The sequence below is a fragment of the Mus musculus genome, chromosome 1 (genome assembly GCF_000001635.26).
Source record: "Mus musculus strain C57BL/6J chromosome 1, GRCm38.p6 C57BL/6J".
NCBI classification, from domain to species: Eukaryota; Metazoa; Chordata; class Mammalia; order Rodentia; family Muridae; genus Mus; species Mus musculus.
Window position 1 is genome coordinate 6,354,377 of NC_000067.6, and position 72,089 is coordinate 6,426,465.

Here is a 72,089-nt window from a genome sequence, read left to right on the forward strand (position 1 = left end):
CAAAATCAATCCAACCAAAATTCTGGGAAGGACTTTTGGCACTTGATAGCTACCAGATGAAGGAGAGTCATTCATATCTCTCTCTCTCTCTCTCTCTCTCTCTCTCTCTCTCTCTCTCTCTCTCTCCCCTCTTCCTCCTCCTCCTTCTCCTCTCTCTCCTCCTCTTCTCTCTCCTCCTCCTCCTCTCTCTCCTCCTCCTCCTTCTCCTTCTCCTCCCCTCCCTCTATCTTGACTTTTGGTAGATTTCTTATACTCCAGAGGTTAGCCACACACACGCACATCCAGCACTAGCTGGATTTAGTGTGTTCTTAACTAAAAGGACATGAAACTTGAGGAGGCTTGTTGTGGGGATCTGAAGCAAGTTGGAGATAGGAAATAGGGACTGAATATGATTATGTTTCATTATATACATGTATGGTATGAACTTTTCAATAAAGAAAATGTAATATTAAGAATATTTAGGTTAATATTGTCGTTACTTTTGGATAGGGCTGGGAATGTACTTTATAGCTAAAGCATTGGTCTAGCATATAGAAGACCCTAAGTTAGATTTTCAGCACAGGAAAGAAAAATGGAAAGAGAGAGAGAGAGAGAGAGAGAGAGAGGAAGGAAAGAAGGAAGGAAGGCAGGCAGGCAGACTGGGGAAAATACATAAGAATAGATTTTCCCCTCAATAATTTTTAAAATTTTTGCAATGTATTAAATATATGACCATAGCTTGAAATGTTGAATAAGGTTTATGTAGTACTTTATTAGGTGTGCTTCAGTGGTTACACAGGATTCTACTTGTCCTCCCTATCATTCAGTCTTCTGATGAGCACTTGAACATAACAGCAAAGTGCATCAGGTACCACTAACTTCTGTTTCCCTGAAGAAACACTCATTATGTTGACTGAAGTCACTGGTTCCCTTCTCCATTTTCCAGGGGAGGTATGACAGATGCTCTGGGGTGTATCGATGATTTGGCCCTTTGTTGGGTTTTGTCATGTTGTGCCAACCAGGCCCCAGCTCAGAGAGCATTGGTGTCAAGAATTTAGAGGAATGTAACAGGTTTTATTAAATGATTTAAAAAGAAAACAAATGACTGGTTTTGGTGGTACATACTTATAATCATATCACTAAGGATGCTGAGGCAGGAGAATTACAAAGTCAAGCCTAACTTTGATTAATTAGTGTGAGTCTGTTAGAAAAACAAAGGAGCAATTCTTAATAAATCATAGCAGGAAGCTGAGGGCAGAAATACATAAAAGAAATCAACTGTGAGTGCCAGAGATGTTGCCCAGTGAGTGACTTGAACCCCCTTAGAGTTTTCCTATAATTCTTAAATTAAGAGGAATGTGAGGGCAGCAAGCAGAGAAAAACTCCATAACATCATAAAGTTCTCAGGACACATAGTCCTTGGAGCTGTGTCATGTGACTGTGGTAACCCCAGGGGCTGCATTCTAGATCTTCTCTCCATTTGAGACTTGATACTGAAATGGTTTATTTTATTTACATGAAAAATAAATGAAGCTTTGGATTTGCTTCTTTTTTTTTAAACAATTTATTAGATAACTTCTTCATTTACATTTCAAATGCTATCCCAAAAATCCCCTATACCCCCCCACCCCCACCCAACCCACCCACTCTTGCTTCCTAGCCCTGGCATTCCCCTGTACTGGGGCATATAATCTTCTCAAGACCAAAGGCCTCTCCTCTCACTGATGGCCTACTAGGCTATCCTCTGCTACATATGCAACTAGAGACACAAGCTCTGGGGGGGTACTTGGTTAGCTCATATTGTTGTTCCTCCTAAAGCAATAATTTCTTTTCTTTAACTGTACTACATAATACTATTCTTGTAAACGTATTGCAAAACACATTGTTTTGTTTTGTTTTGTTTTGTTTTGTTTGTTTTGTTTTGTTTTGTTTGTAACCACTTACTAGAAGAAAACTAAAATGTAATCACATTGTAATTTAATACTGCTGGAAAGATTTTGCTGGGATATATAAGTGATGGAACAAAGAATAAAGTATGAGGGTTGGAACATCCATAAAAAAAATGAAGGAAAAAATAAAGCTTGAGTATTGAGACTTAAAAAGCATATTTCTAAATGTATACTTCAAATTTTGAATTATTTAGCTGCAGGTAATTGGTGCTTTTTTTTATATAGTGCCAGAACTCAGGTGTCAGACATGGTGTATTTTCATGACTTCGAGGCCACCCTAGTCTGTTATTGAGTTTCATTCTATTCTGAACTACAGAGTGAGACACTGCCTATAAAACAAGCTAACAGAATTATTTTAAAAATGAGTTATCGTCTTGGTTACTGGTCTGTTGCTGTTATGAGACACCACGACCAAAACAACTTTTAAAAGAAATACTAGCTTACAGTTTTAGAGGGTTAGTCCATGATCATTATGGTGAAGAAGATAGTGGTAGCAGGCAGGCATTATGTTGGAACAGTAAGTGCTCACATGATCCACAAGTTGCAGACAGAAAAAAAAAAGAGAGAGAGGGGAATGGAGAGAAGGGACAAGGACTGGAGAGGGCCAGTGGATTGTGCTTTAGACTGGGCATAGTGTAGGCTTTTGAAACCTCAAATCCACCCCTAGTGACACATTTCTTCCAACAAGGCCACACCTGCTAATCCTCATCAAACAGTTCCACTAACTAGGGCTCAAACACTCAAACTTATCAGCCTATTGAGACCATTCTGGTTCAAACCACCACAGTTACTAAGTGTCCTTTTCTAAACAGAACACTCATTATTTACATACAAAATATCACATGAAGGAAGTTAGCAACTATTGTGAGATTAGATCTAAGCTGAAACTTCGAGTAGCCACTTGAACATACTAGCATTTGGTAACAGGTAGCACTCAAGGAAACAGCAAGAAATCACAAAGAAAAGCCCTACAACAGAGAGGTGCAGACAATTTGCTCATTTTGACAAAATTATTATGCTGTTTTCTAACAGTGGGGGCAGAGGCTGTCTTGGACCCTTTTGCCTGCTTTTAGAACTCTTTTCCTCCTACTGGGTTGCCTCATCCAACCTTGATATGAAGGTATGTGTCTAGTCTTATTGTAACAAGTTATGCCATGTTCTGTTGATATTCCTGGGAGACCTGCTCTTTTTTGATGAAAAATGGAGGCAGAGTGGCTCTGGGGGAGAGGGGAGGGAGTGAGAGGGAGTGGGATAGGGAAGGTAGGGGAAATTGTGTTTGGAATGTAATATGAGAGAAAAGTAAAAAAGAAAAAGGAATAAAGTTTTTTTGAGAGAGAGAGAGAGAGAGAGAGAGAGAGAGAGAGAGAGAGAGAGAGAGAGAGAGAGAATCTTGCCCTGTTTCACACTGTCCAAACCCAAGCAACAAGTCCCAGACCACCTGTCAAGAGTTTCTTGGTTTCTTACCTTCCTTTTGGCACTAAGAAGAAAAAAACAGCTCTCATGCTTTTTTTTCCCTCCTAGCGACTTGGGGGTTCATGTCTGTCACTTCTGTATTTTCTCTAGCAGTGTTATTTCACACTCTGGTCTCCACCCTCACTCACCCCCCACTCCCTGCGCCTTGTGTTCCAGAGTAATACTAAACTTCCGATCTGATATTTCTAATTAAATTTAAATGTGAAATTCTTGTTCATGTCTGTGAACTTGTAATTTCTCAGCATTTCACTTAAGACGTGAGAAAGTTTGTTCCTTCTGCTAAGGACTCTTAAGGCTGCCTGGGAATGGGAGCATCAACATGCTATGGTGTTTGCTTAGGAATCAATGGTTCGCTTACTGCTTCCTCAAGCGTTCTGAGTGGGAAGTCTGCACAACAACTTTCTTGAAAGAGTTCTAGTCAAAGGCATGACTTTATAAAGCTCTTATAAAAGTGTTTTGTGCCTCCTGCTACAATTTCCTGGGCATGCTTGAAAACGTAATGCTTGAGTAAATTGAGATTTTTTATTTTCAGTTTGAGACACACAGGTCTCTTTGAAGAGAAATTTCGAGCCAATCAATGATTAGAGAACCACAGAGCCTTTCCATCCCCCTCAGTTATGAGAGGGTAATTAATAATCAAGCATGGGCATGTTGATATGTATACTTAAGTCAGGCAGACAAAATGGCTCAAATCATAACTGACAAAGTACTGCTTCATCTAAGACTCTTGATTTTAAACGAATGAATTTATCCTCTCCCATTCTTTGATATTAACACCGACAAAACTTTGTGATAAGAGTCCCATAATTATAGATAGATAGATAGATAGATAGATAGATAGATAGATAGATACATAGATAGAGGATAGATAGTTAGATAGATAGATAGATAGATAGATAGATAGATAGATAGATAGATAGATAAAAACAGGCAAATAAAAAAACCAGCCATGAAGATCTCTAGTCTCCAGTACAGAGGTAGTTGTGCCCCGGTGTGGCCACTCATGGCTTCTGCTGTCCCGATTATAAATCCTTTGACTTTCTAGGGGAGGCTCTGCCTCCTCTAGGTCTCTGACCGATGGGGACTCTGGACTCAGGGACAGCGGGAATGCTCACCTGGCCAGCTCTGTGGCATTGCGGAGCTCATGATCCAAGAGCTCTGCACCCTGCCTCTGCCAGCAGAAACCCCATCCCGCTCTCTTGTGTCCAGAGCTACAAGTTGCTTTCGATCCCATGGACCAACGGAAGCCATGACCCAGAGACCCACAATTAAGGCATGAGACAGAGCCGGATAGAACTTGTGACTCGCCGGTGCGACTTGGTCCTGTCTCTGCCCCACATCCTGAAGCCGAGGAAAAGATCCCCCCGGAAGCTGCGTGAGCTCCGGAGGGTCCTGTGTCCCGACATACCCTCGTCCTGGGTTCTCTTGGTCCCCCAGCACCGCCCCGCCTCCGGTCCCCGCCCAGCGCCCTAGAGCGTTTAGACCTAGTCACCCGCGCCTCCAAGTTCCATTGCCGCCCCAGCCTGCCGCTCCCAGCTACGGACACGGAGGCCATGTGGCTCACTAAGCCCAGCACCCCGGTGTCCGCACTGCTGCTGCTGGCGCTGGCTTTGTCCCCGCCTGGGACTCAGGGGCGGCCCCAGAGAAGCTTGGCAGCGCGTGTCGCTGAGCTCAGGCCAGAGCTCTTCCTCCCTGTGACAGGGACTCGCCTGCCTCCCAGAGCCTCCCGGAGCACAGGTAAGCCCTGTATGACCCCTGACCTGCCCTTTCTACAGTCTAACCACTCTTATAGCTGGGCAAGCTGCTGTCGGGAAGGCTGAATTAAGTAGAGCAGAGGGTGGACACCTGTAGATTCCTGGGAATCTTTTCCCTGGGAAGGAAATAACAGGTTGACTATATTTGCCTTGGTTCAGTCTTCAACAACAAAATTCGTCTGGGGGGAAAAAAATCAGCTTTATATGCCTCATTCCTAACTGTGGGAGGTCTTTTGGAAATACATTAACCCAACTGTGGAAAGACTCGGGTCGCAACCTTGCCTTTCAGGATGATGGACAATCTATGTATGTGACAATAGATCACCGTCCAGAGATCTCTCTGGGTCTTCTGCGGTTTAACTAACATGGCACTCCTCAGGCAGAGTGGGAATTTCAGGGAGCTGCCACGGCTGAGGCTGCTTCGATCTTTTTTGCCCCTGGATCAGTTAGATGGGCCCTAAACGCTACAATCTCTTCCAATGTCAAGTCTGGACATTCCTGCTATCAAGATGCTTAGGAGGAAGGTAGGAAAAGTTGTCAGGATAGAGAACCAGCACCGCAAGACACCTACACACAGAGATGTGTGAATGAAAAGGCAAGGGGAACAGGAGGTGTAGAGAAAGGATTGCTGGGAGCAGTGTAAGAGGCTGGCAGGTGGTGGTGAGGAAGAGAAAAGCCACTTTGGAGTATCTTTGCATAAGCCTGTAGTCAGAGCAAGGGGAAGCTGGAGCAAAGGGCCTGTCTCCCTGGCCTTCACTGAACTTGCTGAGAGAACAAAGCAAGCACAGGGGTGGCTTGGGTTAATTATACCACTGCACCCAAGGCCTCTTCTGCACCCTCTCTCCCTTTCTCTCTTGCTCCTTCCTTGAGCCTTATTTTCTTCCTTCCTTTTCTTCTCCCTCCATTCATTTTAATTCCCTTTTGTCTGAAGCAGAGTCGCACTTTGTAGCCCCCGCTTCACAGCCTCCTGGGTCAGCCTTAGAATTATTGGCATATACTACCATAGTAGCTCAGGCTTCACTTTAAAGAAAACAAGAGGTGAGGATTTCTTAGTCTCTCTCTCTCTCTCTCTCTCTCTCTCTCTCTCTCTCTCTCTCTCACTCTCTCTCTCTCACTCTAGCTGGTTTTGTTTTGTCTTGAAGTTTTACTCCATAGTTCAGACTACTTGGAACTCAATCTATAGTTCAGGCTGTCCTTGAATTTGCAGAAATCTTCCTGCCTTCACATCCCAAGTTCTGGGCTAAGAGGTGACCCATACCTATTTTACCAGTTATGATATAAATATATTCCCAGTCACCCTATAGCTTCTAGTGAGAAATTCCTTCCCAGGTACATACCTTGCAGAGAACTGAGATCAAGAAGATGGATAGGAGGACAAGTGTGTCTGTCCTTCACTACATGTCTGAGGGAGAGAGAGTAGGGGCGTGCACATACACAGACTGAGTGAGCCAGGCAGGGAGAGAAGCAGAGGGAAGTGACAGAAAGACATGGAAGGCTAGTAAGGGGATATAGACCAAACCTATTTATCTGGAAGCTCTCCAGATAAGGCAGTAGGGGCATTCAGTATGGGGGAGTCATACCTTGATGCTTTCACATTATTATACCCTTTGACTTGAAAATTATTGCTAACAAAACTATTTATCTCAGGTACTAGTGTTGCTTTAGAATACAAACGGAACGTGAGAAAAACATCAAATTGCAAAATCACTTATGGTAACACATGAATTTTACCTGTTTTATTTTAGTTTAATGCGATTTCTCTGGTTAAAGACATTGGAGAAAATTGGGGGATATAGTTCAGTGGTAGAACTATATCCTAGAACACATGCGGGCCTAGATTCAACCAGCAATTCTCCTCCCAAATGACAAAGAAGATGTAAAAACCGTATAGCCTCAAAGAAAATGAGCTATGACTCACCCTCAAAATTTATTGCTTTCTACAGCTGTTTGAGGTGGCCTCATCTTTTGATTACTGTATCTTGTTTACATGGGGAGAGAGAGGGTGACTGGTTACATCTGAGTCTATGAATGGAACTCTTGACATGGATCAAGGAAAAGCAAGGACATGAATGCAGAGAAGACAAGTTCCCATCGGGAAGTTTTCATAGGAGCGGTAAGTGGTCATAATTCATCCAGGAGGAAGCGTCTCCCAAGTCCTCGAGGCCAACGACTGTCATCCATGTTGAGCAAGCCTGCAGTTGCCCTCTGTTAGTCTAAAGTAGAACCTGTAATGTTACCCAGCCTCAGCTGGTGAAAAAAAAAAAACGAGTTCAGGGGTGGTTTAAAATGTCCTGGAACTCCCACTGGGTAATCGTGTGAGAGTAGCAGAAGTCTCTTGTGTCCCTGCCTGTGTTTTTAGGCTTAAGTTCTGGAATTCTTTCTTTTTTTTTTTTTTTTCTCTGGAATTCTTTCTGCACCTGTAAAAACTACCTCAAATGCAGCTTCTCCTCTGGTACTTTGACCACACAGATCATCTCTGGCACTGCATTGTGGTGGATCTTCCTGCACACCACAGAAGCAGTTCTGCAGTAAACACCAGCTGGGGTTCTAATTTAACTTGGTTCTGGCATTTACCATCTCTTGAAGATGAGAGTCAGAACCTACAAGCTGAGGACTGTCTCTAAGACTGTCACTGCCTCCATTGCCAACTGCAAACTCTGGGTGGTTTTACTTGTGATTCTGAGCTTCTAGCTAAGTAAGAATCAAGGTTCCCATACTGTCCCCTCAGATTTCCACTAATTTTCTGCAATGGCTCATAAAAGTGAAAATATGCACAGTAGATACGGCATAGGGGAAGGGGCATGGGTGAGCAAACATCCCACCCCACCCCTTCCAAGTAAATCTTTATGTTCAACTATTCAAAAACTCCAAACTTGGTGCTTTTGAGTTTTTGTGGTGGCTTTATTACATAATAAGATTGAATCACGGGGTACTGGTGGTCAGCTAACCCATCAGACCTATCTTGAAGCTATTCAGAAGCTGCCGGTCCTCAGTCTCTTCTTAACACACTATTTTTGCCAAGATTCCAAGCAGTTTCTGATTTGTACACCAGGAAGGCCAATGATGTATTTCACAGCACCACAGCATGGAGTTGTACATTGTTCCTTTTCAGTAAGTTAGCCAGCTTCCTTTCCTAAATCAGAAGCAAGGCTGGAGGTGGGAGGGCCATTCCTAAGCAGAAGGGACAGTAAATACAAAGCCTGGGACAAGAGTTCCCAGCCAGGATTCCTTCCCTAGAATTGTTTGATCAGGGGTGGAGGTGGTGGTAGGTTGCTTGGCTCTCAGGAACACTGGTGATTAACGACCTATGGCCTTCCCTTCTTGCCTAGAGCCTGTCTGCCATTCACGAATTCATCTTCCAATTGAATTAGGCATGCAACAATATCTGAGGTCACTTTGACAGACTTTTGGTTGTGATATTTTTGTTTGTCATTCTTTGGTTCACCTCTGCTAATAACTGGTGCCTTCAATGCCTGGAGTCTGTTGTTCCGTGTTATTGTCTTTCCCACCTCCTGGGACCTTCAAATGGTCTCTGTACCCCTTACAATAATCCTGCTTCTGACTTGGGTGAGAATTAAAACGTGTGTTTCTTCATTCTTTCCTCCTGACCTCTGATACCAGCTCATCATCACTATAATAGGAAGAAGCACAAATGGAACCATACCCCGAATACTGTCATCAAAGGAGGTCCTAGGTGCTCATGCATTGGCATGTAGACAAGGTCAGAAAGCTGAAAATGGGCTGTGATGGGATTGGAAAGAAATTGGAGGATTTTGAGATCAGAAAGAAATTGTCCTGAAATGTGAGGAAACAGAAGCATAAAAGAAAAAATTTGAAGTTTTTATTTCCCCTTTTGTGAACTATACACACTTTCATTAATTCTATAGAATTTCTAAAGCCAGAGTCTCAGAGGGGTTGTATAAGTGTAAAACCATGTTTATGGTGGAGCCTCAAAAGAAACTGAAGATCCCTTTAGAGAGGTTATTCTAAACAATTGCAAGTGGCATTCTTTATTAAGCAATGCGGGATGTGGCACCTCTCGAGCTATAAATCTGTCCTAGCCTCTCTTGACTTTTCCAGAAGTCCTAAGTCCTCTCAAAGGCAACGCTGGGCTAGGAATCAGACAGAAAAGGCCAAGAGGCTCTCGGTAGATTGGTTGATGTGTTTTTCACTGAGACGTTTACGACGACTGAGGGCGTATTCTGCTTCCTCTCCAGGACATTCCTACCTTTTTGAGTGTTTCACTTTTCTTGGTTTGTGGCAGCCACAGGCTCATCTGTATAGATGCTATATCCCTCTCCACCCTTCCCAGATTGTTCCGCTGTGTTCTCCAATACGCTTCTTTTATCTTTGCCTGATGGGATTTTGTTTGCACATTTTGGATTCTATGGTAAAAAACAAACTGCCATTCCATACTCTTCTGCCACAGCAGTCAAAATGGAAGCCTTCTGTGACATTAAAAAGCCCATGCTTTGCTCGGCACAAGCAGCACACAGTCTACTCTGCACTGGGCACCAGCTGGTGTTCTCAAATCCAGCTCAATCCTGATGCTTTCCTTGTGCAGACATGGTCCAACTCCAAGTGATTTTACTACACACCTACTCTCAATTCATAACAAGTGATATTTTTGATTGTTGACTGTGAGTAATGTTAACCTACTCCTGAACAGAGAAGATTAAATTTGGTGTTAATTATGGTTGCAGTATGGGAAAATACAAAATCAAGATACCTTGAAAATGTACTACGAAGTATAGTGTTTATTTAACTCCAAATAGATCACCTTTTAGGTGTGATAGCCTGTGCTGACAGAAGAGAAGATTTCATATAAGAAAGCATGGGGGGGAATGAGCCATGGTAGAAAGGCAAGGATTACCTGTTTAAGGAAACTTGTTTGACTCTGTGTGTGTGGGAGGGAGAGGGTATGTGGGGGTATTTGCGTGTATGTGGTAGCATTCTGAGTGTGGTGTAAAAGGCACAAGGGCTGCAGCCTAGTTCAAGTGTACACCTGTGTGAGATGTGTGACCCACCATGGTCTCTGTGGCATTCTTTAGAGGTGTGGCCCTGTTGAAGAAAGTGTGTCACTGTGGGTATGGATTTTTTTCCAATTTTTTATTAGGTATTTTCTTTTTTTTTTTTTTTTTTTACATTTTTAAATCTTTTTATTGGAAATAGATTTTTTAAATTTATTACATATTTTCCTCAATTACATTTCCAATGCTATCCCAAAAGTCCCCCATACCCTCCCCCCCCCCCACTTTCCTACCCACCCATTCCCATTTTTTTGGCCCTGGCGTCCCCCTGTACTGGGGCATATAAAGTTTGTGTGCCCAATGGGCCTCTCTTTCCAGTGATGGCTGACTAGGCCATCTTTTGATACATATGTAGCTAGAGTCAAGAGCTCCTGGGTACTGGTTAGTTCATAATGTTGTTTCATCTATAGGGTTGCAGGTCCCTTTAGCTCCTTGGGTAATTTCTCTAGTTCCTCCATTGGGAGCCCTGTGATCCATCCAATAGCTGACTGAGAAGGGTGTATGTGGAGTTCCTTGATCCACTTAGATTTGACCTTAGTACAAGGAGATAGGAATGGATCAATTCGTATTCTTCTACATGATAACCGCCAGTTGTGCCAGCACCATTTTTTCTTTATATACATTTCAAATGCTATCCCGAAAGTTCCCCATATGCACCCACCCCCCGGCTCTCCTACCCACCCCACTTCTTGTCCCTGGTGTTCCCCTGTACTGGGGTATATAAACTTTACAAGAACAAGAGGCCTCTCTTCCCAATGATGGCCAACTAGGCCATCTTCTGCTACATATGCAGCTACAGACAAGAGCTCTGGGGGTACAGTTTAGTTTATATTGTTGTTCCACCTATAGGGTTGCAGTTCCCTTTAGCTCCTTGGGTACTTTCTCTAGCTCCTCCATTGGGGGTCCTGTGTTCCATCTGATAGCTGACTGTGAGCATCCACTTCTGTGTTTGCTAGGCACCAGCATAGCCTCACAAGAGACAGCTATATCAGGGTCCTTTTAGCAAAATCTTATATATATTGGATATTAGTCCCCTATCTGATTTAGGATTGGTAAAGATCCTTTCCCAATCTGTTGGTGGCCTTTTTGTCTTATTGACAGTGTCTTTTGCCTTACAGAAGCTTTGCAATTTTATGAGGTCCCATTTGTCGATTCTCAATCTTACAGCACAAGCAATTGCTCTTCTATTCAGAAATTTCCCCCCTGTGCCCATGTCTTCGAGGCTTTTCCCGACTTTCTCCTCTATAAGTTTCAGTGTCTCTGGTTTTATGTAGAGTTCCATGATCCACTTAGACTTGACCTTAGTACAAGGAGATAAAAATGGATCAATTCGCATTCTTCTACATGATAACCAGCAGTTGTGCCAGCACCATTTGTTGAAAATGCTGTCTTTTTTCCACTGGATGGTTTTAGCTCCCTTGTCAAAGATCAAGTGACCACAGGGGTGTAGGTTCATTTCTGGGTCTTCAATTCTATTCCATTGGTTTACCTGTCTGTTGCTATACCAGTACCATGCAGTTTTTAATCACAGTTGCTCTGTAGTACAGCTTTAGATCAGGCATGGTGATTCCACCAGAGGTTCTAGTTTTTGCTACCCTAGGTTTTTTGTTATTCCAGATGAATTTGCAAATTGCCCTTTCTAATTTGTTGAAGAATTGAGTTGGAATTTTGATGGGGACTGCATTGAATCTGTAGATTGCTTTTGGCAAGATAGCCATTTTTACTATATTGATCCTGCCAATCCATGAGCATGGGAGATCTTTCCATCTTCTGAGATCTTCTTTAATTTCTTTCTTCAGAGACTTGAAGTTCTTATCATACAGATCTTTCACTTCCTTAGTTAGAGTCACAGCAAGGTATTTTATATTATTTGTCACTATTGTGAAGGTTGTTGTTTCCCTAATTTCTTTCTCAGCCTGTTTATCCTTTGTGTAGAGAAAGGCCATTGACTTGTTTGAGTTAATTTTATATCCAGCTACTTCACTGAAGCTATTTATCAGGTTTAGATGTTCTCTGGTGGAATATTTAGGGTTACTTATACATACTATCATATCATCTGCAAATAGTGATAATTTGACTTCTTACTTTCCAATTTGTATCCCCTTGGTCTCCTTTTATTTTCTAATTGATCTGGCTAAGACTTCAAGTACTATGTTGAATAGGTAGGGAGAAAGTGGACAGCCTTGTCTAGTCCCTGATTTTAGTGGGATTGCTTCCAACTTCTCACCATTTACTTTGATGTTGGATACTGGTTTTCTATAGATTACTTTTATTATGTTTAGGTATGGGCCTTGAATTCCTGATCTTTCCAAGACTTTGATCATGAATAGGTGTTGGATTTTGTCAAATGCTTTCTCAGCATCTAACGAGATGATCATGTGGTTTTTGTCTTTTAGTTTGTTTATATAGTGGATAACGTTGATGGATTTCCGTATATTAAACCATCCCTGCATCCTTGGAATGAAGCCTACTTGGTCAGGATGGATGATTGTTTTGATGTGTTCTTGGATTCGGTTAGCGAGAGTTTTATTGAGTATATTTGCATCGATATTCATAAGGGAAATTGGTCTGACGTTCTCTATCTTTGTTGGGTCTTTGTGTGGTTTAGGTATCAGAGTAATTGTGGCTTCATAGAATGAATTGGGTAGAGTACCTTCTGATTCTATTTTGAATAGTTTGAGAAGAACTGGAATTAGATCTTTGAAAGTCTGATAGAACTCTGCACTAAACCCATCTGGTGCTGGGCTTTTTTTCGTTGAGAGACTATTAATGACTGCTTCTATTTCTTTAGGGGATATAAGACTCTTTAGGTCATTAATCTGATCCTGATTTAACTTTGGTACCTGGTATCTGTCTAGAAAATTGTTCATTTCATCCAGGTTTTCCGGTTTTGTTGAGTATAGCCTTTTGTAGAAGGATCTGATGGTGTTTTGGATTTCTTCAGGATCTGTTGTTATATCTCCCTTTTCATTTCTGATTTTGTTAATTAGGATGCTGTCCCTGTGCCCTCTAGTGAGTCTGGCTAGGGTTTATCTATCTTGTTGATTTTCTCAAAGAACCAGCTCCTGGTTTGGTTGATTCTTTGAATAGTTCTTTTTGTTTCCACTTGGTTGATTTCACCCCTGAGTTTGATCTACTTCTCTTTCTTTAGGTATGGGAAGTTTTCCTCTATAATTTTGTTGAAGATATTTGCTGGCCCTTTAAGTTGAAAATCTTCATTCTCATCTACTCCTATTATCTGTAGGTTTGGTCTTCTCATTATGTCCTGAATTTCCTGGATGTTTTGAGTTAGGATCTTTTTGCATTTTGCATTTTCTTTGATTGTTATATCTATGTTCCCTGTGGAATCTTCTGCACCTGAGATTCTCTCTTCCATCTCTTGCATTCTGTTGCTGATGCTCACATCTATGCTTCCTGATTTCTTTCCTAGGGTTTCTATCTCCCAAGTTGTCTCCCTTTGGGTTTTCTTTATTGTTTCTACTTCCATTTTTAGATCCTGGATGGTTTTGGTCAATTCCATCACCTGTTTTGTATTGTTTTCCTGTAACTATCTAAGGCATTTTTGTGTTTCCTCTTCAAAGGCTTCTAGCTGTTTACCTGTGTTTTCCTGTATTTCCTTCTTAATGTCCTCCATCATCATCATAAGAAGTGACTTTAGATCCACGTCTTGCTTTTCTGGTGTGATGGTGTATCCAGGACTTGTTATGGTGGGAAAGTTTGGTTCTGATGATGCCAAGTAACCTTGGTTTTTGTTGCTTCTGTTCTTTTTTTTTTTTTTTTAAATATTTATTTATTTATTTATTTATTATATGTAAGTACACTGTAGCTGTCTTCAGACACACCAGAAGAGGGCGTCAGATCTTATTACAGATGGTTGTGAGCCACCATGTGGTTGCTGGGAATTGAACTCGGGACCTTTGGAAGAGCAGTCAGTGCTCTTAACCTCTGAGCCATCTCTCCAGCCCGTTGCTTCTGTTCTTATGCTTGCCTCCTGCCATATGATTATCTCAAGTATTTGCTCCCCTCAATATATCTGTTTGATGCCTCTCATTCCTATAATCCTAGTTGATTCAGGACTCCTCAGAGTCCAGCTTTCTCTGTTATCCTTTGCTTGTGGGCTCCTGTGAACCTGAGATTCTGGGTGTGTCAAAGTTCTTGGCAGTCAAGTTCCTCTGAGACCCTGAAATACTGGTGTGACCAAGCTCCTTTTATCCTGAGATCTTGTTGTCAAAGATCCTGGGTGTATTACAGTGCCTGGAAGTGATGTCTCCTTTGAGGAGCGTAGAGCTGTCTGGTCAGTGGTCGTAAGATCACGTGGAGAGTCCTCTAGGGACTGTGGGGGTGTCCACTAACTCCGCTGCCAAAGTGACCCAGTTTTGGTGCCTACCGGAAGGGCATGGGTATGAATTTTAAGATCTTCCTCCTAGCTTTTTCCTTCCTAGCTCCTAGACAGTCTTCTCCTGTCTCCTTTTGGATGAAGATGTAGAACTCTCAACTCCTCCAGCCCCACATTTGCCTGAATGCTGCAGTGCACCTGCCTTGATGATAATGGACTTAACCTCTAAATGTGTAAGCCAGCCTGAATTAAATGTCCTTATAAGAGCTGCCTTGGTCATGGTGTCTGTTCATAACAGTAAAACCCTAAGACAGCTTTCTAGTTCCACTTCCAGTGCTCAGAACAAGTGCTAACTCCAGTCTGATTTTCTCAATAAACTGCTAAAAAGTGATTTAATTTGCTAGACCAACAAACAGAACTCAGGAATACACTGTACCTACCTTTGTTTGTTTATCATAAAAAATGGATTAAAAAAAAATCAAGGCTGGGGAAAGTCACTGACTTCCATGCCCTGTGAGTGCAAGTAACCCTCCACTGCTCTCCATGTGCCCAGGTCTCTGCAAGCCCTAAAAATCTCACCATCTTGAAGGGTTTGTGGAGGTTTTATTGAATCACTGGTGTAGGGTTGATTGAATCACTGGTCTTTGGTGGTCAACTGAACCACTAGCCCTCCTCCCTTCCCTGAGACCAGCCCTTTATCGTCCCTTCTTGCTTCTGGAGACCATTTCCAATCCTGAAGCACTCTGAAGGCTTCTAGTCCTTATTCAAGTCATGCCAAAGACAGGGTCATCTTGGAGATTCCTAGGATTGTGCATCAGGGAGCAGGGTTGAGGAGTTAGTATGTATTTTCCAGTATCATATCCTTCTTCCTTTATTTCTCTCTATGTTCAAAAAATAACTAAACATGTCTCATAATTATATTTATTAAAAAATCTCAAAAAAATTCTAGAAATATTGGATATTGCTGGTACTTTCACAATAATGGAATTCTCTTTTATATAATCCACATTCTTTTATTATAAATCTGTAAGGTGTCTCTCTGCCCAATTAGACAGTCATACTACAGTAACTGGTGATGAACAATTACTTCTGAGTGAAATGATGAAAATATTTTTTGCTACTTTGCATGTTACCAAGGTAGAAGGTGTAGTTTGTTTTTGTTTAAGGCAGAGTTTTGCAATATAGTCCAGGGTAAACTTAAGCTCCAGTCCTCCTGCTTCAGCCTCCGGAGTGCCAAGATTACTGGCATGTGCCACCCTGACTAGTTATGTGGGTTCTTTCTTAAAGCATTTTTATTAAACATGACAGAGGTTCCTAGCCTGATGCTTTGCTGTACACTTACATAGAAAATGATTACTATAATCAAACAAGCATGCCCATCCCCTTTGGTTTTACCATGTGTTAATATTTTATTTGTAGAATAGCTTATAGCTATTTGGTTCACTGAAAACATTTAGTGTGGGAAGAGGTCAAGGTGGAAAGGGTACATATGATTTTGCTCCACTTTCTTATTTGGCAGGCACTACAACCAGATGTTTGCTGTCTGTTGGGCCCAGTAGCCAGATGCTCTGATCATAAACACTCATTATGAGCAGCCAGAGCTCACTTACATGAATGGATTTCTCCCCATTCACAGTGGTTTTGGCAGTAACAGTTATCTGCTTGAAAGACCCATTTATCTCATTACAAAGTAGAGAAATTCCATGCAGGAAGTTGATAGAATCACCCAGTGTTGTTTCTTTCTCCCCAGAACATTACTTTTTAGTCAGAAATTACCTAGGGAAGTTAAGGGTTTTCAAATTCCTTTAAATGTTTTATTATATTTATCTACTTATGTGTGCATGCATGTGCATGAGTGTGCATTTGGTGGAGCACACATCTGGAACTCAAAGAATAACTTGTGGCAGTCAGTTCTATCATGTTGGCCCCAGTGATTGAACTTAGGTCATTAGGCTTGGCAGCAAATACCTTTACCTACTTAGTCATCTTCATAGCCCTAAAATTCCATTTTAATCATACAGTTTCTTCTTTGTTTTTCATTTTTATGGCTGTAAGAAAACTCTCAAATGTATAGGTGCAAATTTAAGATCATTGCTGATGTTAGGAGACAGGTAGGTAGGTGATGTTTCCCTCCTATCTGTGTGGGAACTTGAAGCACAATAGCTCTGACTTTATCTTTACTGTTAATTTTGAAGTGTTTGGATACCTATGGCCACCCAAAGTTTGAAAGTATTACACGGAAGCTGGTGATGTATCTCAGTGGTAAAAGCACTGACTGCTGCTATTAGAGAGGGCACATGATTGATTCTCAACGTCCACATGGTGATTCATAACTGTCTGCAACTCCAGTCCCAGGTGATCCAATGGCCTCTTAAGGCATCGGAGGGCACACATTTTATGCACATGATATACAGATATACATCTAGGGAAAACACCCATATATATATATATATATATATATATATATATATATATATATATATATACAATAACTCAATGAAAACGTAAAAAGAAAGCATTAAATGGAAAATTACAAGGCATCCAATGGAGAGGGCTCAGTGGGTGCAAGCATGAGGAGGAACTCAGTTCAAATCCCCATAATCCATATAAAGTCAGGTGCTGTAATGTGCATTTCTAATTCTGTTTATAGATAGAGATAGCCTGCCCCATTGTCACCTAGTATTCATTTCTGAAGGCAATGCTGTGTTTTGTGTTGTGGTACAGTTGGCACCAGAGGCCCAAACAACCTATGCAACTACCTGACACCACACAGAAGCTCAGGAATGCCTCAGAACCCTACTGGTGCTGGTCCTGGGAGAACTGTGTAAAGTGTGGCACTGTTTTGTGGAGACCTTAGGACAGTCCCTAATTTTTAGGGAAACTGATCCTGTATGTCACTATTGTTTACTGTTCTCTTTTCACTGGTTAATAGGCTGCTTCATGTGGAAGGAGAAAGGTGCTTGTTCTAGAGCTTCTAGGACTCATTGAGGGAAATGTGAAGAAAGACAAGAGCTACTTGAAAAAGTTTGAATTACTTACAAAAATCCATGGAGGTTTAGAAGCATCTGGGAAGAATCAACAGAAGTAGAAAGTTGGAGGCAAATGGAGTGACACTGAGAGAATGTATCTTAGGGTTTTACTACTATAAACAGACACCATGACCAAGGCAACTCTTATAAGAAGATTTAATTGGGGTGGGCTTACAGGTTCAGAGGTTCAGAGATTCAGTCTGTTATCATCAAGGAGGGAGCATGGCAGCTTTCAGGCAGACATGGAGATGAAGGAGCTGAGAGTTCTTCTTCTTGGTTCTGAAGGCAAACAGGAGAAGACTGGCATCCAGGGTTTCAAAGCCCATTCCTACAGTGACACAATTCCTCCAACAAGGCCACACTTCCTAATAGTGCCTAATGCCTGGGTCCAACCCTATTCAAACCACCACAGAGGGCTCCACATTGAAACAGGATGATATATTATTTCTAGAGAAACAACTAGAAGATGTCTGAATATTCTGGAAAAAAAAAAACAGATTGATGGCTGGTATGTAGAAAAGGATATTGTCACTAGTAGACAAGTTGAAACTCTCAGATTACAAGCAGCTGAAGCCAAAATAATGCTCGGGGTAGTTCAAATCAAAGAAAAATGACCCAAAAGATCAATATGTATTACTGTGAATGAGAATTACCAACTTCAAGAAAGCCAGAAAAAGCTTCTAGAGGAAGCTGAAGTATGGGAAGAGTAGGTGACCAGAGTAGATAGAAAACACACTAAGAATCCAAACAATGTGCAGAAAAGCTGTCACAATTTGGAAAAGTGACCAACAATCATTCCATGTTTGCTGGCCAGTTAAGAAGACTGGGACACCATTGTTGAAGACAGTGTGGCTGATGGTGGCAAAGTGGATTCAAATGCAGTGAGCCACAAAATGGTTCTCAGTTTAATGCTGAAGGAAACTCAAAAGGAACAAATTCATGTAACTCAGTGAGGTGCTCCTTTAAAGACACCCCTCTCCAAAGAAAAGATGGCTAGTTTCATGTAGGAATCTAAAGTAACTAGGGCAAAGTGATAACCTTACAGAGCACAGTAAAACCTTACAGAGAGAAGAGGCACTTTTATAGCAGACATGCACAGACAGTGAGGGCCAGGGACTTCACTAGAAATATAAAGTACAATCTAAAGTGTTTCCAGACACAAAACAAAATCCCACAGGCAATTAAGAGAAAAAAATACCAGAAAAGAAGAGAAACTTTACAAAGCACTCAACCACAAAGCATCAAACAGCTGAAGTGCTGGAGAGCCACAGAAGATGAAGCCACCAACTTGAGGAACTGGAAAGAACCATTTGTTCTTTTCAAGAACAGGTGACATCAAGAAAGAAAAAAAAAAAAACACCACTGTTAGTTAGCAGCTTGAGTGTTAAAATCCTCATTGTTCTAAGAAAAGAAAATGCTCACAATAGACAAAAGTCAACTGAAAGTGTGTCTAAATTTGAATTTTTACGGAAATCCTTAAGCACTTGATATTCTAAATACAGGGAGTATCAGAGTAGTATCTGAACGTGGCCCCTCATCCTGCATGTAGCCCTGCACTGTGGGACAGTGCATTCATTTGAAGCTAGAGCTTTTCTCTGTCTAGCTTTGCTACTGGGAAGGAGAGAAAGGTAGATGGACAAACAGCACATGCTCTACACTACCTGATTAGCAACCAAGGAGACTCCACCTGTGATGGGCTGGCTCACCATCAGACAACACCTGCTGACCCTACATCCCCATTACCTCCATGGGAACAAGGCCAGGCTGTGATGAACCCTTCCTCAGACTAACCACATCCCTAAAACAAAGCATCGCTAAAGACAAAGCACATTTTAGCCTCACTTTGACAGAAGCTTTTCTAGGCTTCCTGTGGATAATGGCACAGGCCGGTGTTTTCAGAAGTAGAATCCTGCCCCAGTCATACCAAAAGTGACCTTGGTAATCACGTGTTCCTGATCTCTCTCTCTCTCTCTCTCTCTCTCTCTCTCTCTCTCTCTCTCTCCCTCTCTCCCTCCCTCCCTCCCTCCCTCTCTCTCTCTCTCTCTCTCTCTCTCTCTCTCCCCCTCCCTCCCTCCCTCCCTCCTTCCCTCTCTCCTGAATCAAGCATCTGGCCCTGGCCTTGTTCATCCAACTCAGCTCTTCATCCAATCCCTGGTCTACAGTTTCTAGTAGATCCAAGAATGCTTTTGATGACAAGGAGTCCTCCTTTTCCTCCCCATCTTCAAGGAAATATGTAAGAAGCTTCTATAAATGGCTTCCTAACAAAGGATGTCCCTGTACCACCACAGTGTAGAATGGAATTTGTCGTCACTGAAAGGGTTCCTCCTGGCCTTCCCTAGGACCAATTTTTCCTTTCCCACATCTGAAAGTAGAAGTAACTTCCTTGTAGTATAAATTCCACCTTCAAATGAAACTAAAATGAAGCCTGACAGTATTTGATCTCTCTTCAGAAGTAGTTTGACCCCTCTCTCATGTTCAGTGAAGAAATGCAGTCAGAGGTGGCTATACTCTTGGTCATGGTCAGGCTAATGGAATTACAATTACTATGATGGTGATTTATAAGTAAACATGATTAAATATAAATTTTAGAAGTAGTATATTTTATTCTAGATGGCATAAACATTATGTTTAATTATCTAAGGCACTTATATACACAATAAGTATGTGTGGCTTGACTTTCAAAGGATGTATATTTATGCCATGAAACGCACTGCACTTATTATGTTGTACACAAATATAAATTAACTCTATACTCATTTAAACTTTAGTTGATTTTTTTCAAAAGACAAGTCTAGAAAATAAAAACAAAACGCAATTAAACCTTTCTCTTTTTAAAATTTACTTACAATCCATCCATTGCCCCCTCTCCTGGTCCTCCATTCCATAGTTCCTCATCCCATTTATCCTCCCCTCCCCCACCATGACTCTGAGAGGATACTCCCCAACCACCAGGCCTCCCCACTCCCTGGGGCCTCAAATCTCTAAATGACTGGGCACTTCTTCTCCCACTGAATCCAGATCAGGCTTTGCTATATATGGCCTTGGATCAGTTGGTGTATGCTGTCTGGTTGGTGGCTCAATGTCTGGGAGCTCCCAGGGGTCCAGGTTAGTTGAGACTGCTGGTCTTCTTATGGAGTCCCTCTCCCCTTCACTTCCTTCAGTCCTTTACCTCAACCATAGGAATCCCTGACTTCAGTCCAATGGTTGGATATAAGTATCTGTGTCCAAGTCAGCTTCTGGTTGGCCTCTCAGAGGACAGCCATGATAGGCTCCTGTCTGTCAGCACATTATAGCATCAGTTACAATGTTAGGCCTTGGTGTCTCCCCATGAGGTGGATCCCCAGTTGGGCCAGTCACTAGACTGCCTTTCCCTCAGTCTCTTCTCCATTTTTGTCCCTGCAGTTCCTTTTGATAAGAATACTTCTAGGTCAGAAAATTGGACTTTGGGTTGGCCTTGTCTTGAGGCCCTGTCTATCTATTGGAGGTCGACTCTTCAAATACCCTATCTCCACTGTTGGGAATTTCATTTAAAGTCACTACCACAGAGTCCTGAGAGTCTCTTACCTCCCAGGTCTCTGGTACTTTCTAGAGGGCCTCCCTACCTCCCACCTTCTGAGGCTGCTTATTTCCATTTACTCTGCTGGCTCTTTGGGTTTCTTGCCTGTCTGCTCCATCCATGTACCTAATCCTGTTTCCCCTTTCCACTCTCCTTACCTTCTCCCACACAAATTACTTCCTCTCTCTGCCTCATGTGATTATTTTCTTCCTCCTAATAAGTGGGATTGAAGCATTCTCACTGGTCTTTCTGCTTGTTAAAGTTCTTAAATTCTATGGGTTGTATCCTAGGTATTCTGTATTGTTTTGGCTAATGTCCACTTATTAGTGAGTACATACCATGTATGTTTTTTGGGTCTGGGTTGTCTCACTCAGGATGATATTTTCTAGTTCCATCCATTTGCCTGCAAAACTCATAATGCCCTTATTCTTAATTCCTGAGTAGTATTCTATTGTGTAAATATATCACGTTTTCTATATTCATTCTTCCATTGTGGGATATCTTGGTTGTTTCCAGCTTCTCACTATTACAAATAAGGCCTCTATGAACATCGTGGAGCATGTGCCCCTGTGGCATGGTGGGGCATCTTTTGGGTATATGTTCAAGAATGGTATAGCTGGGTCTTCAGGTAGGTCTATTTACAATTTTCTGAGGAACTGTCAGATTGATTTCCAGAGTAGTTGTATCAGCTTTCAATACCATCAGGAATAGAGGAGTATTCCTCTTTTTCCACATCCTCAACAACATCCTCAGGTGCTTTCACCTGAGATTTTGATCTTAGCCATTCTGATTGGTGTGAGATGGAATCTCAGGGTCATTTTGCTTTGCATTTTCCTGATGACTAAGGACTTTGAATGCTTTTTTAAGTGCAGGCCATTCAAGATTCCACTGATGAGAATGCATTCTTTAGCTCTGTACCCCATTTTTAAATTGGGTTATTTGGTCCTTTGGAGGTTAGCTTCTTGAGTTCCTTTATATGTTTTGGATATTAACCTTCTATCAGATGTGGGGTTAGTGAAGATTTTTCCATTCTGTGGTTGCTGATTTGTCCTATTGGCTGTGTCTTTTGCTTTACAGAAGCTTTTCATGTTCATGAGGTCCCATTTATCAATTGTTGATCTTAGAGCCTGAGTCATTGGAGTTCTGTTTAGGAAATTTCTCCCTATGCCAATGAGTTTGGGGCTCTTTCCCACTTTTTCTTCTATTCAATTAAGACTATCTTGTTTCTGCTTCTAACGCATGGAATAATTTGAGGTGTGTTGGTATTAGCTCTTCTCTGAAGGTCTAGTAGAATTCTGCATTAAAGCCATTTGGTCCTGGGATTTTTGTGATTTGGAAAGTTTTTACTAACTTCTTCCATTTCCTTAGGATATAGGGGACTGTTTAGGTAGTTTGCCTGCTCTTAATTTAACTTTGGTATGTGAAATCTGTCTAAAAAGCCATCCATTTCCTCTAGATTTTTGAGTTTTATTGAGTAAAGCCTTTTGTAGTAGAATCTGATGATTTTTTTTTTTTTTAATTTCCTGTTGGTGATGCTTGTAACTGTATCTCCTGTCTCTTTCCTAGGTTTTTCATTTCCAGGGTTGTGTCCATTTTGGGGGGGTGCGCTGGGAGGGAAAATGGATGTGGAGAGGAAGGTGAGGGGAACCTGATTTGGTATTGGGTGAGGGAAAAGGACTGAAGCCCTTGAGAGCCAGCAGAAAGAATGTAAACAGGCAACCTCAGGAAATAGGAGCTTAGGGGATACCCCAGAATGCACCAGAGACCTTGGAGGTGAGAGACTTTTAGGACTCAAAGGGAGGGACCTTTGGTGAAACACCTGACAGTAGAGAGAGGGAACTTACAGAGCCCATTTCCAGAAGAGGGCAGGACATCGAATGAGGGATGGGGTTGCCATCCCACAGTCACATCTCTTGTTGGGGCCGGCCAGCAGCTCACAAGTCCGGGTTCGAGTCTGGAAGGCATTTTGGAACTGAAAGAAAAGAGAGAGCCTAGGCCGGTTGAGAAATAATGGAACCAAGACAACTAGTCTGCTCAAGGTTCACATGTTTAATGGCGGACAAGCTTTATAAAGGAGAGGTGAAAGCCCGTTCCTCCAATTCATCTTTGGAGCCTGGAACCAGCTGCAGGTGATGATGTGCAGGATATGGCATGGTCTCCGGAATAGATCAGGGGGGCCTCTCAGCAGGTAGCAGCATCTTGAAGAGGAACAGACAGTGGCAGAAAAATAGAGTGATCTAGGGAGGAAGGCTCCACCCTAGATAATCTTCTTAGTGGCAGCAAGGTCAAGTTCTGGCTCAGCCTGCTTCAGGCTTGTGGGAGGCTACAATCTCTGACCCATAATTGTCCCTGTCTGAAAGAATTACAAGGATGGAAATGGAGAGGAGCCTGAGGAAAAGAAGGTCCAGCAATAGGCCCAAAGTAGGATCCAGCTCAAGAAGAGGTCCCAAGGCCTGACACTATTACTGAGACTGTGGAGCACTCACAAAAAGGGATCTATCATGACTGCCCTCTGAAGGAACCAACAAACAGCCGAGAGAATCAAATGTAGATATTTGCACCCAACTAATGGACAGAAGCAACTGACCCCTGTTATTGAATTAAGGAAGGCCGAAAGGCTGAGGAGAAGGGCAAACCTGTAGGAGGACCCGCAGTCTCGATTAATCTGGACGCTCTAGATCTCTCAAACACTGGACCACCAAACAGACAGCATACACCAGCTAATATTAGCCCCCCAACACACATACAGTAGAGGACTGTATTTATTCAGAGATGATGCACCTAGCCCTCAAGAGACTGGAGGCCCCAGGGAGTTTGGAGGTCAGGTGGGGTGGGGGGTAGGGTCATCCACGTGGAGATGGGATAGGGTTGGGAGGAAGTATGGGATGTGGAGCAGTTGGAGGGTGGATGGGGGGTGGGGAATGGAATATGGAGTGTAAAAAATAAATTAAAAATAAATAAAAAAATTTAAAAAAGAATCTTAAAAGAATCAAAATGTAAATTTTTATATTAAAATCAGTCGCATCTACTTTAAATCTCAAAAATGCAAATTTACTCATCAGCAATTCCTATTAAATCATATCAGGAAGCTAAGGGCAAAATGGGTATAAAAAAATCAATCATCAATGAGAGTCAAGTCAGTTTCTTCCCTGACCATAAAAGGTCCCTAGTTTAACTAATAAGAGTGTGCCTTTCTGAACTTTAAATTCTTCCCTAAAAGTTGCTACATCAAAGCCAGTAGCAAAAAACATCTCAATCTAGCTTCACTAATAATTTTATTTTTCCAACTGTTTTCTAAGGTTAGTGGTCACTGCTGACAATCTACATCTCTAAGTTCTTCTCTAGGGTGATGATTGAATTTTTAATCTGTTCCAGCAGCAATGCCTAAAAGAGATCAATCATTATTATTGTGTGTGGCAGTCATACTGCCCAGTGAGGGGCTGGGAGCCCCGTTAAAGTTTTCAATACAATTCTTAGATCAAGAGGGACATGAAGGCAGCAAGCAGAGCAGAACTTCATAACAGCCTGAAGTCCTCAGGACACATGGTCCTCAGAGTTGCACACACATCCATTGTGGCAGTGGTGACTAGTGAGCCAAATTCCATGAGTTCTAAAGCCCTTTGTCATTCTTCCTACATGGCCCTCAGCAAACCAGTAAACACAAACTTTAGCTTCTTGGACATTGTGTTGTTTTAATTCCTTTTCTATCACCATAAAACACATAAACAAACAAACACCATGACTAAGAAATCATAAAAGAAAGTGTTTACAGTATCAGAAGGTGAGTCTATACCCTATTGCCATACATCTTAAAAATATATTCTATCTACCACCCCAGTGAAACTTTAGAAGTAATTTAAGCACAGAACATATTAAAGTCAGGTCACTCCTTAACACCACATGTTTTGTTTTGTTTTTTTCCAAACATAAACAGTGTACTTTATTAAAAATAAAACTGTAACACAATAACTTAGTAATGACAAAAATCAAGTAACATAAGAAGATACGGACAAAACGAATGAAGAGGCATTGCTTCAGCTCACACTAGTGATCTCCTTTAAACAAGAAAGGCTGCTAGTCTAGTGGTTCTGGCCCCACCTGTACAATTCAGGGATAAAGAATCAGTGCAAAAAAAATCCAAAATAAAACAAAAACCTATGTGTAAAGCCACCTTCAAATAATTGAATGAGATCTCTCTAGGACCAGGGCTCGAGCAGAGATGGTTAAAGTGCTATCAGTGTTGAGAACTACAGGTCTAAAGTAATATACACTATATAAAAAATGTCCTCAAAACAAAATCAGTAAGCTGACCAGATATTTCTTTCACCTCAGAAAAAGGCAGGAGGGGCAGGCGTCTGAATCCTACTGTTCTCTATCCATTGTTTGGCTATATTCATTGCCTGTACTGTTTTAATAAACAGGAAATAGTGAAAGGTAAAACACGCTACCCAAATGGAAGTTCTCACTAGTTTAAGTTTCCACTCTTTTAAAACAAGGTTAGCTTTCAGAAACAATCTCACATTTTAATTTTGCATAGATACTCAAGTCTCCTATTTGTTCAACCAAGGGCACCCAATAAGATGTACTAGCGAGTATTTATGAGCATCAGCTGTATAAATGTATTCATTCCGTGTACCACAAATAAGCTTTGTGGTGCAAAGGGACATTTGACAGAACAAGTGTAGCAGACCTGAGGGCTTCCTCTGAAACTGCCAAAACCTCCTTTTCCAAGATAAGCATCTTCAAAGTCAAGAGCGTGAACAAAACTTTTCATTAAAAATGCATACACGGGAGGAGTCAGTGTTGCTGAGATTACCAAAATGCTTTGGAGTTTTTAACTGAATCTAAGAAAGTCCAAAGTAGATTTGAGACTGTAAAGACAGAAGCTGCAGCAAGGGGGATCCAGTGCCAATGCATCAACAAAAAAGACAACCAGAGTTAGTGGAAGGGAATCTTCCTGTCTTTGTGTTTCCCACGGAGCTAATATTTTATGCAGATGATCAGTCAACACATAAACAAGTGTTGACTCTGTACAATCCCTATGAGTTTGCTTTAAAGTTCAAAGTTTTGTGTACGACTCCAAATAAGTATGTTGTCGTTGATGCTGCTGGTGCAGTGAAGCCACAGAGCTGTGTGGATATTGTGATTCGTCATAGAGATGTTTGATTCTGTCACTATGGTGTGATAGACAAATTCCGCCTCCAGGTTTCTGAACAAAGCCAGAGGAAGGCCTTGGGAAGGAAAGAGGTTATTGCCACCCTTCTCCCGTCTGCTAAAGAACAACAGAAGGAAGAGGAGAAGAGAATAAAGGAACACTTAACCGAGAGTGTGTTTTTTGAGTAGTCATGTCAACCAGAAAACAGAGCCGTCTCTTCAGGACCTAGTTTGCTAACTGTCTTCCTGGGTGTGGGATGTATTGCGGCCCTGATGCTGCTTACTCTAGGGGATATGGAATCGCTGGTGCCTCTCTACCTCCACTTAAGTGTGAATCAAAAACTAGTGGCTGCTTATATCTTAGGTCTTATCACAATGGCTATACTTAGAACATGAACAAGGATTGAAACTGACTTCTGAAGCAAATTTATCTTAAAATATGAATGTGGACTGCCTTTTATCTCTTTCACTCCATTAACACACTACAAATTATTGAATGATTTCAAATAACTGCAAAGGTATAATATATATTTTCAATTAGTCTATAATTTTATTTGAAGGACTGTAGCACTTAATGTTACAGACAACAAAGATACTTCTGAGTGACACCTAGGAAATTATTTGAGAACATTCTTTTTAAATCTATACCTGTTGTGCAAATAACTTCAACGTTATTGTTCATCTTTTTTATTTTGAACTCACTTTGATAAGGGTCATGGGTCCTTCAAAGTTTTAGATCTAAATGAACAATTGACCAGCTTGAAAATATAAAATGGCATTTATTGCCGAGACGCAAGCACCAACATTACTATGTAAGTCACAGATTTCCTCATCATTACAAGGAGCTGCTGTGGTGTTTCTGAGGGGAAACAGTCAGTGTGTGAGGGGTTGAAAACATAAGGTACTTACTGAGCGATCATGCTTACCCCGGACTCTTCAAAGAAGACAAGATGTATTGAAATGAGCTTGTGAGCTACACAACAGACTGTGGTTCAGACAACAGGCACCTCACACAAGTAGATTGGTTTTTCTGTTTCTAAAGAAAGGTAGGCATTTTTTAAATTAATTGGTCCATCCTGGCTTTACTTCTGGTTAATCTTTGATGTATTAAGGAGAAAATCACTTTTTGGGTTTCTCCCAGGTCCCTTGCCTGCCTGAGTGTAAGTGACTTGCCCTGGTTAGGAATGTCAGATGACAATTCGTTTCTGAGGACATGAATTTTTTTCATTCAAACTCTTAAGCCAAGTAGAGAAAGCCCTAGATGCCCGTGTCTATTTTGTATTGGCCACTGGGATGTTTTTTAAGTTTTTATTTATTCAAATAAATTTACCAAAAAAAAAGCCCCCTCAGCACAACGACTTCCATTTCTTGATAGTGTTCTGTGGCGTCTCACATCTGTGTGTTTAACTGTTGTCACAGCAGCTGGTCTTTCTCCTCTTAGGATTTGTATCTGAAAGCACAATGCATCGAGTCTCTTGAAAATCGAATTCTCTTTTAGCTCTTTTTATGGAATAAACTTTATGCACTGCTAATGTAGCATTCTCAAGGAATATATGTACACACAAATGTATGCCTGAAGTTGATTTTTTTTTTTTTTGGCAGAAAACAATACTCTGCTTGTAGAAGCGTTTTGTCTAGCATTTCATAAATCATTGTTTACCCATTTGTGGAGCAGCAATCATTCGGTGGATCATGTCTGTACATTGTGTAATGATTGAAAGGCACACTGAACTCATAAAGAAAACATGTTTGTGAAAAAAAAATGCAAACACGAAGTATTCTGCCTGCAGCTGTCCCACACCCTCGGCAGCTCTCCACTCTCCATTAGGAGATTCAGCAGTCATTAGTTATTTATCCCAAAACCCTTTCTCAGTTTTCAGGTTTGAAAAAAGGATCACGTCAAGTATGGAAAAAAAAAAAACAAAACAAAAAAACAAAAAAACTTTTCCTTTAGGTCGCCTCAAATTCAGTGAATTCCATTTCTTCAGACGCTTCAGTCAGGACTCCATGTCAGTCTCAACTCCTTCATTCTTGTCCTCAAGTGTTTCTGTCAGGCTGTTTGCACTCCCATCTTCAAGAGCTGCCAGATCTTGAAGAGGTGGCAGAGGGTTCCTCCAATACTGGAATGTATTATACTGCCAAAACTCTTCAGGCTGGCAGTGCACCCTGTGGGCTACCTGCGGGCTATCGCGCTTTCTATGCTGTCGCCGCCGCCCGGGCCCGGGGTTCCTCCTACTCGCCAGGAGGTGGCTCTCCGGGCTCGCGGCTACAGCCCTGCAGCTACTGTCTGTCGTCCCCACCGCCGCGTCGCTTGCTCCGCCATGGTCCCCGCGTCCCCCTGGCGCTTGAGGGGCCGAGCCATCCTAGACGGCGAGACCCAGAGCAGCGGCTCCTCGGGGATGTCGCTGAGCAGGAACGGCTTCCAAGGCACGCGGAACGTGAGCGCCTCAGCCGCACGCCGCTTGGCCATGGGCCAGGGACGAGGGTCGCGCGGGCGGCGGCCGAGGGCGGAAGGCGAAGGGCGAAGGGCAGCGCGGAGCTCGGCCCTCCAGAGAGCGGACGGGACGTTGCGGGGGGGGGGGGGGGGGGGAGCCGCCGCCCACATGCTTCTTTATGTCAGCCTAGAAGTCATAGAAACAACATATCTCAGTAGTAAGGTCCATCCAAAATTCAGTACTATTTACAATTAAAGGAACAAGGCTTTCCTCTTAACAAAACTGACTCCAGGGTTAGGACAGACATAGGGCAGGTAGTTACACTGGATGAACCTAGAGGCTACAGGAGAGCCAGAAAATAGAACGTAGTATACAAAAATGGCAAAACACTTACAATGTCAAAAATGTCAAAAAACAAAATTGCCCAAACTGGATCCCTTTTATTTCATCAAGAGAATAAAGAAAGCAGTGTTAGAATGTAAGCCAATGTAAAAATAAACATCTATGGGTCCACACTGGTATGACTAGATGACCGCCTGGGGGAGACATGTACCATGCAGCATTCTAAATTGTTCATATATGCACGTTCAGGAGAAGAATAGAATACAGTTACAGCCTTCTAGAGAAGGGCAAGCAGAAACTCTACCATGGAAGCACACAAGATAAATGCTACCTACACCAGATAAAAAATGTTAATATCAGCAAACATAATTATGCTGATGTGTACTTGATCAGGTTAAAATGATACCTATGAGATATTTCTTAAACCCTTAATTCCAGTCTACCCATAAGAAAAGCACAAATCAAAAGGACATTCTACTAAAATTTTCACCAGGATTACATAAAACTGTTGAAGTTACCTAATATCAGCATGGAATATATCAGACTGTGCTATCAGCAATCAGAGATCTCAGGGGGATGGGCTATGACTATCACAAGTTGAAGGCTAGCCTAGCATGTATAGTGACTTCCAGATCAGCTGAGTGTCCTGTCTCAAAATAGTAACAACAAAAAGAAAGATGGAAAAAACATCAGAATTAGAAGACACAAGGAGACATGATGATTGTAATGTGAGGCCATAGGGTGGAAAGAGGACACTGAGTAAGAAGCAAGCCCACCTGAAAATTCAGAGAATATGGACCTCTCTGGGTGACTAGGTATCCGTATGAGTTCACTAAGTACAATAAATTGATGCATAGTTATCAAAGGAGGTGTGTGGGGTAGAGTTTTTGGGAATACCAAACAGTATAAACTCTCTGGAATCTGCTCAATAATAAAAAAAAAGTTATTTTAAATATATAGCCGTCTTGGACTGGAGAAATGACTCAGTGGTTAATAAAACTGGCTTCTTTCCCACGAGACCTGGACTAGATTCCCAGCACCAGCATTGCTGATCTCAACTATCTATAACTCTAGTCCCAGGGGATCTGGCATTCTCTTCTGGCCTCCTTGGGCATCAGACATGCATGCAGTGCATAGACATGCATGTAGGCAAAACACCCTTACACATAAAAATGACTAATAAAAATATAGCACTCTTACGGCTGAGAGAAGGATAAGGTGTTCTGTATGAGGTGGAGAGAGAAATGGAGCAAATATAATCGACATGCATGTGTATGAATTGTATATGAATTTGCCAAAGAAAGACAAAAATGAAATTAAACACTCTCTTAAAACTTATAGAAATCTTAAATTTCTGATTCTCATGGTATTAGGAACTCTGCCTCTGTAAGGATAGTTGTGAGGATAAAGGGATTTCTCAAATAATTATTTTTATTTTCGAAAGCTTTTAGAAAACTAGTACAACCATTGTGGCCAAAACACACTGAAATAGTATAAGTGATGTAGAACAAGTTCTATATTATGTAAATGTTTGGAACTGTCAATGGTAAAACAGTAACAGTGAACATGGAACACATCCTATTTAGAAGATCTTTCATTGGGGGAACTTTGCAGGTAGCTAGATCTTCACAGCACATAGTAGCCGACTTGTCCAATGCTGGTCTCTTTCTCAAAGCCTTGTAATAGACTCTTGCATCATAAAATTCAGTTTGTTTAGTGAGCTCAGATTTCCATATGAATTGAACTGTATATTCTCCCCAAATATGTTCTGGCCCTTTGCCTCAGGTAACATGACTCTACTAGGAAGTAGTGTAACTCTGTGTGTAGCTAGTTAAAGTGAGGTCAGAGTATGAAAGAGAGGAGCCTTGGTTCAGCTTCACAGGAATCCTTACAAGTTGATGGTCACAGGAAGCTCCAGAGATAGCGGAGAGTGCCATATGCAGACAAAAGTAAGACTCAAGTGCCACCCCAGAATGCCAGGAGCTCTAGGAACCACAGAAGCTGAAAACAGACTGGAAAGAGCATTCTCTTGAGCCCTTCACAGAGAGTTGCCCAACTGACACCCTGATCTCAGACTTATTAAGCTTTCAGAATTATTAGACAGTAAGTTTCTGGTAATGTTTGGCATCCAATTTCTGAAATTTTGTTGTGGTAGCTCTGGGAAACTAAAACAGTACAGAATCTCCTTAGTATCTATAGAGGCTTGGTTCCAAAATACTCTGTGGTTGCCATGAGCCGCAGAAGCTCAGGTCTTTCATGTAACCTGATGTAATATTTTAATATAACTTACACATGTCCCTTGAATGCTTGAACTTATTCTAGATTACTTATAACATTGAATATCAATGAAATACTATATAAATAGTATTACTAAACATTGTTTAGGGAATAATGACCAGTGAAAGGTCTGCGCACAGTTCCTCCAGACACATTTTTCCTCAAATATTCAGTATACAGTGGCTAAGTCTCAAGATGCAAGAACCACAGATGTACAACTCTGACTGGACTCTTGTCATTTGTTAATGGATATGCACCTATTTTCTCTATATTTAGGGTCTGAGAAAGTGGCCACAACTACTCTACTAGTCCTATGTAGATCCTAAGCAGACATGGACACTGCATACAACATGGGAACTGCTCTAAGCAAACCAGAAACCACTGGAAATCAGTCTGCTGTTGTACTTACAAAAAGCTTCCAGGTGTTCCCACTGGTCAGTGAGACATGTAGTAAGAGGTTTTGGGTAGTAAGAAACAGTCCATTTGATATCATTTTCTTATCACATATGTAATTTGAAAACTATGTAAATAGTATCAAATAATTTTTATTATTTCTCTGTTAAATCAGTATTTCTGCTGTATGCATGTGATTGTTCCGGTGTGTATACAGATGTGTATACATGTATAAATCAGAGGAAGACATTTCTATCATTCTCTGCCTTATTTTCTTGAGATGGCATCGTTTTCTATTGGATATTTTCTTTATTTACATTTCAAATTTTTTCCCCTTTCTAGGTCTCCCCTTCAGAAACCCCCTATCCCATCCCCCTCCCCCTGCCTCTATGAGGGTGATCCCCCACCTACCCCCCACCCACTCCCATCTTCCTGCCCTGGAATTCCCCTACACTGGAGCATTGATCACCCTCAAGCCTAAGGGTCTCTCTTCCCACTGATGTAGAAAAGGCCATCTTCTGCCACATATGCACCTCCATGGTACTGCAAGCCCCCTCAACTCCTTCAATCCCTTGTCAAACTCCTCGAGATAGCATATTTGAATCAGAAGTTTGGCTTTTTGGTTAGATTGGCCAGCCAGCCAGTGAGTACTCATGGTTTGTCTATTCATTCCCTTCAGTGATCGGGTTATAGGTTGGAACATCAACAATACTCATTTTCTTTGGGAACTGGAGATTTGAACTTAGGTTTTAATGCTTGCACAGTAAATGTTCTGACCCATTCAGCTCCAAACAACTTGTTTGTGATGATTTCCAAAATGCTGGTGCTCACTGTCACACAGAAGCAATGCTTGGATCCCTGAATGCTGCCTTCTTTCCCTTCTCACACTCGTGCTCTGAGCTTACACACTGCTAGGAAAGGTAGCTTTTCTACAAGAAGGGTTCTCACACATTCCTCACCTCCTAGGATATAAAGAACTATCTCGTACCCTGGGACTCCATCAACATTGCTCAGGCTTCATGAACTCTGATTCATCTAGAGGGGACAAATGTGCCCTTCATGCCTCATTCAGAGCACATGTGGTTTATAAAGAACTCAAAACATCATATGTCTAAATGTACAACACATAGGGCCAGTGAGAGGGCGGAGTGAGAAAGGATGCTTGCTGTCAAACCTGGTGGTCTAAATTGGATATTTGGGACCCACATGCTAGATGGAGAGAACCAAGCCCTGCAATTTGTCTTCTGACCACATACATCCTATGTTACATAGGCCATCAAACACAAAATAAATAAGTGCAAATCCAGGGGGTTGGCGTTGTTTCTTTTGTTTTGCAAGAAAAAGTAAATATACAACTGACAACAGACCCCAAGGCTTAAATATTCATGAAATTTGTTTTCTTCTCTATTACATGTATGTGTGTGCTGCTAGAGGATTTTATAAACTGCCTTTTGGATGACGTGTTTTAGTGAGTAGCAGTGAGGTCTGAAGTGAAGCCTCTTCTTTAGGTTGTGTTTCATTCCAAGCTAAAGTCATATAAGCAGGTCAATCTCATGAATGACCTCAAGAGAATCTCAGCTTTGCTTCCCCTGGCTGCTGTTCTGGAGAAAGAATTATAGCGAGAACAAGATAGGTTAGGAGGCTGTTATCTAGTCACAGTCACAGAAGTATGATATCTGGGTCAGTAGACAATAGAAATGCAAGAACCTAGATGAATATTTGGAGAGGGAGTATGCAAACTCACTCATAGTGCGATGGAGTGGAGAGAGAAAAGTGCAGTTAAGATGAACTTTTTGATGTAGGCCATTGTCTTAGCTTGGGTCTTATTGCTGTGATGAGATACTGTGACCATGTCAACTCTTAGAAAGGAAAACATTTAATTGGGGGTGACTTGCAATTCAGAGGTTTAGTTCATTATAATCCTTGTGGGAAGCATGGTGGCACCAAGACATGGTACTGAAGAGGAAGCTGAGAGTTCTACAGTTAAATCAACAGGCATCAGGAAGAGCAAGTCAACCATTGAACCTGGCTTGAGCTTCTGAGACCTTAAATGCCCTAGTGACACACTTCCTCCAACAATGCCATACCACTTCAGCAATTCCACACTTTTGAATAATGCCACACCTTGTGGGCTCATTGGGGGCCATTGGCATTCAAAACACAAGATATGCAAGGGATAAAGAATGCTGCTATTCACTCAGGCTGGGAAACAGGGTTGGAGGAGCTGTTTCCTCCAGAAACAGCCAGAAAGTCCAGCAATCAGCTGTATCTCTACATTAGTGAGTGATCTATAAGGTTCCCCTGGGGAGCTGTAGAGCAAGCAGGAAGTTCTGCTAGAGCTCTAGAGCCCTGGAAAGTTATTAGAACTAAAGCAAGAGATTTGAGATCAGCTATGCACCCTACATGGATCTATGTGTTTAGTGCTATATTTATGTTTTTATAGTGGAAATCTATCCTAGAAATTACAAAGTCTTTTTTTTTCTTTTCAGAAATATTCCCAAGAGACTTGACATTGAAAGACAAATTCATAAAGCATTTCACAGGTGAGTGCATGCTTTATTAGTGACTCAGTTACCAAAAAAAAAAAAAAGACTATATAAAATCCAGTCTATGACAATGAAGCTATGGAGATTAATGTCGAGAAGACGCTTGCAGATCAACTGTGTTTCAGTCAACTGCTATTAACTTGTATGAACCAGAACTCAATAAGCAACAGAATATAAAGGATATTTTAGAAGAAAATAGAAAGGATGATTTATTGAGAATCATATGACTTTGGGATTCATTGCCATAAAGAGACTCCATGACAAAGGCAACTCTTATAAAGGAAAATATTTAATTGGGGCTGGCTTACAGTTTCACAGGGTCAGTTCATTATTAGCATCATGGTGGGAAACATGGCAGAACAGGAAGACACAGTGCTGGATGAGCTAAGAGTTCTGTATAGGCAGCAGAAGGAGACTGTGTGACACACTGGACACACTGAGTGTAGCTTGAGCACAGGAGGCCTTAAATCCTGCCCCCACAGAGGCTCACTTCCTTTAGCAAGACCACACCTACTCTATCTAACACTGCCACTTCCTTATCTGCACTGTCTCTGTCATGTTACTCAGTAGCATCATTTGATGGTTCTATGATGTGAGACACTGAGAATGAGAATGAGAATGAGGAGTGAACTTAGATCAAAGTGCACTGCCTCCCACTGAGTTTGGGTGAAGGGAGGAATTCTCAGGCCAGTTCTTTAAAGGACAAGAAGGATGGAAACTACAGTTCCATGATCTCCATGCACAGAGTGCAAGCAATTTGTTTGGAAGACATGCCTCTGTTTATAATAAGCATTCTTTCCCATTTTCCAGGGCCTGTCACATTTTCAGCTGAATGTAGCAAACACTTCCATCGACTTTATCACAATACCCGGGATTGCTCGACGCCAGCTTGTAAGTTGTCTGGGCAGACTTTAGAAAAAAAAGTTATCCAACAAGAAATGCATATAATTTTACATTTCAACAGTCTTTGGGTGGGACATAATAGACTAAACATTGGATGAGATGCTATTTATAACCTTTCAGTGCACAAGGTTAGATGTACTGTTGAAACTATTAGGAATGAAAGATCATATTCTGGTTGGAAATATTTCCAAATCTAAAAACAGCCAGATATTTCTAAAGACCAGAATGTTTGTCAGGACTGAAACCATTCATCATTATTCAAATTCCTTGGTATAAATAAAGTACTTTTTCACATAAATGAAAAAAAAGCAAGCTGTCTATGAAGTACAAGTCAACATCTTTTCCTAAGTTATTTTGAGATAAATGTTGTTTATATCATGTCATTTGTACAGTGTGTGCTGGATTTTTGTGAATGATGATAGCCTGTTGAGCAATGAGCTCTTTTGAATACTTAAGTTACTGGAGTTAATAATAATTCCAAACATAGCACTAAAAGGCTATGTTCAAAACTTCCACTTATGATAGTATACTGTTAGCTGAGTCACCTGTTTCAAATTCCTTTCTAAATCTAAAAGTTCTTTTCAATGAGTAACTTTTGAGCATTGTGTTTGTTATCAGCTAGATGATCTTTCAGAGTACTGAACTTTACTTAGGATGTTGAGTTAGATTTATATATATATATATATATATATTTTTTTTTTTTATTAAACTTACATTTAATGACTAGGGGAAAAAAAAAAAAAAACCACACTAGTCTTGTTCCAGTTTGCTTCTCTGTTGCTATGATAGAACTCTTCCCCAAGAGTGATTGGGGAAAAAAGATTTATTTCAGCTTACACTTTAACATCACAGTCTGGGAGCCAAGGTAGGAACTTCAAAGCCAGAACTGAAGCATAGGCCATGGAGGAATGTTGCTTACTGGCTTGTTCCACATGGCTTTCTTTTATATCCCAGAAGCACCTTTCCAAGGGTGGCACCACCCCCAGTGGCCTGGGCCCTCCCACATCAGTCATTAACCAAGAAATTTCCCCACAGATGTACCTACAGGGTTATCTAATGGAGGCAATTCCTCAAGTAAGTTTCCTCTTCCCAGTTGACTCTAGTCTGTACCATGTTGACAAAATGAAACAAAACAAACAAACAAACATACATACATACATACATACATACATACATACAAAACCCAACTCAATTAACCAGGCAAAACCTCAATGCAAAGACAGTGGATGACAACACAGTTTGGTGGAGAAAGGGCAGTTTGGGGAGTTAAACTCTCAGCTGCTATGAGATAAGTCACATTGGAAGCTGTTTGCTCATCTTTAAAGCAAAGGCGTCAAATTTCCAAATGTTTTCCCAGGAATGAGTAACAAAACCCATTGTTAAGCTTCTAATATGCCAGGTGCTTTAAAAACTATGGTTGTCACATGAATCAATGACAATAACATTATTTCTTTTGAATTCATAGCAATTAATTATATGTATTATTACATTTAAATGGTTTTCCTAGATTATAAAAGATGTGCTAGATTGCTGACAAGATTAGCTGTGAGTCCACTATGCTCCCAGACCTAGGAAACTTGTGCTGTGAGTATTAATCTGTCTGTCTGTCTGTCTGTCTGTCTGTCTGTCTATTCATTCATTTATTTATTTTTATTATTCCAACAGTTAACCTGTTCCTCATTTCCTTTCCTTCCACTCACTTTCTCCTCTCTATGGTGATGGAGATCAGATGCAGGGTCTGCACACAGGAGGCAAGTGTTTTCTCTACCACTGATCTGTACCAGCAGCCCCATGAGTCTCTATTAAGAGAATGTTGCCTGTAACCCCAAATTCAGAATTCTGGCACTCAAGAGACTAGATCAGGAGAGTCTGAGGGTAACCTGCTTTACTTTATTAGTGAGGCCATGTCTCAAACAACAACAAAAACAAAAACAGCAACAAAACCTCAAACAAACAAAAAAACCAGAAAATTTTGAAGAGTCCAAGAAGCTGGGGAGCTATCCTTAGCATAAACTTACTAAATGGATTTTTTTACCCTAGTTCAAACTTTATCTAAATGTGCTGTTTTAGTGAGTTAATTTTAAATGTCTTCTAAGCAGTTACATTAAGGAATATAAATAGTTTTTCTCAAAGCCTTACCAGTCCTTAGTGGTCAAAAAGACTTCAATAGTTTTCAGTCTCATTAGTATCATACAGGAGCATTCCACAGATACACAGGTGAACAACTATTAACAGGTTTATCTTAAATGGTCAAATTCATAATGGAGAAAATAGTAGGCTTTAAAACTTTAATTTACATAGTACACACTAAAAAAAAAACCATAAAGGATATTGGCAAGATAGGAAAACAATTAGGTGGTCATGGCGGTGTATGCTGTAATTCCAGCACTGGAGAAATAGACTCAAGAATGGACAATATAGCAAAAGCCCATCTCAAAAACAAACAAAAGTCATAATTATAAATACAGGGAAGTTGAAGTGACAAAATTATCATATACTTTAGCCCATTACATGGCAAAGTGAAATGATAAATTCAAAGTTGTATGCTGGATTAATTATTCTAGGTACCCAAGGAAAGAAAGTATTTATTTGTAAAATTGTAACAGCTCAATAGAAATGGTAATTGTCACGCTCTCCAGTCAAGTCAGTGTAACAGGCTGAGGCTTGAAAGCTGCTCATGAAGCAAAAGAGTTTCACAGAAACTCGTTCTTGGAGTCTGGCGTTCTCTCTAACCCATACATTAATTTTCTATTCCTGCGTTAGTCTAGTGTATGGATCTACGTGCTCTCTTTTAAGATTATGTTATTATAAGTGCCTTTTAAGATTGAATTCTGACATAGCTAAAGTCAGTGTTCCAACAGTCCTAGAATGTCCTTGAGCAAGACCTTGGGCTTGGAATTCAGTTCTGCCCCTGGTATTACACTATCACCTTGAGTAAAAGTTAGGTCGCTGCCCTTCAGTGGCAGGTAATTATGTTTAATTATTTATTTATTTTTATGTCAGTTGATGCTTTGCCTGAATGCATGTTTGTGTGAGGTGCCAGATTCTCTGGAACCGGAATTACAGACAGTTGCTGCCATGTAGGTGCCGGGAACTAAACCTGAGTCTTCTGGGGTAACAGCCAGTGTTCTTAATCACTGAGCCGTCTCTCCAACCCTGATAAATTATAATTGTAGTTTATAAATGTAGATTCTACACAAAACACCGAAAGAGTCTAATGTTTTTGCTACCTGATTGTTTCTAATCTGAGTTCTTTTCCAGTGTGGTACAAAGTCAATTGGGTGGGGGTGGGAGGTCTGCTCTCAGTACCATGGATAATTCGCTACAAGGCACTTGGTTCTTCAGGTCAAGATGGTGGGGAGTGGCAGTTCTGAGTACCAGTATTCTAGAAATATTCCCAAGCACCTTGCATTGGCCTGTGTAATTCAGCCTATCACAGATTTTTGCACACCTCACAGACTTCTGAGGTGCTGAAACTTTCCTGTGTTGAAAACAGTGAAGTGTATAATTCCACACATAATACTAAAGTGCTATCACACATAATTAAAATAGTGATTGTATGTGATGAATCAGTTGAAGCTGTCTTGTCCCATTGTTGCTATTCTTATTATTTTAAAGCAGCCATTGCAAATTAGAAACATAAGCACTGTGAATTCTGAATATTCACAGCCACAAAATTTTTCCTTGTGTAAGGTGAAGCAATTGTGCTAACTCATTTCAGTATCCACTGATAAATTATATGAATGGATTGCTTCTAAGCTGCTGCAACCCTTTTGAATTTTCAAAACATAAATACATAAAATACATTCAACTATTGAAATTACTTAAATGAATTCATATTTTTCCCTTTATTGGTTTTTAACGTATTTTACATTAAACGTATGAAGTTCCTAGATTAATATAATAATTGGGCTTGTTCCTCTCCTAACATTGTATGATTATTTAAAACATGGGCCTTGGGATGTAGTTTAAAGGTAGATCATGTACTTGTGTTTGCATCAGGTTCTGATATTAGATCCTGCTAAAAAAAATCAAGATGGAAACAGTTTTGAAGTTTGGTGGTTTCTTTTGTAATATTCTGTGTAAATGCCTGTTTCAGATTACTATATATCCAAGATTTCATTTACTTTTATCTTATGTGTATGTGTTTTTGCCCATGTGTGTGCCTGGATCTGGAGTTGTAAGCTGTCATGTGGTTTGAACTAAATTTCCTGGAAGAGCATCCAGTATGTGTCGCTTTTGAGTCAGCCCTGTTTCAGATTATTTATTAAGTGGTTATAATCGCAAGTTTAATACGTTTTAGAAGCATTTTTCTGTGTTACATGTTTTCTGTCATTAGGAAGATTATAATTTTCCTTCTGTATAAAATTCCCTCCTCTGCGTCTGCATACTAGCCTGCTTCCTCAGCATATTTCAAGAAAGATAATCTAAAGGTGGGCATGGTGGCTCACGCCTTTAATCCCAGCACTTGGGAGGCAGAGGCAGGCAGATTTCTGAGTTCGAGGCCAGCCTGGTCTACAGAGTGAGTTCCAGGACAGCCAGGGCTATACAGAGAAACCCTGTCTCGAAAAACAAAACAAAACAAAAAAAAACCAAACAAACAAAAAACTAAAAATGAAAGAAAGAAAGGAAGAAAGAAAGATAATATAAAATGTAACTGTAACCATTAAAAGTGTTAAAATATTTTGTATTTTGAAAACCAGTTTCTTACTATTTTTCTTCTCTTTTCCACTTCAGACATTTCATAAGAAGCAAATATAATTTGAAGAAAAAGTGCCTGGAATCATATTTAATATAAAAAATGGACATGTTTAGTTTTGTATGAACTTGCATGAAGTAACTTCTCAGGAGAAACCTATGAGTGGCTACAGGAAGAGGACGCTTCCCTGGCTTACGTTATGGACACAAAAAGTTAGAGTATTTTTTAAGATCACATATTGTAAATAGAATATTTAAAACTGTGCCTTATTTTTGCTAGGAATATTATTTTTATATGGTTAATATTGTATGGTAAATATTTAATTATGTTAATTGTATCTCAGTAGTAGTGAAAAAATAACTATTGCATATAATTTTAGTGATGTGTTTGTCAGATATTGTGTTCAGTTTTTTAATTCTTATTTAATATTTAAAAGCTTTTATTAATAATTTTCTGTCCTTATTTGCATTAATTTGAACTGTGAATTTTATTAAAACAGGAAAACGAAAAAAATTGTCATTTCTTTTAATGAAAGCTATTTGAGTAAAATAATACTATGGAAACCTGACAAATGTATATATGAAACCTGACATATATGTACATATATGTGTATTATATATATTTGTAACAAGTATACTGAGGTAATTTTTTTTTAGAGATTAGATATCATGGTTTTGCTGTCTTAAATAGAATAAAGTCCAGGTAGTTTTGGATAGTTGATATGTGTGCCAGGGAGTGAGATGATTATGTGTTTTCTGGATTCTTTCTTTGAACAATAATAACAAAAATTATACTTGGATGCATTTAATTACCTTCACTTACAAGAAAGACCCAGGACAAAACATTTGAAAAGCCCCATCCTTTCAGAGAATATACAAAACACAAGTTCCAGTACAGATGCTGTCTATGTGTTATTTTGAGAAAGGGTCTCAGGTAGCCCAGGCCAGTCTGGAACTGCATGGTGACCTCTCACTCAGCTTCTTCTACCTCCTGTGTCACGGTGATGTGACAAGTGTGAAGCCCCATGCCATGCTCAGCACAAATACTGACTCTAGTTCAATGCCACATGTAAGACACCACTCCTACTTTTCAGCACCTGTGATTTTGCCCACCAGTCAGTATATGGTATGCGTTTATGTGTTTATGTACATACTCCTTTGTTCATCAGAGGAAGAAAGACACACTCATACGTGCCTTTGGCTTTAGAAGTATTATGGAAAATGTTATAAATTTTAACATTTGTTTTCTTTGACCTATAGGCAAAGATTTACAATGATCATATTAAAAAATGCCAGACAAGTCAGCATGGGGCTTACACATAGAACACTATCTTGGATAGACTTCTTTCTGAGGAAAGAAGGTCATAAGTTCAAGACCAGAGTGGACGAAATAGCAAGACCCACTATCCTAGTTTAATTCTTTTTTGATATACTGAAACACTGGTCTAAAGCAAGCTGGGGCAGAGGGATTGTTTCTTCTTACATGTAATCATTGCAAGAAGCCAAGGCAGGAGCTCAAGGCAAAAGCCTGAAGCTGAAACTGAAACAGAGATCACAGAAGAACACTGGTGAATGTCTGTATGCTCTCTCTCTCTCTCTCTCTCTCTCTCTCTCTCTCTCTCTCTCTCCCTCCCTCCCCCCTCTCCTTCTCTTTCTTTCTCTCTCTGATTTCTTTATTTTTATTGTATGCACATGAATATTTTGCCTGCACACTTGTCTGGTGACTGCAGACACTAGAAGAATGTCTTCTATAACTGTGTCCCCTATAACTGGAATTATACCTGACTTGTGAGCTGCCATGTAGGGGCTGGGAACTAAACCTGATCCTCTATAGGAGTAGGAAGTACAGTTAAATTTTGAATCATCTCTTTAGACCCATCTACCTTTCTTATAGAGCTGTCTAGGAATGTATATGAATACCTAGGTGTAGTGGGCTTGGCCCTTATTCATTATTTAGTGATCAAGAAAATTCCCACATGCCAATCAAATGGAGGCAATTACTCAACTGATGGTCCCTCTTCACAGGTGTCTCATGTTGATAACCAAATTAGCCATCACTTGTAGTCTCAAAAGAAAAAGACCTGAGTGGATATGATACGTGTAATAAAACTATATAGTATAGGTGAGAAAGAGTACAGTGCTTTCATTTAGCTACATTTATCATGGTTATTATATTAACTACTTTTGGAAAATGAAAAAGGTTTGCATAAAATATGAAGAGAGACAAAGAAGTTATTGAATAATGGAAAACAGATTATTGATGGGATGTACCAAACAAAGACATAAACTAGCTTAAAGGGGCTTTGTGATTAGTACAATTTCAAATGGTAAATTATTTGAGATGTAATTCTATAAAATTGAATTTACCATATGATCATAGTTGACTAGTATATTTCAAAAATGCACTCTATGCTATATGTTTTTGAAACATCCACTCAGGTTAATTAAAAATAGCAAATAAGATGACATTGATTTTACTTTATGACACACATTTTCTCATTGTATTGATTTAAACATAGGTTGAAAATAAGAAACTTTTCTCTATAGATACAAACGACAATGACAAGTTTCTCATTTGGGAAAACAAAAGATGAAGAGGTGAATAAGGAAAAATTACTAGTTTCTTTTGTAACATCCACACATAAAAGATGTGCTCCTGTTTTATAAGCATCATGTCAGGAGGTACAATGTGTTCTGAGTATTTAGAATGGTGTTATCGAATCGAGTTTTTCTGACACAGTGAAACCTTGAGTTGTCTTAATTTTCTAACTTTCAACTTCTTTGTTGTGGGAAATACTAGAAAAAGAAGGGGCAGCACATTCTAGTGAATGTGCCTCTGCTCAGGTGGTCAGCCCCATGCTTCAAATTCCCCGAGGCTGTTGTGGTGCTCATCTGGCAAACCCATGCTTTGAAGCCTTACCTTTCTCTCTTAAAACCAGACACAACTTTGTTCAGGAAAAAATGGTAACTTATTCTCTGAGTGCAACAACTAAAACCTAATCTTGTAAGCCTTATTAAAATCTGATTCCTCCAGTGGCAAATACTTTTGGATCTACCATGATACCAGGAAATACTAGCAGCTACATCTTACCACTCTGCTGTCGCCGTTCCAAAAGGACCTAACTCTCTCCTGCTTCCCCTCTTTCTCTATCCAACACAGAAGTCCTGCCTACTCACCCAGTGATTGGCTCCTTTATGCATTAGGAAATTGGTTCACAAGATACCACCCAAGCATGTGACTCATTCCTCATTTCAGACAACCTCTCCGGGGAGAGCAGAATTAACATAAAATACAAGCAGCACAGAACTATCCACAACACTTCTTTCTCACATTGTTTCCTGAAGAGGCAAGATGCTCTTCACTTGGCTGAGCACAAGGCTCAGCTCTGTTCCTGCCTAGCAGGCATGGGTTCTATCTCCAGTGTTGAAGTGTGTTATTCAAATCCTTCAGAGTGAAGGAGAGGTAGTTCAACAGTTTGAGGGACAGATGATTGGGTTTTATTGATTTCTACTCTTTGCAAATTGATTTCTACTCATTCTTTCATAATTTGCTCATATTCATCCAGTGTTTGTTCTTTGCAATAGGTAAGTGTTCTATTCACCTGCAATAAATAATGCCTTCAAGAAATAGAATAGACCCTCAGTTGAGGAATTGCCTTCATCAAATTGGCTTATGGAAATATCTGTCAGTCAATTTATTGATTGATGACTGATGTGGGAGGGCCTAGCCCTTGGCTTGTGGTCCTAGGTTACATATGAATGTAGGCAGAGCAAGCCGTGGGAAGTAAGTCAGTAAGCAGCTTTCTGTCAAGGCCTCTACCTCAGTTCTTACTTTGGCCTGTGATCTGTGGGCCAAATCAGCACTTTCCTCCCCATGTCACTTTTGGTCATGGTGCTTATCAAAGCCACAGAAACCAAACTAAGACACAACTCCAAGGTAAATAGGTAGAGAAATTTAAATACCATGTTAGTGTCAACTAGTTGGAAAAATTAAAGCAACTTCAAGGTAAAAATGAAGGATACAAGTATCCTAGTAGCAATGTGTTGGATCTACCATGATGATCTACCAAGCAATGTAGATCATTGCCTTGGCTTCAACCTGACAACCCCAGTAGTCCTGCTTCTGGAAACTGCTCCTGGGATCAGGGAGAAGTTTTGTGTAGCTATATCTTTAAGTTTTTTAGACTCCTAAGGGATCTTTTGAGAGAAGTAAAATCCTTGATTCTTTGCTAGGAATGGGTTGGTGGAACATTTATGACTCTTAGCAGGTTATGAAACTGAGCCTGATTTGACAGAGTAGAAGCTGGACATACTCATATAGTAAAAGATACAAAAGTGGTCCAAACAGGGAGGAGGGACCAACTTGGGAGGAAGGAGTAGCCTACATAGTTCTTTAAAGTCAGTAAAGTCAGCACAATTCAGATTAGACATCAGATCTGGTTAACAGATTTGTGTTGGGTATTTTTCTAAGTACTTTTAATGATAACTGATTTTCTCCATGTGGTAGGAATTGTTTCTGCTCTTATTTGAATAAGAAAATGAAGGCACAGATGCTTAGTAACTTGTCTATGAAATCAACTCTTTTTTAAAAGAATTACCCTTAAATTTGATATTGTTGACATGCAGTTTTTGACTAATTCAGAAACCTACAATGAGTCTTCTTCCATCTTTGTTCTAGAATCCCTTCCTCCCCATTCCTTAGAAAACTCTGTTTCTCTGAACTTCTCTCATTAACCTCTCATTAACAGGGTTTTTGTGTATAGCCCTGGCTATCCTGAAACTCACTTTATAGACCAGGCTGGCCTCGAACTCAGAAATCCGCCTGCCTCTGCTTCCCGAGTGCTGGGATCAAAGGTGTGCGCCACCACGCCCAGCATTAAGAATATATTCTAAGAGTCCAGTATAGTGGTTCTCTCTTTTAATTCTAGCTCTCAGGAGGAAGAGGTGGGTAGATCTATGTTGAGTTCAAGGCTAGCCTGGACTTCATAGTAAGCTCCAGGAGAGCCCATATTACATAAATAGACTCTGTTTCAAAACAAATAAACAAAAAGTATATTTTCTAGGGCTGGTGAGATGGTTTGTCAGGTAAAGTTGCTTGTAGAGCAGCATGGTAGCCCAAGTTCCATCCCAAAACCTGAATAAAGATGAAAGGAAAGAAAAATTAAACAAAGCATCATATGACCTTCACATGCATGTGGTAGCTAATATCCCATGCCACAAATCATAAACATATAAGATCAATAAATAAAAATTTAAGAAGAGAATGTTTTGAGTTACAAAGTACCACTGTTTTATTATGGTCTGTCTTGCGACTTAGGAAGTTTTACAAACTCTGTTTCTATTTGCCATTTTGGTTGTTACACAGGCCCAGGGTGACCCAGATCTACTTCAAGCAAGCTTGGAGTTTGGTGACTCTGGCCTTAGCCTCTTGAGCACTGGGCTTACAGAAACACCTCCATGGCTGGCTCTAGATTCTGTATTTCCAAGCTTCATTTTGTCTCCTTTCATTTCATAGTGAACTTCCAGTTAATTCTGAGAGACAATTATCAAGGAGAAGTCCAGAAAGACAACTGTCTTCTGTTCTTCAGTTAGAATATTGTCCATCTGCCTTCAGGCTCGTTCTGGAGCTTTGTAAACCCTTTCCCTGCCCCATCCCCAGCACAGGGCCAGGAGAATATCCACAGGCCACTGAGGGTGGAGACTGTGACAACAGACAAAGTATAGTGCAGTGTAGTAGTAAGAATGGCAATTATTGTAGGTTCTCCTCCAAGACCCATGACCTCACTAGCCCTAGGTAGTTAGATAGATTTCCACCATTTTACTAAACTAGCATAAGCACTAATGACATTCTAAATATGCATCCTTATCCTCTCCCCACATCAAGGTAACTTCTCTTTAAAACAGATGGTAACGCTACAGAAAACCATAAACAGCTAAGATGTGGGGTTATATTGCATTATATATCAATGATTAGTATGTAGCCTGCAAGAAGCTATACTGAGAGGAAGAAGTATAGAATTGTGGCTAGAAACACTTCTAAAGGCTCTAAAGGCAGGACAGAGTTTGTCACTTTCTGGCTAGGTAGTCTTGGACAGCTTACACACCCTTTCTAGAATTCAGTTTCTCAGTGCAAACAGAACAGCTTCTTAACTTGTAACATGTCACATGCCTCAGTCACATTTGAGCATTGTCAGGATGGGACGTTTGTAATAAAGCCACAGATTCACTCAATTTTTTAAAACAAACATTTGAAAGCATGTTTAGATCAGAGAATCAGATGTGAATTCTTTTCAACAATTGACATGATGTACTTCCTACTCCCATAACAACAACAGTGACAATTCTGTCTGAATGAAATAGAACTAGCCAGTCATTTAAAATGAAGCCCAGTGGGCTGAGGAGATGGCTCAGCTGTTAAGGGCATTTGCTACTCTTCGGTAGGAGTCTAGTTCAGTTCCCAGAACCTATGTCAGAAGAGTCTGCACCTCTAGCTCCACGGCATCATCTAGCCTGTGCAGGCACTGGCACGTATACCTACATGGATGCGGGGCAGTGGGCATGGGGAATAAAGGTGGCTGTGGGAAGCCACTGAATCCAGCCTGCCAGGGGAAGGCCAGAGATAACAGGTTCTCAGTCTCAGGCATCTCAGACGCTGCTGGACACCGCGGAAGAGCTGAGAACAAAGTAGGGGCCCCAAGGGTGGCTCGGTCATCCCAGAGCCTAAGGGAGGAGAGGGCAGGGGGAGAGGGAGCTCTGGGTGGTTCCCACAGGTTTCTCTGTATAGCCCTGGCTGTCCTAGAACTCACTTTATAGACCAGGTTGGCCTCGAACTCAGAAATCCCCCTGCCTCTGCCTCCCGAGTGCTGGGATTAAAGGGGTGTGCCACCACAGGGCTCTTTAGAGGAAAGCCTATCCCATTGTTCAAGCACAGCCGGCCTTGATGAGCAGAGACAGTCTATGGTTTTAGAGCTTTATTGTAGAAATGCAGAGAAAAAGAGAGAAGGTAGAAAGAGGGAGATCAGCCATGGCCACATGGAGAGAAGTGGGGAGGGATGGAGAGAAGGAGGGCTAGATATGAGAGTAAGAAAGGTAAGAGTTTAAGAGAGAGAGGAGGGGTCAAGCAGCCCCTTTTATAGTGGGCTGGCTACCTTACTGTTTCCAGGTAGCTGTGGGGAGGAGCATACCTGGCTATAGTCAGGTAACTGTGGGGGTGGAGTCTAGCCAGAATGTCAGAAGCTTGGGACATTGTCTGCGTGACTTATAGTTACAGAATTATGGAGTTGGGGGCTCTGTGGTGTTAGGCACCTGTCATTGGAAATGTGGCTCACTGTTCCAGCCCTTGTAGAGTTTCCTACTGGGTCTCCAGAGCAAGCCTCATTCAACCAAAACAGGCTGCCTTTCACGGCCCCGCACATAAATAAAACTACATGTAAAAACTTAAGCATAACCAGCTGAACACTTCTGCCCCCTAATGGACTCATATGCAAACAAAACAATCCCAATGTGTGCAGCAAAGTCTCTTATGTTTATAAATGTTGCATTTTTTAATGTTATCAAATCTTTGTTTGTATTGCTTAAACAACATAAATCACCTAGTTTAGACTAAGCAAAAAGAGACAAAATGAGAGTGTGCATTAGCTCCCAGTTCAAGCCTTGGCCTGGGCAACTGCTAGCTCATTCAAGGCAAGGCAACCGCTAAGTTGTAAGGCTAAATCCTGTGCTTACCTCTGGCTTCGAAGAATGAGGTTTTCACTGTTGTCCACTGGGGACTTTGCACAGGGGAGCAGAATTTCAGCAATCTTTTGATGTTTGGTTATGAGGGAAAAGAAAAACACATTTTGAAATGGATGTCTTAATACATTGTCCGGGTTGTCCTCAAACTCTTAGGTTCAGGTGTCTTTCCTGCTCCTTACTACGCAATATCTAGAATTACAGGCAGCCACCAGAGTGGCTTCTGCTTCTTCTGAACCGTATTGAACAGCTGCTTTATTCATTTGATTGACTTATATACTAGGAGGAAAAGTAGAATAGAGGCAGGAAGCATTGGCTTCTGTTTATTTTACTGATTCTCTAAACAAATGATTCATCATTACTGCTACAAGGGGCCTTCTAGGAATCACAGAGCAGACTTGGTTTGTAAAGTCATTTGCATCTATCTCTATCCACATGTAGAATTACGTTATTGCTATTAAAATGGCAATGTCCAAAATCAGAAATTTTGCTCAGCAGCTGTAGAATGCTCAGCCTTTGTAGAATGCCTTGAAATATGAAAATATGAATAAATGAATATACTTCTGATCTGCATTCTAATGGAAATATCTATGGCATTTATTAGAGTAAAATTCACACACCCACCACTTTATTTTTGAATGTATATCATGTGCCAAATTAAGTATTTGCTGGCATTATTTCATTTTGTTCTAATTTTTCTTTTCACACAAGGGTCTCACTGTGTAGCCACTTGCCTCAAACCTAAATTCCTCCTGCTTCAGCATTCAGTGTCCTGGGATTGCAGGCATAAGCCACCAGATACAAAACATGGTTCCTGATTTTTCACAAGTTTTGTGAGTAATATCAGCATTCAGTCTCACTCTAAAAACAAAGGGACTGGAGCAGTGAAGTGACTCAAAGAGTAAAGGTGCCTGCTGCCTCTCCAGATGGCCTGAGTCCATTACCAAGGCTTTCGTGATAGATGGAGAAATGACTCCACAAGCCATCCTCCGACCGATCCATGTCCACTGAAGCACAGATTCTGCCCCTACAAATAAATGTAAGGAAAAACAAAGGAGCTAAATCAAAGTTTTTCAGTAAATTCTTAAGTTTATCCAGATAATAAGCACCAGATGTAAGAATCGATCCAAAGTTTTTAGACTAAGACTGATTGACATTCTTTGGATTACATCACATTTTCTAAAGTATGAGAAGCCCTAAAAGCAACCTTTGGTAGAAATGGAGATAACTGTAGAGAAAAAAAGTGTTTCCATGGAAAACTGTAGCACACGTGAGTTTGTAGGTTCTATGTTTGTTTGTTTATTGTTGGAAGTTTTATTGTATACTGTGAATATTAGATAATATCCAGCCCTCTAAATTAATGTTTCCAAATGCTTCTGGCCTCTTGAATTAGCCAATCTTTCTCCAAAGTCCTGCCAATTTGGGGCAGACAATTCTTTTGTCTATTTGTCTCAATTTGGATTTTTTTTTTTCTAAAAAAAAATGATCTTGCTATATAACCTTGACTGGCTTTAAACACAAGGCAATCCTCCTGCTTCTTCCTCCTGAATGCCATCATGCCTAGCAAAGCAGGTAGACTGGTGTGAATTTTAGCATATATAGATGACAAAGGTGCTGTTGGTGTGTGGGCCACTGAGAAAGCCTGGACACCTTCCAGGACATGCATCAGAGCCCATTCACCCACTAGCCAGCTATGGGTGCTGCAAGCTTAAGCCCAGAAGTTTCACTGGCTGCCTGAGGTCAGACTCAAGGCTTTGGAGACCTGGCTTTGTGTTCGTTGTGTTTGTTGTTGTTTTGTTGTCACAGGACCTCATTTCATTAAGGGCCTGACTGCTGTCCTCACCCAACAGAGTTGCTTTACTGCGATATTCAACAGATGGACCTGCTGCTCCAAGTGGCCAGACAAATAAAGAGCAGATGCGCCTGCTTGCCCTCTTTTTCTCACCATCTTTTCTTCATCCCTTTTTAAATAAGAAGAAACAAAACTTAGACCTTGGGTCCATTTCTGACCCTTGTCCTAGGTGCTCCTGTGTACTTCTTTGTAAAATCCACTTCTAGAAGCAAATCCTGCTATGGAAATATATCCAGAAACCTTCCCTTTGTTACTCCATCAGATTCCATGTCTGACCTGGCCCCTCACCCTGTCAGTCACGTAGGTGATGTCTGATCACTGTCCAGTCTTCAGCAGACTCCTCTGAGGTCAGCTGACCTGTAATTCACTTCTCCTCTCTCAGTTTTCTCTTCATAAATTTGGTCCTCAGACCTAACCGCTCCAAAGCTATATGTTTGCACTTCCTGATGTATCTGTGGCGTAGAACCCACACACATACACTCTCGCTCCCTCATAGTTATGTCTGCTTAGTGAGCAGGTCCTGAATAAAGCTTTGCTATTTCCTGGAAAGAATCTGTGTCTGCAGAGGCTAATTGAGTGATTAAAACTTCAGAGATGCAAAATGTTGCAGGTCCAGAGCCTAATTACAATATATCTTGGGTGATCTTTATCCTACTAAACAGCAATTCTTTGCCCCCACTCTGTCAGATCCAACATTCTGTAGCTAACAGATAAATGGATGAAAAAATCCTCTAGGAATGTATAAAGCTAACAAACACCCTAGGTTTTGTTTTTTTTCCCAATACGAATGCTAACAGTGTTGTATCCTAACTACACTCTATCTTAACAAGGAGTTCTCTATCTTACTAAACCCACACACTTGATGTACCCATCAGTACTTGAAAGGTGTCTTGATGTATAGCTTTGTAGTCTTCTATTACAAAAAGTTTATGAAATTTCAACGTTGTAGGAACTTGGTATTTGAATAAATCTAAATCTATGTTCCTGAGGCACGGTCACTCATATTTGATTCCAGAATAAACCATTCTCTTCCTTTGAAAGGAGAGCTATGTCTCTTACCAATATTACTATACTTTAATGTGGGAAGCCGCCCTCACATTTGCCATTATAAGATGGCGCTGACAGCTGTGTTCTAAGTGGTAAACATAATCTGCACACGTGCAGGGGCAGTTTTCCCGCCATGTGTTCTGCCTTTCTCGTGATGACAACTGGGCCGATGGGCTGCAGCCAATCAGGGAGTAATACGTCCTAGGCGGAGGATAATTCTCCTTAAAAGGGACGGGGTTTCGCCATTCTCTCGCTTGCTCTCTGGCTCCTGAAGATGTAAGCAATAAAGCTTTGCCGCAGAAGATTCCGGTTTGTTGCGTTCTTCCTGGCCGGTCGCGAGAACGCGTGTAAGACTTTAACACGTACTATTGTTAACAATGGTTTACTGCAGCAAGAAATACTTTTTTTCAGAAGGTATAAAGAATATGAATTAGGTGTTCTTTCAAATTTAAAGACATTTGAGCACTAGAAGAAGTAGAAGACTAACAAAAATATGTTAAATTTACAGAAAAAACATTTCAAACAGTGGTAAAGACTAGACAAGCACTGAGAGCTTCTAGTCACCCAAAGATGTAAAGTTTAGGAGTAGTGAATGTTCATGGTTCAGAGATAATGAGGAGGAATACAACTAGAGCCCAGTAAACTCTAGATAATTATTATTGTGATCACTTGCCATTCGCTTCCGTTAGTTTCTAAAATGTATTTTTGGACAACTAGTTAATAGAAAACCCTTATTCCAAATTTCAGTTCCTCATTCTTCTGGACATGATTTTAACATTTAGCTATAACACTTATATCTATGTCTATTTCTGGAATGTTGACCAGAGAGGGTGACCAGACAGCACCTAGGTGATTTCTTCTTCTTGTTGGTTTGTCTCAATTAGATTTGAAACAAAACAAAAATAAAGTAAATAAACAAAAGACAACATCAAAGGTTTTCTGTTTTACTTATTGTTTGAGGGTTTTGGCTCTTCATCACTTAACTGTGGCTTGTGTAAGTGGCACCAAGATGTCAAACACAAGCACAAAGAACAAAGCAGACAAAAGCAAGTGTAGACAGGTCTTTAAACATCCACGTAATTCATAGCCTCAGATTGCGTTTGGAATTTGAGTTCTTTATGCACGATGGAAATGAAACAAATAGAAAATTACATGGAACAAATGATAGTTTGAATAAACACTAGATACAGCTCAGTGTGAAAGTCGATGGGTCAGAATCATTTTCTGAACCCGTGCTCCTTCCTTCTGTTGGCACATGGACCTGTTTTTCAGCAGTCCGACAAAGGAAGCCATTTGCAGAGGGAAACATTTTTGTACAGGGGATGGTCTCCAGGAAGGCAGATTTCACTTCTGTTCGGTTGTGCAGCACATTGCTGCTCCAGCTCCTGGTCCTGCTAGTCTGCATGTTGTCACTGGCCCCAGAGGGAAGGAAGACAGATGTGAGGAAACATGAAACCGCAATTACACTCTAAGAATACATTGTATGTTTTGTGTACTTTTAATGTCTTCTTTAGTTATTCATTTTTACAAAATCATTTCCCCACTGTGTATAAACTATTGCGGTAAATAAAGATCAAACAACAAACAAAACTGGGAAGTCAACTGATCACTGCGGGAATTATTTTTAATGTAGGGTCATCTTTCTTCCACACGGTGGCGCCTCGCTGTCAGACTTAAAAACACTGAAACATTGTGGCCACCAACAACTCCAGATGGGCTTCTCTGTGCTAGTAGTTTCATTTTGAAACAGAAAGTCAGTACTTAACAATCGCTATTCTGAGTACCTTTTTGCTCTCAGAAAGAAGAGCTAAGCAGATTCTGACAGGACTTAGGGAAGTCATAGCGCCATGTGCAATGGTTCAGAAACTTTAGTGTGTCAGAATCCCCTGGAAGCCCAAAGAAATAGAGACAGTAGATCACTTCCTAGTTTACAACTTGCAGCATCTGAGACCATACTCTGGGAGACTATTCTGTGACAAATTTTGAGGCCTCGGAATTATGTTCCAGTTCAAACTCAAGTTCAACTTCTGAGATGACTAAATGACCTGGAGTAGGGACATTGGTGATTAACTGAGGCTGGCACCTTCAGGTGGTTGGTATGAGGACAGCTGGAACAGACACAGGTGTCCCGGTACAATATGGGGCTTGGAAGTCTTGTTTTGTTTTATTGAAGACGTCACTTTTATTTGAAGTCAATAGCTGAATCACAAAGTACAAGAACATTCATTCAGGTAAGAAATTTCTTTTAAAACTGTAAATAAGTATTTTAAGCCAGGAGCATCACACGAAGCAGTTAGTATTCTCTGGTACTGACTCTACCCCTCCTTCTCTCTCTTTTGTTTTACCACAAAACTTTATTTTATTCCACTTTTAACATAATGAGTCTTTTTAAAGTTTCAAAACAAAAAGGCATAACTAAGTACCCTTTGTAAACATTAGAAATGAACTAAAATCTAGGTTATTCACTAAAAGTCAGGAGTCAGGCTGGGATCTTAGGTCTTAGGAGAACAAAATAAACCGAACAGCATCTAACAAACAGGGACATCTCTCTGTTTTTACAGCCCCTCTTTCCTGTGCAGCCCACCCTTATGTCTTACACCAAGCAAGGAGAGCAACTCATAAAAATCCCTAGAGCCCCCAATTAGAAGGATTCATTGTCCAACAAGGATGGTCTACATGCTATTCTTTGCCTTTTGAAGGAATTAGAAACACTCTCAGACCATTTAAAAATATTCTTATATTCTGACAAGTGGGGCTGATAGATCCATTCTAGTAGCTCCCCATCTGGCAGACCTCATACCTCAGAGGCTAAGACGGATCCTTCTCCGTAGTACTTAGTATGGTGATTTGAATGCAAACATTCCTCATAGATGCAGATGTTTGAATATTTAGTCTCCAATTGGTGAAGCTGTTTGTCATGCTTAAGAAGTGTCTTAGTCAGGGTTTCTATTCCTGTATAAACATCATGACCAAGAGGCAATTTGGGCAGCACTTGGGAGGCAGAGGCAGGCAGATTTCTGAGTTCGAGGCCAGCCTGGTCTACAGAGTGAGTTCCAGGGCAGCCAGGGCTACACAGAGAAACCCTGTCTCGAAAAACAAAAACAAAATCAGAAAAAGAAGCAAGTTGGGCAGGAAAGGGATTCAGCTTACACTTCCATACTGCTGTTCATCACCAAGGAAGTCAGGACTGGAACTCAAACAGGTCAAGAAGCAGGAGCTGATGCAGAGGCCATGGAGGGATGTTCATTACTGGCTTGCTTCCCCTGGCTTGCTCAGCCTGCTCTCTTATAGAACCAAGACTACCAGCCCTGGGATGGTCCCAGCCACAAGGGGCCTTTCCCCCTTGATCACTAATTGAGAAAATGCCTTACAGTTGGATCTCATGGCGGCATTTTCTCAACTGAAGATCCTTTCTCTGTGATGACTCCAGCTGTGTCAAGTTGACACAAAACTAGCCAGTACAAGAAGTATGGCTTTGGTGAAGGCAGTATGTCACAGAAGGTGGGCTTTGTTTAGACTCATGGCACTTCAGTTCCCTCTCTGTTTGCTGCTCTTAGTGTAAGATGTGAGCTCTCCATTTGCTGCTGCAGTCTGCATGCCTGCCTACTTCCACATTCCAATGATGTGGTGGTGAAAGGAATCATAGATGCCTTGGCACAAGTTTCCCCTAACATCTGTGCTGTGGAACTGGATTTGGGTTCCCCTGAAGCCAGCAGCAATTTGAATGGTTTGTGAGCAAAGCCCATATTGCTGGGTTTTTTTATTTTAGTTTCTTGGGTTTTTTTTTTATTATTATGGTAAAACACAATTAAAATTTACCAGTATGAAAGTTTAAAATGTGCAACCAGTTGCGTTAAGTATTTTCACAATATTTTGCAATTACCAACAAAACCTAAAATTTTTTTCATCCCAACGGAAGTCTCCCTTTGGCTGTCATTTCTATTACCCTGGCTACTTGGTTTTAAGTACTTCCTAAAAAACTTAACTTGACTAATGCTAACTTAACTTGCATGGTATATACTCAGAAAGGAAAGCTTAGAACCATGTCAGAAATTCTCTTAGCATGTGTCCTATGCCCAAGGTTTGTTTTCTGATAGCATATATCAAGTTAAAGCACATTTTCATATACATCTATTCATTCCCCTTTATATTATTGACACATTTTACAGACTTGTACACATCCGTTAACATGGATTCATAACTACTGTTTTATAGTTATCATGTGTCTTAGTTTGGGTTTTATTGATGTGAAGAGACACATGACCACAGCAACTCTTATAAAAGAAAATATTTAACTGGGCTGGCTAATGCAGTTCAGAGGTTTAGTCTATTATCCTCATGGTGGAAAGCATAGTGACATGCAGGCAGATGTGATGCTGGAAGGGGAGCTGGGAATTCTACATCTTGATCCACAGGTAGCAGGAAGAGAACTGTGAACCACTAGGCTTGGTTAGAGCTTGCGAGACCTCAAATCCTACTTCCTAGTGATGCGCTCCCTCCAACAAGTCCATGCCTAATTCAACAAGACCAAACTGAATAGTGCCACTCCCTATGGACATATGGGGGCCATTTTTATTTGAAGCACCACAACATGCATAGATAAAAAATACATTTATTTGTCTAGTCAATCCAGGGCATGTGGTACTCCAGAGAGAGTTTCTGTAAATATTTTTTTCTTGTAAGTCATGCTTTCTTGTTCTATGCATGCCTTGACTTTATTGGTGCTGGTTGTCCACACTGCACTGAATATTATCTCATGCATTTTAAAAGACAGAATGGAACAGAAAGAAAAATATATCCTACAGTGTGGCAGTTTGAATGAGAATGACTCCCATAGGCTATGGCATCTGACACATGGCTTCCAGTTGGTGGTCCTATTTGGGAAAGTCTAGATGCAGTGGCCTTTGTGAAGGAAGCATGCCACAGGGAGCTGGCTTGGAGGCTGAAAAGACATGTGCCTTTCTCTGCTTCCTGCTCACAGTTCAAGATCTGACTTCTCAGCTTCCAGTTCCAGCTTCAAGCTGCCATTCTGTCATCACAGACCCTTACCGCCCCGGAAGCATAAGCCCAGTTAAACTCTCTCTTTTACCCATTGCCTTGGTCATCGTGTTCTATTTTAGCAATAGAAAAGTAACAAGTGCAGCCAGATATATGTAGACTGTGTCCGTTCTAGGCTTCTTTTTCTGCTTATCCACTGTCCTGGCTTACATTCATGCCTGCTGAGTCTGAAGACCAACTGGAAGTGAAAGCCAATAGTTGTGTCAGGAATTCCTTTAGCATGAGTTCTGTCTTCAGAAAGTGCTTCCCTTTTCTTTCCTTCTTGAAAACAAACCCCTTTGTAATTGTTTATTTAATGTTTATTCGTGCTTTGCCTACATGTCTGTCTGTGAACTACGTGCATCAGGGGCCAGAAGAGGGCACCAGATCCTCTGGAACTGGACTCAGAGATGCTTATGCGCTACTTCGTGGGTCTTGCGATTGAGCCCTGGTCCTCTGAAAAAGCAGCCTATGACCTTAACTGCTGAGCTGTCTCTTTGGCCCCACTTCCACCACCCCCACCCCCACCCCCAGCAAGGGCTTTCTGATGGTAAGTAAGAACCACCCTGAAATAATGCTTAATAACAGCCTTGGTTGCTCCAGTCTTTTTATAAAGCTATCTTTAAGTGCAGTTGCTTTTCAGCACTCCTCTTCCTCCCTACAATCTCTCTCCCTGGCTTTTCACCTGGACTTTTCACCCAGCTGTTTTGTCCAGAGTGGCAGAGCTCGTTCATTTGGTCTCATTCCCTTCTAAGTACCAATTAACCCTGTATTGTGGGTTGGGCAGAACACAGGAAGCATTTGCTGTATTCCTTAGGGGCGGTGGGGGGGGGGGGGGCGGATCTCAGTTAGATTAAAGCAGTAGACAATTTTTTGGGACCAAGGTATGTCCTGCTCTCTCCAGAAGCAGACACCCTCACTAGGATATAGGCTCTGCTCTCTCCAGAAGCAGACACCCTCACTAGGCTATAGGCTCTGGTCTTTCAGAGGATACAACCCAAGGAAGGGAAGCTGAGTAATGTCACTGTGATGCGCCTGTTCAGCCATCTCTATTGCAATTGGTGTAAATCTCTCACTAGTTTCCAGAGTTCAGAAATAAGGGGCTTTAACGGTACTTGCCGAGGATTTTGGTGTTCTGGGAAAGAATGGCTCCTGAATTTCCATCTTTGCTGACATTGTGGTGGGTACATATCCAATAACACCTCATCTGCCTTCTAACCTATATTCAATTTTAGCATGTTTTCAACAAACCAACCAACCAAACAAACAAACCACAAATCCCCGAGGTGTGCCATTATTGATGATGCTCTGAAAAGAAGCCCCACAGGCTTGTCTCACTGTCAGTTCAACTAGGGCCATTACTACCTGCTGCCCTATATGACCCCACTCCTTTATTTCTAGGCAAACAAATACTTATTATTGATTTGCTAACAGTGGCTATCTGTTTGATATACATAGCCAGCACTCTGAATTAGTCTGCGTATAAGAATCCCCCCAGAAAGGACACGCATAAACACGAGGAGCCATGTGGAACAGTGGTGACAAATTGTGCATTAACCCTGAAAAATATCCCTTTCTGTGATACTTAGGCACATCAAATTTGCTGTGGGATAGATTTTCTGTGATATGAGGGTTTTTTTCTTTTTTAATTTTTAAATTTTTTTGGTTATTTTACTTATTTACATTTCAAATGTTATCCCCCTTCCGAGTTTCCAGTCTTCAAACCTCCATCCCATCCCCCTTCCCCCTGCTTCTTATGAGGATGCTCCCCCCCCCACCACCACCACTCCCACCTCACTGCCTTAGCATTCCCCTGTGCTGGAGCATCGAACCTTAACAGGACCAAGGGCCTCCCCTCCCATTACTGCCAGATTATGCCATCCTCTGCTACATATGCAGCTGGAGCCATGGGTTCCACCACGTGTATTTTTTGGTTGGTGGTTTAGTCTCTGGGGGCTCTGGAGGGCCTGGTTTTTTTCCTTAAATAACTTTTCCACATTAAGCCCAATAGTGTTTTTTTTTAGTATAAAATACAAATTCAATAATAAAATGCACAGTCTTATGATCAAGAATTCAAGCCATGGGGAACACAGACTGACAAGTTCAGCACAGCTATAGAGATCAGGCAACTTGAAGATTTTTTTGTTGATTCAATAAACTCTTTGAGTACAGGCACCATATCTTTTGCCTATTAATCTATGGGTGTCCATGCTAGTGGCTCATATTCAGTATCTCCCAGCAATTTTCTATGTATACTGTCTATGGACCTGGTCTTCATTTACAAAGGATGAAATTTAGATCATAAAGGTCCTTACAATATCTACAGTATTAATGACAGGCATGCTAGTGAGTTCAATAGACTCACTCAAAGTAATTCTTTTTTTGTCTAAGTAACTTTTAAATGTTATGGTCAAGAAGATCCATTAACATTAGTCTGACTTTTAATCTTTATCGACTGTGGGACTTGGGGTAAACTTTGAGATGCGCCTCAATCCTTAGGCAACCCGATGAGACAAGACTAATCTCACTCAGTTGCACAGGCAGGGTCACTGAGGGATATACCCAAGGCTGTGCAACAGGTGAGTTATTAACCGAGGATTGAATGACAGACAGTTTAAAATTACATGATGCACACAGCAAAGGTTCAATATGTGGAAGTAGAAGTAGGGGTAACAGCAGGCCTTGAGCTAGGTGCAGGATGCATGAGTCAGCTTGGTATCACCCAGAGAAAATGGGCATCTGAGTCTAAAACAGATATAAAGAAGTAAAGTGTTGTTAAAGTTCTCAAGGGAGCTCCTAGGGTCCCAGGAAACTTCTCACGAGCTGACTTTTCAGCAGAGTCTTAGAGAATTGTTTTGTTTTTTGTTTTCTACCATATTTTATACAATTTTATACATCAATTCACTGCCCCTTCCCATGTACCCCACACCCCCCTCTGAAATGCATATCTTCTGTTATTATTGTGAGTTTGTGTGTACATGTTATGTATGTATGTGCAGTAGTTTAAATGAGAAATATCCCCCAAAGATTCTAGCATTTGAACAGGTGGTCCCCAGTTGGTGGCACCATTTGGGGAGACTTAAGAAGTATGGTCTTTATGAAACAAGGAGGGCTCTTGGTGAGGGACAGGGTGAGGTAGAAACTTAAAGGTTGTTTGAAAATTTGTTTGGATGGTGTTTGGCTGAGGCAAACATGTGAAGGAACGTTTGTTTCACTGAAGCAGACACAGGAGAGGGGATATTCAGCTAAAGCAAGCATGTAAAAGGACATGTGATGAAAGATTCTTTACTAATGACAAGAATGTATTGGTCTGCCTTACATTGTGTAGTTGAGCTGCATTTGTCAGGACTCCATATAGAAAAGAACGCACCAAAAGTCTTTGGTGGTGTACTGCAGTTTGTTGCTGCTTCCAAAGACTCGAGCTGATTGGATGCCTGTGCTGAGCAAGACCCATGCTGAAGCAAGATCCATGCTAAGGCAAGACCTGTGGAGGACACATGATGTTTGGAGGGTATAAATAGGACTCTACAGAGTGACAGAGACAGAACTTGGCTTGCTGGTACAGCTAGCTGTGCAACACTTGTGGGTCTCGAGTCTTCACTGATCTTTACTTCCCTGAGAGAAGCACAGCCGAGAACTTCTCCTGGTGTTCTTGTTGGTACTTCCTGCTGACTTGAGCTGAAGCCAAGGCCTGGCTGTCTCTGCTAGGTTGTGTCACCACTGCTGCTAACTGGACTCTACCAAACCGGATTGCTGGTGTATCCATGGGGTGTTTGTGAGTGGATCGAGCTGACACTGCCTGCTGACCTATATGAACTGAACTGCTGATTTTCAAACAACTCAGATGGGAGTTGCTCCAAAGAACCTTTCTAAACAGGTCCACCCTCCCCTTCTCCTTTCTTTTCCACTACCACTGGTGGGTGGTGGGCTACAAGAAAGGTTAAAGCATTTAAGAACCATCACTAAAAATAAGGTTTGAAAAAATTAGAGTTACAATGTGGGTGCATGGATATCTCTGGGAAGGGAAATAAAATAGATTTTGAGGATAGACTGGGAATAGGGAGTGATAGAAACAGGAAGGATCAGGTGGGGTAGGGAGACTGGAGTTAGGGGGCATTTGAGGGGCAATATGAAAACATAGTAGAGTGGAAACTTCCTGAAATCTATGGGAGTGACTTTAGTAAGGACTCCAACTACTGGAGGATTCAGAGCCTGAACCAGCCATCTTCTCTAAGCAGGCATATGCTACAGTGACTAGAGTGACTAGAGCACCAACACAGTCACAAAACTTTATACCTACACATAACCTGTCCTGCCTACAAGATGTGCTGGGGCAATGGTGGCTCAGAGATTGCGGGAATGGCCAACCAATGACATGGGAGTTCATGGGAGTTCATCCTTGTATGACCTGGAACCAGAACCTGGATGCTCCAGAGACCTAGAGTAGAACCAAACAAGACTGTCAAAAAAAAATCAATGAAATGATTCCTAGTGATATTCTGTTATATTCATAGATCAGTGCCTAGCCCAGTTGTCATCAGATAGTCTTACTCTGGCAGCTGTTGAAAGCAGATGAAGAGACCCACAGACAAACATTAGGAAGACTGTGGAAGAGTAGGAGAAAGGATAGTAGGAGCCAGTGGGGTCAAGGACATCAGGAGAACAAGGCCCACAATATCAACTGGGCAGTGCTTAGAGGGACTCATGGACACAGAAGTGGCCATTACAGAGCATGCGTGGGTCTTTGCTAGAGCCTCTGAAAATATGTGATTGCTTAGCTTGAGGTTGTTGTAAGGCTCTTAACGGTAAGAGTGGGCGTGTCTCTGACTCTTTTGCCAACTCTTGGAAGCCTTTTTCTGCAACTGAGTCTCTTCATGCAGCCTTGATAGAAGGGTTTGTGCCTAGCATTATTGCATCTTACTATGCTGTGTTTGGTTGATATCACTGGGAAGCCTGCTCATTTATGAAGAGAAATGGAGGAGCAGTGGACCTGGAGGAGAGGGGAGGTATGGGATAGAGCTTGGAGGATTGGAGAGAAGAAAGGAAGTAGTCAAGATGTATGAAAAAAATAAATGAAAAGAAAAAAGTTTAAAAATCTCTGTGTGTGTCCATGTTGAATGAAGTGTTACACTCAGGGTAGGTTTTAAGAGTTAAAAGATGCATGCTATTTCTAACTTACTCTCTGCTTCTGCTTTCTCTCTCTCTCTGTCTCTCTCTGTCTCTCTCTGTCTCTCTCTGTCTCTCTCTCTCTCTCTCTCTCTCTCTCTCTCTCTCTATATATATATATATATATATATGCACTTGACCACTTAGGCTTTCCTCTATTGGAAACTGATCTTCCTCCTTTAGCAGGCATCAACCACTTGTATCTCTTCAAGTGAGGATGGGACATTGTGAACTTTTCCCCATCCATGCTGAAACATTCACTGATATAGTATTATGCAGGCAGCTATACCTTTGAGAGTTCATGGCCACAATGTCTCTGTCCTGACCAGAAGAACTATTTCATAGCACTCCTCCTGGTCCTTTGGTGCCTCCTGTTTTGTGAAATTTCCTAAGACTTGGGTCTCTGCTTCCTGTCTTGTAAAATTTCCTAAGTCTTGAGTATCAGGGCTGTGCTAGGTTATATAGGACCTGCTAGGGGTGGGCACTACACATTTGCTTGGTCTTTGTACTTTTACTGGTTACGGTTCTCTGTAGTAGTTTCTATCTGCTGAAAAGAGAAGCTGCTTTGAACAGGGAGAGTAATATTCATTTATCTCTCCTTATGGACATAAGGATAAGCATTTAGAATACAGTTGGATACTATTTCAATTCATCAAAATGGTAGCAGTATGTTGTGGATTGCCTTGGTGCTATTTGTATTTTGACGATAATCCTGCCCCACCCCCACCCCCTACCCCCTCCACCCCCCCACTCTCCCACCCTCTACCCCTCCCAGTAGCAGATCACATACTCAGGTGATTCCATGTGAACCTGCTCAAGGCAATGGTTTGGTAGTGATTGGGCGGTAGAAGGGAAAGGCGTGGCTGGAAGTTTTATATAGAGGGAGGGGGGAAAGGGGAGGATTAGATGGAAGACAGAGGGAGAAGATGGAGGAAGGCGAGGTGGAAGATGGAGCAGACCCACGTGGCCTGGAGGAGCCTCAGGTAGCTGGGGTATAGACTAGTGTTGTGTATGTGCCCCAATCTAGGTGTGCAGCTTATGAATATTATAACTGTTCTGTTCTTTGCACGGGCATATTGGAGTTGGAGGTTTACCGATACACATCTGGCTGGCATAAATATAAGTCTCTAGTGTTTTCCTTTCATGGGGCAAGAGGAAGCTGAGTGGTTGTTAGTGTTCTACAGAACAACCACGGGAACCAGGGCCAGATGGCTACTTGGAACTAGAGGTGGGGGTGGGGCGAGACCACCATTACTGGCACCTAGCTGGAGAAAGCGTGGCTTTTTAAAATTTCATGCAACAGCAGTAGGCTCTCCTCTAAAGTCTATGACCTCTCCAGCCACGAATTCTTGGCTTACAATTCCATCTTACTGAGTAGGCCTTAAGTTCAATCATTCAGCTGTTGGTTACCCCAAAGTTATCTGTGTCACTCGTGCATTGCCTGGTCAGTCATTATTATAGTTCACAGGATTTACAGCGGGGTAGCACTGTTAGTCTTTTCTCCCCTGGCAGCCGGCAAGGCACCTGTTGACACTGTGAGTCCTAACCACAGGACAGAAGCCTCTAGGTCAGTCCCAGCCTAGTAAAAGGGCACTACAGGCTGGGGATTGTTGGTGAGGTAGAGAAAGGACCATGTGAACACAAAGTGATGGCCTCTTCAGTAGGGTGTGGCTTTTAGAAAGGCAATGGGAAGAAAGTATACTCAGAAGACAGTGTAAGATTTTATTGTGGAGCCATATTATGCTGAGGAGTCAGCTTTCATCCTGCGGGTGTTGTATGAGTCTCATCTTGGGTGTTTGGATGGAGCAGCCTGCTTTTTGCAAAGTTGAATTTAACTAGCTCTTGCCCAGATTTCCTTTAACTTAATAGGTGCTAGGAAGAAAATGGCTGCCAGACTCCCAAGCAGGGGGACAGCTGCTCCTCATAGTGCTCTAAGGACGCCCCAGCAGCTCCCTCTGTTAACACCAGCATCATTTGATAATGTGTGCCACCTGCTAGGAAGTCTTAGAGTCAGGTTGTCGTTTTCTCCCCCTTGCCCCTACTGTCACTCCGCAGGCCACTTGGCTTTGTAGAACCATTTTAAAAATGTTTATAATATCTCACTACAGCCTATTCCATCTGCTCCTCACTCACGGTGGCCTGGCTGCTTTGCAAGGCCTGGAAGTCAGGCTCACAGTGCCAGGAAAGGTTAGAAATGTGGCCCAGCTCTTCTCTTGTGCTGGTGTCACCGTTTACATCCACTTAACACAAAGCTAACCTGTCTAGGAAGGAGAATCTTAACTGAGGACTTACCTCCATCAGACTGACCCATGGCATGTCTTTGGGAGTGTTTTCTCTATTGCTCGGTAATGTGGGAAGGTCCAGCCTGATGTGGGCAGTCCTTCCTTGGGCAGATGGGGCTAAGCTGTACAAAGGTAGCTGGAGAAGCTGGAGAAGCTGGAGAAGCTGGAGAAGTAGCCAGGAAACTGCTGAATGGCCTCTGCTTCACTTTCTAACCCAAGATTTCTGCTCAAATTCCTGCCTTGCCTACCCTGGCTGACAGACTGTAACCTGTAAGTCTGCTAACCCCTTCCTTTCCAGTTGTTTTTGCCAGTGTTGTGTCACAACAACAAACTACAGCTAGTTACCATCTTTATCTTCACTGCCACAGGCTACTCAATGCAAATCCTAACACCCAAATTAAAAATGAACACACTTATCATTACAGATCAAGAACTAATTAAATAAAATTATTTAATTGAAGTTTTAAAATATTAACTTTGTATTTTCACATAAAGAAACATTATTTTCTCTTGAAGAATATCAGGCCATGTTGCAAATACCTGCTAATGAACATGTTTTCCCATTCTTACTCATTTTATTTAATAACTTGTATTTAAACTTTTTCATATTTGCACCTACTGGAGCTACATATTGCTTGCCCGCACAGTGACCAAAATTTTTGAAGAAAAACAAAAGGTTTCATTCTACAAAAAAGCAAATCCACCTGTTTTACACCTGTGATAAGAGCGCCTCCTAGTGGTATTTCTCGGGATTGTTACATTTGTCTGATGAATGCTGGCTGAGGCCTTTCACTGTGGGTGTGGAAAGGAGTCCCAAAGCATGTATTGATAATCACAACAACCCAGAGTGACCATATGGCTGTTCTCTGTCATGAACCATGCTGCTTTACTAGGGAAGAAATGGTCTAAGTCTAGAACTGCTCAGATGAATAAGAGAGTAGGGACCAGGTGTAGTCCTGATGTTTCTGAAACTGAATAAAAAAAGAAGCAGTCATAAAGAAGGATGGTTGCAAAATTTTTAGATTAGAAAAAGAATGTACACAAACTGGTCATTAATTCTCTTATAATATGTATGTTTGTATGTATGTATGTATGTATGTATATTTACAATGATGTGACTGGACCCAAGCCCTCACATATGTTAGACAAGTGTTCTGCCACTGGTCTGCAACTTGCCCTAGTAAACCTGAGCCCTGAACACATCCTTATTGGTGGACTGCAGATAGTAAAGAGCTACTTTTAAAAATTACAGAAAATTAAAATTTAGCATAAAAGCACTGTGCTAATGTTTATAGCTTAGGACAATATTGTATGTGTGATATGTTGTAGTGGATTTGTTCTGACAGTAATATGTTTGGTGAGGAAGTCATACAATTGCAGTTATCAGACAAACACTGCCTGTTCTTCCCACTGTCCTCCCAGTCCTTGGGTAACTCCTCCTGGGATGTCTCTGGACCATTCTGCCAAAGTTTCATTACCGAATCTAACACTCAGTATAAAGTTCCAAAATGGCTTGTCAGTCTATGGCTACACAATCCTTTTTTCTTTTTTTTTCTGCTACACCTTCACAGCCCTGACTCCCTTCCTCTTTTAGTATCTGCTCTTGAGCAATGAACTAGTTTTGCAAGGTGAGTAGTGAAGAGTTTATCTGAGAGTTTGCCCCTATTATATGCAGTGAAAGGAATGTTAAAAGAACAAAACTCAGTGATACCCTCCGACCCTCTATGATGCTTCCTTTTTTTCTGTTGTTACAAACATTAATTATAGTCCATGACATCACCCCATATGTCTGTTTGAGAGAACTTGTAACCATGCTCTTACCTCCAATTATTCCATTCCTTTCCTTTCCTCGTCTCTCTTCTCTCTCCTCTCTTCTCTCTTCCTCTCTCCCTCTCTTCCTCTCTCCCTCTCTCCCTCTCTTCCTCTTCCCTCTCTTCCATCTCTTCCTCTCTCCTCTCTTCCTCTCTTCCTCTCTCCTCTCTCCTCTCTCCTCTCTTCCTCTCTTCCTCTCTTCCTCTCTCCTCTCTTTCTCTTTCTCTTTCTCTTCCTCTTCCTCTTTCTCTTTCCTCTCCTCTCTTCCTCTTCTTCCTCCTCCTCCTCCTCCTCCTCTTTTTTGGATTTTTGAGACAGGGTTTCTCTGTCTACATAGCTTTGGCTGTGCTGGAACTCACACTATAGACCAAACAGGCCTCAAACTTAAAGAATCGACTGCCTTTCTTCCAAGTGCTGGGATTAAAGGTGTGCTCCACCACTGACGGTCTCCAATTAGTTCTTCTTCTTTTTTTTTTAATTTCTTCTTTTAATTGAATATTTTATTTGTTTACATCTCAAATGTTATCCCCCTTTCTGTTTTCCCCTCTGCAAACACCTTATCCCATCCCCCCTTTCCTTGCTTCTATGTGAGTGCTCCCCCACCCACCTACCCACTCCTCACTCAAAGCCCTAACATTCCTCTACACTGAGGTATCAAGCCCTCACAGGGCCAAGGGCCTCCCCTCTCATTGATGCCAGATAAGAACTCTTTAGCTCTTTCAGTCCTTCTTCTAACTCCTCCATTGGGGTCCCTGTGCTCAGTCTGATGGTTGGTTGTGAGCCTCCACATCTGTATTGGTTAGGATCTGGCAGAGCCTCTCAGCAGACAGCTGCATTAGGCTCCTGTCAGCAAGTACTTCTTGGCATCCACAACAGTGTCGGATTTGGTGTCTGCATGTGGGATGAATCTCTGAATGGCTGTTCCTTCAGTCTCTGCTCCATGCTTTGTCCCCTGTATTTCTTTTAGACAGGAGAAATTCTGGGTTAAAATTTTGGAGATGAGTGGGTGGCCCCATCCCCCAACCGGAGACATCTGGATATGGTCTCTACAGGTTCTCCCTCTACTTTGTGGGGTATTTCAGCTAATATCATCTCTGTGGGGTCCTGGGAGGCTCCTGCTTTCCTAGAATCTGGGACTATCTGGTTGCTATCCTCAGTTCCCCATCCCCATTGCTAGACACCTCTGTTCAATTTCCTGACCTTCTATACATCTCCTTCATCTCCTCCCATACCTGATTCTTCCCCTCTTTTTCCCTCCCCCTCTTCTCTGCCTCCCATGTCCCTCCCACCCTCTACTTCCCTTGATTATTTTGTTCACCCTTCTGAGTAGGACTGAACCATCCACTCTTTGGTCTTCCTTCCTCTTGAGCTTCATGTAGTCCATGAGTTGTATTGTGGGTATTCCATGCTCTGTGCCTAATATCAACTTATCAGTGAGTACATACCATGGGTATTCTTATATGACTGAGTTATCTCACTTAGGATGATATTTTTTTTAGGTCCATCTATTTGTCTAAGAGTTTCATGAAGTCATTATTTTTAATAGCTGAGTAGTATTCCATTGTGTGAACGGATCACATTTTCTGTATCTATTCGTCTGTTGAGAGACATCTGGGTTGTTTCCCCCTTCTGGCTATTATAAATATGAATGTGATCTTATTACATGTTGGAGCATCATCTGGGTATATGCCCCGGAGTGATATAGCTGGGTCCTCTGGTAGTACTATGTCCAATTTTCTGAGGAGCCACTGGACTGATTTCCAAAGTGGTTGTACCAGTTTACAAGCACACCAGCAATGGAGGAGTGTTTCTCTTTCTCCACATCTTCACCAGCATCTGCTGTCACCTGAATTTTCAATCTTAGCCATTCTGACTGGTGTGAGGTGGAATTTCAGGGTCCTTTTGATTTGTATTTCCCTGATGATTAAGGATGTTCAGCATTTCTTTTCTTTCTCTCTTTCTTTCTCTCTTTCTCTTTCTTTCTTTCTTTCTTTCTTTCTTTCTTTCTTTCTTTCTTTCTTTCTTTCTTTTTTTTTTTTTTTTTTGATTTTTGGAGACAGGGTTTCTCTGTTGTCTTGGCTGTCCTGGAACTCACTCTATAGACCAGGCTGGCCTCGAACTCAGAAATCTGCCTTCCTCTGCCTCACAAGTGCTAAGATTAAAGGCGTGTGCCACCACCGCCCAGAGAATATTTCTTTAGGTGTGTCTCAGCCGTTCTACTTTCCTCTGTTGAGAAGTCTGTTTAACTCTGGTCCCCCCCCCCCTTTTTTTTAATAGGGTTATTTGGTTCTCTGGAGTTTATCTTTTTGAGTTCTTTATATATATTGGATATTAACCCTCTATCAGATGTAGGATTGGTACAGATCTTTTCCCAATCTGTTGGTTGCCATTTTGTCCTATTGACAGCATCTTTTGCCTTACAGAAGCTTTGCAATTTAATGAGGTCTGATTGGTTGATTCTTGATCTTAGAGCATAAGCCATTGGTGTTCTGTTTGGGAATTTTCCCCGTGTCCATGTGTTCAAGACTGTTCCCCACTTTCTTTTCTATTAGATTCAGTATATCTGGTTTCATGTGAATGTTCTTGATCCACTTGTACTTGAGCTTTGTACAGGGAGATGAGAATGGATCAATTTGTGTTCTTCTATATGTTGACTATCAGTTGAACCATTTATTGAAAATGATATCTTTTTCCACGGGATGCTTTTAGCTCCTGTGTCAAAGATCAAGTGACCATAGGTGTGTAAGTTCATTGCTAGGTCTTCAATTCTATTCCATTAATCTACCTGCCTGTCACTGCACCAATACCATGCAGTTTTTATGACTATTGCTCTGTAGTACAACTTAAGGTCAGGGATAGTGATTCCCCCAGATGTTATTTTATTGTTGAGAATAGTTTTCACTATCTTGGGTTTTTTGTTATTCCAAATAATTTTGAGAATTGCTCTTTCTAACTCTGTAAAGGATTGAGTTGGAATTTTGATGTAAATTTGAATCTGCAGTTTACTTTTCGAAAGATGGCCATTTTTATTATATTAATCCGGCCAATCCATGAGCATGGGAGATCTTTCCATCTTCTGAGGTCTTGTTCAGTTTCTTTCTTCAGAGATTTGAAGTTCTTGTCCTCCAGATCATTTACTTGTATGGTTACAGTCACACCAAGATATTTTATATTGTTTGAGACTATTGTGAAGGGTGTCATTTCCCTAATTTCTTTCTCAGCCAGTTAATCTTTTGAGTATAGGAAGGCTACTGATTTGTTTGAGTTAATTTTATATCCAGCCACTTTTGAAGTTGTTTCTCAGCTGTAGGAGTTCTCTGGTGCAATTTTTGGGGTCACTTATGTATACTAACATATCATCTGCAAATAGTGGTATTTTGACTTCTTCCTTTCCAATTTCCAATCCCTTTGACCTCCTTTTGTTGTCTAATTGCTCTAGCTAGAACTTCAACTACTATACTGACAGGGAGAGAGTGGGCTGCTTTGCCTAGTCCCTGATTTTAGTGGGATTGCTTCCGGCTTCTCTCTATTTAGTTTGATGTTGGCTACTGTTTTGTGGTAGATTGCTTTTATCATGTTTAGGTATGGGCCTTGAATTCCTGATCTTTTCAAGATTTTAATATGAAGGGATGCTGAATTTTTTCAAATGCTTTTTTAGCATCTAATCAAATGATCATGTGTTTTTTTTTTTTTTTTTTTGAGTTTAGGTAGTGGATTACATTGAGTGGTTTCTGAATATTGAACCACCCATGCATTCCTGGGATGAAGCCCTCTTGATTGTGGTGAACAATCATTTTGATGTGTTCTTGGATTCAGTTTTTGAGAATTTTATTGAGTATTTTTGCATCTATATTCATAATGGAAATTGGTCTGAACTTCTCTTTCTTAGGTCTTTGGGTGGTTTTGGTATCAATGAAACTGTGGCTACATAGAATAAATTGAGCAGTGTTCTTTCTGTTTCTATTTTGTGGAATAGTTTGAAGAGTATGGGCATTATATTAAGTCTTCTTCAAAGGTCTGATAGAAGTCTGCACTAAACCCTTCTAGTCCTGGGCTATTTTTGGTTGAGAGACTTTTAATGGCTGCTTCTATTTCTTTAGGGGTTATGGGACTGTTTAGATGGTTTATCTGATCCTGTTTTAACTTTGATACCTGGTATCTATCTAGAAAATTGTCCAATTCATCCAGGTTTTGTAGAGTATAGACTTTTGTAGTAGGATCTGATGGTCTTTTGACTTTCCTCAGTTTCTGTTATAATATCTCCCTCTTCAGTTCTGATTTTGTTAATTTGGATACTGTCTCTGTGCCTTCTGGTTAGTCTGGCTAAGGGTTTATCTATCTTGTTGATTTTCTCAAAGAACCCGCTCCTGCTTTTGTTGATTCTTTGTGTAGTTCTTTTTGTTTCTATTTGGTTGATTTCAGCCCTGAGTTTAAGTATTTCCTGTTGTTTACTCCTCTTGAGTGTATTTGCTTCTTTTTATTCTAGAGCTTTTAGGTGTGCTGTTAAGCTGCTAGTGTGTGCTCTCTCCAGTTTCTTTTTGCAAGCACTCAGAGTTATGTGTTTTCCTCTTAGCACTGCTTTCATTGTCTCCCAAAAGTTTGGGTACGTTGAGGCTGAAAGAACCTAGTGGGGAAACCCCCACTCAACTCCCAATTCGGCATGCACTCAAGAATCACGAACAAACACACCGTCTTGATGTAAATACATGAGGTAGTTTAATGGAGGAGCTCTGGGTCGAAAATATGTTTCACGCAGGAGACAGTGGATTCGACCATGAGGCTTGGAAGCTAGAGGTTTTTATAGAAAAGGGGCTGGGGCTGGGGGAGGAATTGGCACGGTTTCACATGATTGGTCCATTTAAACATCAGCAGACTGTACATGTAGATAACATTTAACTTAGGTCAGAAGGTTGGGAGATAGGGAGGCACAAGGCCAGTCCGGACATGTCATTCTCTTTATCTTTATGGCCAAGCAGCCTCAGGAATGTCTTAATGACGGGCCTGCCTGGGCATGTCCTGGGCCTGTTCTGCTATGTTCTCGGCCCCAGGTTTCAAAGCTCACAAACAACTCTTTGGGCTATTTGACATAAATTACATGAATCACAGGTCTCAAGTTTTATTTTCTTTCATGGCTTCATTTTCATTAAATTCTAAAAAGTCTTTAATTTCTTTCTTGACCAAGTTATCATTGAGTAGGGAGTTATTCAGCTTCCATGTAGATGTCAACTTTCTATTTTTGTTGTTGTTGTTATTTTCCTGTTGTTGTGGTGGTTGCTATCGAAGACCAGCCTTAGTCTGTGATCTGATAGGGGGCAAGGGATAATTTCACTCTTCTTGTATCTGCTGTGGCCTATTTTGTAACTGATTTTATGGCCAAGTTTGGAGAACATACCATAAGGTGCTGAGAAGAACATGGTATTTTCTTTTGTTTTAGGATGAAATGTTCTATAGATGTCTATTAAATCCATTTGATGCATCACTTCTGTTATTTTCACTACATCTCTGTTCAGTTTCTGTTTCCACGATCTGTCCATTGATGAGATAGGGTGTTGAAGTCTCCCACTATTATTGTATGAGGTACAATGTGTGCTTAGAGCTTAGAAAAGTTTGTTTGGTTTTTTAAATGTGGTTGCCCTTGCATTTAAAGCACAGATGTTCAGAATTGAGAGTTCATCTTGGTAATTTTTTTTTCTTTTGATGAGTATGAAGTGTCCTTCTGTATCTTTTTTGATGACTTTTGGTTGAAAGTCGATTTTACTCAATATTATAATGGCTACTCCAGCTTGTTTCTTGGGACCATTTGCATGGAAAATTGCTTTCTAGCCTTTTACCCTGAGGTAGTGTCTGCCTTTGTGACTGAGGTGTGTTTCCTGTATGTAGCAAAATGCTGGGTCCTATTTATGTACCCAGTCTGTTAATCTATGTACTTTTATTGGGGAATTGAGTCCAGTTAAGAGATATTAAGGAATAGTGATTGTTGCTTCCTGTTACTTTTTGTTATTAGAGTTGGAATTATGCTTGTGTGGCTATCTTCCTTTGGGTTTGTTGAAAGATTAGTTTCCTGCTTTTTCTAGAGTATAGTTTCCCTCCTTGTGTTGGAGTTTCCCTCTATTATTCTTTGTAGGGCTGGATTTGTGGAAAGATATTGTATAAATTTGGTTTTGTCATGGAATATCTTGGTTTCTCCATTTATGTTAATTTTGAGTTTTGCCAAGTATAGTAGCCTAGGCTGGCATTTTTGTTCTCTTAGGGTCTATATGACATCTGCATAGGATCTTCTAGCTTTCATAGTCTCTGGTGAGAAGTCTGGTGTAATTCTGATAGATCTGCCTTTATATGTTACTTGACCTTTTTCCCTTACTGCTTTTAAAATTTCTTTGTTTAGCACATTTGGTGTTTTGATTATTATGTGATGGGAGGAATTTCTTTTCTGGTCCAATCTATTTGGAGTTCTATAGGCTTCTTGCATGCTATGGGCATCTCTCACTTTAGGTTAGGGAAGTATTTTTCTATAAAATTTTGAAGATATTTACTGGCCCTTTAAGTTGGGGATCTTCACTCTCTTCTATACCTATTATCCTTAGTTTTCATCTTCTCATTGTGTCCTGAATTTCCTGAAAGTTTTGGCTTAGGAGCCTTCTGCATTTTGCATTGTCTTTGACTGTTGTGTTATGGTATCTTCTGCACCTGAGACTTTCTCTTCTATCGCTTGAATTCAGTTGGTGATTCTTGTCTCTATGATTCCTCATCTCTTTCCTAGATTTTTCTATCTCCAGGGTTGTCTCCCTTTTTGATTTCTTTATTGTTTCTCTTTCTAGTTTCAGATCCTGGATGGTTTTGTTTAATTACTTTACCTGTCTGGTTGTGTTTTCCTGTAACTCTTTAAGGGGGTTTTGTGTTTACTTTTTAAGGGCTTCTACTTATTTTTCTGTGTTCTACTATATTTCTTTAAGGGAGTGATTTATGTCCTTCTTAAAGTCCTCTGTCATCATATTGAGATATGATTTTAAATCAGAGTCTTGCTTTTCTGGTGTGTTGGGGTATCCAGGACTTGCTATGGTGGAAGAACTGAGTTCTATTGATGTCAAGTAGCCTTGGTTTCTGTTGCTTATGTTTTTGCCCTTGCCTCTTGCCTCTGGTTAGCTCTGGTGTTAGCTGGTCTTGCTATCTCTGACTGTGGCTTGTCCTTCCTGCAAGCCTGTGTGTCAAGCACTCCTGGGAAACCAGTTCTCTCAGTGAGGAATTTGGGTATGGAGAGCTGTGTCACAGGGTCAGCTGCAGGGCACAGATAGAAACAGGAATGATCCT

The 72,089-nt window shown here is 41.0% G+C and overlaps 1 protein-coding gene and 2 pseudogenes across 1 annotated transcript; 2 read left to right on the top strand and 1 right to left on the bottom strand.

Annotated features, from left to right (window-relative positions):
• The first annotated feature begins 4,954 nt into the window (after positions 1 to 4,954).
• Alkal1 (ALK and LTK ligand 1) lies at positions 4,955 to 40,355 on the top strand. The gene is made up of 5 exons (NM_001195732.1): positions 4,955 to 5,138; positions 34,197 to 34,250; positions 35,064 to 35,144; positions 36,664 to 36,740; positions 39,894 to 40,355. Exons 1-4 carry the CDS (start codon positions 4,955 to 4,957, stop codon positions 36,726 to 36,728), a joined length of 384 nt encoding a protein of 127 aa, NP_001182661.1. The 3' UTR covers positions 36,729 to 36,740; positions 39,894 to 40,355.
• On the bottom strand, positions 25,028 to 28,830 carry Gm7417 (predicted gene 7417; annotated as a pseudogene).
• Gm2147 (predicted gene 2147) lies at positions 25,898 to 28,016 on the top strand (annotated as a pseudogene).
• Positions 40,356 to 72,089: the final 31,734 nt, after the last annotated feature.

Excerpts from the sequence above, each read along its gene's own strand:
- Alkal1 (NM_001195732.1), top strand. The coding sequence starts at position 4,955 with ATGTGGCTCACTAAGCCCAGCACCCCGGTGTCCGCACTGCTGCTGCTG. Across the intron at positions 5,139-34,196 it reads CAGAGCCTCCCGGAGCACAG|AAATATTCCCAAGAGACTTG; the intron begins GTAAGCCCTGTA and ends TTTTCTTTTCAG. Across the intron at positions 35,145-36,663 it reads GGATTGCTCGACGCCAGCTT|ATTATAAAAGATGTGCTAGA; the intron begins GTAAGTTGTCTG and ends TGGTTTTCCTAG.